This window comes from Henckelia pumila, chromosome 3, assembly GCF_033568475.1.
Source record: "Henckelia pumila isolate YLH828 chromosome 3, ASM3356847v2, whole genome shotgun sequence".
NCBI classification, from domain to species: domain Eukaryota; kingdom Viridiplantae; phylum Streptophyta; class Magnoliopsida; order Lamiales; family Gesneriaceae; genus Henckelia; species Henckelia pumila.
Genome location: NC_133122.1, coordinates 40,936,530 through 41,008,618, shown reverse-complemented (window position 1 = coordinate 41,008,618; position 72,089 = coordinate 40,936,530). Strand labels below are relative to the sequence as shown.

Below are 72,089 nucleotides of genomic sequence, written 5' to 3'. Positions count from 1 at the left end.
AAATAAGACAATATACACAGATCATCAATTCACCTAGCCTAAGTTTGATCAATTAAGAAAATGAAGGTAATTTAACAAAAAAAAAAAAATTGTCTTTCAGAATGCAGACAAAAACTGAAGTACCTGAAAAAATGAAACTTTCTCCACTCTACTCTCCGGTTGAAGTAAAATTTCAAGATTTAGTTTCCATATGTTCAAAATCATTCTGAGGCTAGTTCATTTTTTCCCCCCTCCAATTTTGATTAGGCAAAGCCCATATAAATTTAATCTTGTTGTTCACCAAATACCAGTCAACAATAAAAGTATAAAACCAGTATTCTAAAGAGAGCCGTCTAGACCACCTAGGCACCAAGGCGGTGCGTGGCCGCCCTACTACCGTGTACCCATTTTAGAACACTGAATGAAAGGTCGAAATACACTAGGATAACACCATTCCCATCGAATCAGCCAAAACAAAGCAGGGAATCCCATTCAACTTGCCACATTTCCGTATCCTACCACAACATGAATGAAACAAATCCAAAATACAAACCGTTAAAGAACAGACTATATCTCGACAGTCTTCATAGTCTACCTTTTGAGTGTCTATGAACTGTGTAAGAGTACGAATTAGAACAAAATAAATACTTTGTGAACTAAACATCAAAATACACCAGGATAACACTGAATAAACCAAAACATCATCAATGACAGTCAAAATTAAAGTTTCTAACAATTTGACCACACCTCCATGATACCCAGAAATCAGCATCAACGAAAAAGAAGTGATAAAATGAAAGGAGAAACCTCAGTGTAAATATGGTCAGAGTCAGTAGAAGTTCCCTGAGCAGGCAACCCAAGAGCAGAGCCAATATCCGCAACTGCAGGCTGCAGTTCCTTCACAGAAAGCTTCCCATCACCATCACCATCCAGTTCTTGAAACTTGTGGTCCACAAACTTACCGAAAACCCTCTCATTCTCAACTAACTCCATTATATCTGAGCCGTCCACAACCTCTTGAGTGCTACTTTTCTCCTTCATTGCGCCGATGTGATTGTTGTTGTGCATGTCGAGATAATTAAGACCCAACAACACCACAAACTTTTTCCTTGAATGTTTTGGAGATTAAAGGGTCTTCGATTCCCTCTTTTTTGGTGGGTTTCTCGTGATTTCAGAACTTTTCCCCCCTCTTTTCTTTCTTCGCTCAGTTTTGTCTGTGATAGTTCGTTCATTTGTTCTTTTTGCAGTTATTATATAAGGAAAAATGAGGTAACCGACCAGGGGGGCTTGTTTGGTTTGCAACTTTGCATACCATAAATGTGGAGAATTTGGTGCGTCCAAGAAATTTGTAGTTAAACCAAAAAAAAAAAAAAAAAAAAAAAAAAAAAAAAAAAAAAATGGAGTAAAATGTAAAGTTGTTTTGTTCCATTAATATATTAATAGTTACTGAGCACAAGCGTTGTGTGGGTAATATAATAAGTTGTGTGGGTAATATAATATATGATATTAAAATTTTGTGTTTTGAAAATGTACGTGGTGAGTAGTTAAATTTTCAATTGAAGAAAAAATAGGAGAAACTGCTGTGAAAATTTGGCTGCAATAAGGGGCGAAATTGGAAGGAAATTTTGGTGTCCTCACACCTTATCAAAAACAGTTTTTATAAGTGTTTTAAGTATTATAAATAGTATAGATATTACACAAACTATATTATTCAGGAGCATGCGTTCTGTATTTATGCAATACGTTTTTTTTTAAAATAAAAACAAAAAAAAATAGATAACACTTTTGAAATGTGTTTTTTTGTGAATAAATAAATTAATTTTATCAACGTGATATTTTTGTAAATAAGTTGTTATCAATAGACAAAATAAAATAGTATTTTGGTAATTAAATTAAATATATATATTAAAAGATAAAATAAAGATGAGTTGATCATAATTACATATCAACCTTCAACTTTAATAAAATAAAATAAATAAAATAGAATAATAGATATATAAAAATCATTTTAAAACCATCAATATTTCACATTTTGAAAGAAAAGAAAATCAAACAAACACAAGGTGTTGGTTTAAAGAGTATATTTTACAAATCTTAATTTGTAAGACGATTAATTCTGCACATATTTACAAAATTACGGTGACCCAAATAAGATATTTGGGTAATAAAATTGACTCATGAGATGGTTTTACATAAATTTTATGTACTTAAAAATATCTCGTGTTATTTAATGTAAGAAATTCGATATTCTAACACGATTACATAGCCTAAGACAAAATACGTGTCCTTTGTCTTAATATAATATGATGAAAAATTAAATATATTTTTTTAGCTACAAATTTGTTCTCTCCTAGCATACGAACGTAGGGTGTTCTACAAACGTTTATTAATTCACATTCTTAAATATTTTTCCTAGTGATCAAACGTTATTTATTCACCGAAGTCGTTACGGCAATAAAAATAAACAAAGAAAACGAAGTGGTGCATAAAGCATTAAATTGTTTAGTTAATTAGAACCAAACGAGGCGTTGAGGAAAAAACAGGGGGGCCCACTAATAGATGCGTGGCTACAGTCCATATGGCGGTCTCAAATTATATATTTGGGTTTTGTCCATTTAGCGGACACGTATCCCATTGAGTAAGGTAAGTAGAGCCAGTATGCGGCTCCCTGACTCATAAAGCTCTGTCCCAGTCAAGCCTCGGGTAGAATATTTGAGGCCCATTTATTTATTTATTTATTTTGAACGAATTGAGGCCCGTTAATTTAGAACTGTTTCTTTGCGCTACTTTTACGCGATGATAATAATAAATAATTTTGAAAAGCATGGGTAATTTTATATAATAATAATAATCTGGATGGCCTTTTTTTTTTCCCTTTTTTAAATGATATAATCTGGTGTGGTTGGATAACGTTAGATATGTCCGCGGTTAAAAAGATTAGCTCATATGGGCATAGGCGAGTTGGTAAGGTTTGAGGTGACATGAGAAGAGATTCTTCAGCGTTGCGGGTTCGATCCTCGTGTGGAGCATATTCCCTGCTGAAATATTGTGGGGTATGCTCTGGGGGTTGGGTCATGTTTAGGGCTGTAAACGAGCCGAGCCGGCTCGCGAACTTTTCGAGCCGGCTCGAAAAAATATTCGATTCGGATTCGAATTTTTCGAACTCTAGCCGAACTCGAACTATTATACGAGCCGAACTCGAACCTAAAATCTTTTGTTCAAAAGCTCGCGAATCTTTATATAATATATATATATAATATATTATATAAAATATTATATATATTATAAATAATGTTATATTATATATAGATAATATTATATAAATATTATATAATATATTTGAATCGAACTCGAACTATCTATCGAATCGACCTCGAGCCGAAAATAAAAAAATTTCGAGCTTTGAGCCGAACTTCGAATATCTCAATTCGAACTCGAGCTCGAACTCGAACACTAAAATTTTGCTATAGTTCGGCTCGGTTCGGTTCGTTTACAGCCCTAGTCATGTTGCTCCCTTCTTCAGGTCTCTGTCGCTCGTGCACATCCCTCGATTTAGCCTCCGCATGAGCCAATAAGTCTCTGACTCATGTGAAATAGGATCTCCTTCGGAATCAACCCTTCTTAAAAGGTAAAAGGGGTTAATGGGCTTGGATAACCATTGACGGGGTTCAGGTGCGACGGTTTTTTTTTAAAATAAATATTATGCCACGTTGAAAGAGGAATCGAACTCCAGCCTTAGATTTATATCGTTTTAACGTCTGTATATTTATACAATATCTTTACTATTTTTATTATATTATAATTATAATAAATTTATAATGCACAAAGCCATTAGAAAAATTGAATTTAGTTAAAGAAATGAACAGACATAATTGCTATTAGTTTTTTTTCTTTAATACAAAATCAGAAGGGCAAAAAAATGATCCGACCAAACCCAACCTCCCCTGCTGCGCATTTATTCCCCACGTTTCTTTATCTGTCATCCTCAATCATTCCCCACATTTTCAATTTTCTTTTTTCAGCTTACAATTTATGTAAATTTATGATGATAAATCTTATATCTTACTAATTGATTATATAAGATATCATATGATTATATTCAAATATTACATTATACACGTAACGCGTGTGTCCCGTGGCTAGTATATTTTAATACAAGATGGTCATATGTTAACCGTTATTAGTTATTTTGATGGTTGTACGAAATTGCACATGATATTATTCACTAAAACCAGTGGCATATATACCCAGAATTTTTAATCGAGTGGGATAATTTAATAGATTTAAGAAAATGTACAATAAATATCATATATACTTTATATCTTTTTACAATAACACTCTCCCAAATTTCATGCTTTGAAAATAGTGAAAAATATTTTCATTATCAACTGTATCAAACACATCTCACTCAATATATGGTACCAAAAAATTATTTAATCATCTTTCAGCCGATTACGAAGTGATGTTTTAACAATTTTCATTACTAAAAAACGCTCTCTACAGTTGCAATTACAGCGAATAATAACAGTGCTAACTTTCAAATTAAATATATCAAATAAAATAATTGATGTTTTTTCTATTAAACGATCATTTTAGCAATCTTGCTAAGTTTTGCAACCTCAAAAAATTGATTGCTACTTCATATGTGAAATAGAGTTATGACGTTGGTGTTCAAGAATTACTAACTATATTAAAGAAAAATCAGATGATAAACTGAGCAAATTGAAGTAATTTTTATTATCATGAGTAAAAGAAATGAATTTGATGGATCAAAATATGATATACATAACAACAAATTTGTGTTCACCCAGTTAAAACCATTGTTTGAATCTTTGAAAATATGTCGCTTCATAAAACCTTTCAAAGGTATAATAGTTAAGATTGATCTTTTTTTCAGTATTTTGTCGCGATCTCCAAATATGTGTTTACTGTTATTTATTTAAAGCTTATCATGTTAGTCAATAGAGGTGACTCTTTTGTTATTGAGAAAGATGTTGCATAATTAAAATTTGTAGATCTCATGAAACGACCCTAATTCTATAATAAATAAATATGCGGAATTTTTTTTTTTTTTTTTTTATACTACTAAATAAAATATTTACATATATGCCCATACATGTATGCACTGAATTAAAATACTTAAAATAAATTCACGACTAAATAAATAAACAATTTAAATACTTAAATAAAAATGCATTCTTTGAATTAAATAAATATCTGAGTCAACCCTATAATTTAAAAATGTACTGCATAAATAAAATAAATAAAAAGTGTGCATGCACTAAAATATTTAATAAAATATTTCAAACACCTCAACCCAAATAAAATAATAAAATGTATCATAAGACATCAGCACGGTGACTCAGAAGCTGTCACGGTCACGGGGCTACTGCAGCGCTGCTCATACGTCCTCACCACCGGTAGGGGTAACCTGCTCCTCTACATACTCACCTGCACCATATCAGTGTAGTGAGCCTAGAGGCCCAACATGCATACTAACAAGGGTTTAAGATAATTTAAAACAATTTAATACTAATACATACATATACATGAATGAGCATGCTTAAAAATTTCATAACATAACTTACATAAATAAACATACATAACATACATAAGTTGTTGAGCATTTATTTTCTAAACATCGAATGGTCATATCCGTAAGTGTGACCCATAGTGCGACTGATCAGTCTAAGAAACCATCGTACGAGGCTGGTGGCGAACCACCCATACATAAATGGCAGAAAACTGCCCATACATAAATGGCAGAAACTGCACATACATAAATGGCCACACTACTTCAATTTCCACCTAAAATATTTTATTCGCTCAACCATAGAAATTAAATCATAGCATAAAAATTTATTTCATGAATGCATGTACTTAAATAAATTGTGTGTCCTTCATATATATTTAATTTAGTTTTCTTACTAACATATAAATATTAAAATAACTTAAATGCATAAAAATAATTAAATATATAATCAGGACACATGCAATTTTCTCATGGATGGTTCTGGACTGCTGGCCCTACACTCAAGCCCATTAACTTAAATCTGGCCCATTAACATACTTAAGCCCAATAACTTAAACTTTAAGCCCAATTAATTAATCTAAGCCCAATTAAAATAATTAAGCCCATTAAAATTACACTAAGCCCAATAACACTTAAACTGGCCCATTGGGCCCAAAAACCCAAAGATTGGCCCATTAACTTTTATGGGCCCAAAAGCCCATAAAATTAATGGACTAAATTAATTAAAATTTTAAAAGTCCAAATAAAATTATTTGGGAGTCCAAATAATTTTATTTCAATTAAATTGACTCAAAACCCATTATTTCATAAAATATTTTAAAAATAAAAAGACTCGAGCCCGGCCCACCAAACCCGGACCCGGACCCACTTAACCCGACCCACTAACCTACTGACCCAACCCGAGCCCCCACGACCCGACCCGGTACCCTGAAACCCTAAAACCCGAACCCCCTTACTTCCCCATGGCCGCGGCCGTGAGCAGCAGCCATTCCATGGCTGCTGCCGGCAGGCTCCGGCCGCCCCTGGCCGGAGCGCCGCCGCCCGGACGTAGCCCACGTCCGGGCGGACCTAACCTGTCCGAACCCCAGCCCCCATGCAGCCCGGAAACTGGAACCCGACGGCTCTTCCCTTCCAACCCTAACCTGCGCGCAGCTGGACTCTTCACCCCTAAACCGATCGGCCTAGCCCTTCTCAGACCCAAGCCCCTCCATGGTTCGATCCTTAGGCACCCTAGGACCCCTCTTGACCGAACCCTCAGCCCCGAACCAAGCATGGAGAGGAAAAACGTGAGTTATGCATATGAAATCGAAACACAAGGCACCAACAACAACATAGAAATCATTTTTCTGAAAATAATTTAAAGGAATTTCGATGCTTACTATAATCCATATAATATATACTGATATTGTACGAAAATATGAAAGAATTCATGCCTTTCACCGTAGATGACGAGAAAACACGAACGTGGGACGGTTCCGGGACGACGGGACGAAAATACGGGCTTTTGGAGCTTCGAACCTCTTGGCTATGGCTTCTCTGGGTGTCGGCTAGATGGAGAAGAAGGAGATGAAGGTGGGTGTCGGCTGAAGTTGAGAGTGACGTGAGGTTTTGGGTGGGGTTGGGTAGATTTAGGTTTTATTTTAATAGAAAATAGGGTAAGAAAATATATAATTAAGGATATAATATATATAAAATATAACTTAACTAAAACTCTAAAAGAAATCTTTAAAAAATCTGAAACATAAAATAAATCTCGAAATATTAATTTAGGGGAATTTTAAAAATACTAAAAAGTCAATATTTTGACTAATTTTGGATAAAAATGACTCCCTAAAATTAAATAAAATTAAATACTTAAAATTTTGGGATAATAAAACTCAAAATAATATTTTAAGGCTCTAAAAAGGCTCATAAAATAATTTGGGTGGAAAGTTGTCATCTCGTCCGTCCACGGTCCCGTCTACGCGATTAAAAAATAAAAATACTAAAAATCATAAAAATCACTAATTATGGGTTAAATGCTTAGAAATAAATTAAATCATGCATAAATAATTCACATAATTATTTAACCCATAAATCATAAATTTAATTAATTAAATATCCTAATTATGCAGGCGGATTTATGTAATTAAAAATACCGGGTGTTACAATTCTCCCCCCCTTAAATTGAATTTCGTCCTCGAAATTAAAGTACTTACCCGAACAACTCCGGGTAGCGAGTCCTCATATCCTCCTCGGTCTCCCAAGTAGCTTCCTCCTCCGAGTGATTCAGCCACTGGACTCTGACCATCGGTATGACCCGCGTCCTAAGCCTCCGCTCCTCCCTAGCCAAGATCCGCACTGGTCTCTCCTCGTACACAAGATCTGGTGGCAACTGTAAGGGCTCGAAATCCAACACATGCGACGGGTTGGAGACATATCTCCGAAGCATGGATACATGGAAAACGTTGTGCACTGCCGCTAGCCCTGGAGGTAGAGCTAAACGATAGGCCAACGTGCCAACTCGCTCCAAGATCTCGAATGGCCCTATATATCTCGGATTAAGCTTGCCTCTCCGTCCAAAACGCGCTACTCCCTTCATAGGTGACACCTTCAAGAATACGTGATCACCTACTGCGAACTCCAAATCGCGTCGTCTGGCATCTGCATAACTCTTCTGCCGACTCTGCGCAGTCCTCATCCTATCTCGAATCTGCGTCACGATGTCAGCTGTCTGCTGCACAATCTCTGGACCCAACAAAATCCTCTCACCAACCTCATCCCAATGCACCGGAGATCTGCATCTTCTCCCATAAAGTGCTGCATATGGAGCCATACCTATAGACGACTGAAAACTGTTGTTATAGGTAAACTCCACTAATGGCAGTCTAGTCTCCCAAGAGCCCCGAAAATCAATGACACAAGCTCTCAGAAGATCCTCGAGAACCTGGATCACTCTCTCAGACTGACCATCTGTCTGGGGATGAAATGCTGTACTGAACAGAAGCCTAGTCCCCATAGCCGTGTGCAGACTCTTCCAAAACGCAGATGTGAATCTCGGATCTCTGTCGGACACAATAGACACTGGTATGCCATGCAGTCTAACAATCTTTCTAATGTAAAGCTCTGCATACTGTGTCAAAGTATAGTTAGTCCTCACCGGCAAGAAATGAGCTGACTTGGTGAGTCTATCCACAATCACCCAAATCGCTGTGCAACCTCTGGCACTCCTCGGCAAGCCAACCACAAAGTCCATCGTAATATTCTCCCACTTCCATTCCGGAATAGGAAGAGGTCTAAGAAGTCCTGCTGGACGCTGATGCTCTGCTTTGACTTGCTGACAAGTCAAGCACTCTGACACCACTCTCCCGATGTCACTCTTCATCCCAGGCCACCAATACAATAACTGCAAATCTCGGTACATCTTCGTACTTCCGGGGTGAATGGAGTACGGAGATGCATGAGCCTCTGCTAGAATCTCGGCTCTCAACTGATCAACGTTCGGTACCCACATCCTCCCACGGTACTGAACGATGCCATCCTCCACTGTATACAAGAGATTACCTCTGGCCTCATCTCTCTGTCTCCATCGCTGTAGCTCCTCATCAGTAGACTGTCCCTCTCTAATCCGATCTCGCAGAACTGGCTGCACCGTCAACACTGACAAGCTCGGTGCATGGCCACTCGGATAGCACTCCAAACCAAATCTCTGAATCTCGGTCTGTAGTGGTAACTGTACAGTCAAACATGATACCACTGACGACTTCCGACTCAAAGCATCTGCTACTACATTAGCCTTACCCGGATGGTAGCTAATGTCACAGTCATAGTCCTTAACAAGCTCAAGCCATCTGCGCTGCCTCATGTTCAACTCCTTCTGGGTGAAGAAGTACTTGAGGCTCTTATGGTCGGTGAAAATCTTGCACTTCTCGCCGTAAAGATAGTGCCTCCAGATTTTCAACGCAAATACCACTGCTGCAAGCTCCAAATCATGCGTCGGATAGTTCTGCTCATGAATCTTCAACTGTCGCGACGCATATGCGATAACTCTGCCACTCTGCATAAGTACTGCGCCCAAACCAAGCTTGGACGCGTCGGTGTACACCACTAACTCCTCATGTGGCACTGTCATAGCTAACACCGGTGCTGAAGTAAGTGCATCCTTCAGCTGATCAAAACTCCTCTGACAATCTGGACTCCAACTATACTTCGCGTTCTTCTTGGTCAAGGAAGTCAAGGGTACTGCAATAGAGGAAAAACCCTTGATGAACTTCCTATAGTATCCTGCTAAACCCAAGAAGCTACGAATCTCCGAAGCATTCTTTGGAATCCCCCAATCCCTCACTGCCTGCACCTTGGACTGATCCACTGCAATCCCATCCCTAGAAATAATGTGGCCTAAAAACGCCACCTGCTCCAACCAAAACTCACACTTACTGAACTTTGCAAACAGTCGATGCTCCCTCAAAGTCTGCAAGGCTGTATGCAAATGCTGTGTATGCTCCTCAATGCTCCTCGAGTAGATCAATATGTCATCAATGAATACAATGACAAACTGATCTAGATACGGCTGGAAAACACGATGCATGAGATCCATAAAAACTGCTGGAGCATTGGTCAACCCAAAGGGCATCACCAAGAACTCATAGTGCCCATATCGTGTCCTAAAGGCAGTCTTAGACACGTCTGAATCTCTGACTCTCAACTGATGGTAACCAGATCGCAAATCGATCTTGGAGAATACCGAAGCTCCCTGCAACTGATCGAATAAATCCTCTATCCTCGGTAGCGGATACTTATTCTTCACTGTGACTCTGTTGAGCTCTCGGTAGTCAATGCACAATCTCATGCTGCCGTCCTTCTTCTTCACAAACAACACTGGAGCTCCCCATGGAGAAAAGCTAGGACGAACAAAGCCCTTCTCCAACAGCTCCTGAATCTGCTCCTTCAACTCTCTCATCTCTGTAGGAGCAAGTCGATACGGTGCCTTAGAGATAGGCACAGTATCCGGAAACAACTCAATACTGAACTCCACCTCTCTCACTGGTGGAACTCCTGCAACATCGTCAGGAAAAACATCTGGATAGTCACATACCACCTCTATATCTGATAAAGATCTGCTAGAAACATCTGAGGTAGTGACCACACTAGCAAGAAAACCCTGACATCCATTGCGCAACAGTTTCCTCGCACGAACAAATGATATCATCTGAGGAATACTGCTAGACTGAGATGCAAAGAAAGTAAACATCTCACCTCCTGCTGGCTTCACTGACACTGTCCTACGTCGGAAATCAATCGAAGCTCCATTAACTGATAGCCAGTCCATACCCAAAATCAAGTCAAACCCAGTCAATGGAAGAACCACTAGATCTGCTCGAATGGAGTGTCCCTGCACCTCCAATGCCAGATCCCTGATGACACTAGTGGTAGTGATAACCTGTCCGGATGGCATGGTAACATCGTAACCACTGTCTACAACCTCCGGTGAAATGCCTATCCGTCTGATAAAATCTCGGGAGATAAACGAATGCGTGGCTCCTGAATCTAGCAACGCAAACGTGGAGTTGCCTCCAACTAGAATTCTCCCTGCACGCAGAAGATTCCCAACAATTCACACCACTATGCCCCCAAGGTTAAAACACTAAAATCCTTAATTCTAATCACAAAGAAACAAAATTTTTATTCTAGCATGCTGATAATTAAACTCATGTAACAGGCATTCAGATATAATTGCAATTAAACAAAAACAAAGAATTGAAAAAGTTCTAGGGTTAGGTATACCGGTGATCAAGGAGGTATCTGGGTCTGCCTCCTCAGCCTGCATCACATAAACTCGCCCACTGACATTCTGCCTCTTCGGGCAGTTGGCAATCTGATGCCCTGGCTCCTTGCAACGATAGCAGACTCCTGCTCCCATAAGACACTGCCCGGAATGCATCTTCTGGCACTTCGGACACACTGGATATCTCCCTGGAGTAGGGGCCCCGCCCCTAGTCTGCTGCTGTGGCTTCCCCTGAGGCCTCTGCTGATTCGGGCCCTTAGATGGCCCTGTAGACTGTTTCTTCGCAGGTGGCTGCGAAGATGGTCGCTGATACCCTGTCTGCACAAACTGCCTCTTACCCTGCTGCTCTCTCTGTATCTCTCTCCGTCCCTCCTCGGAACGCAAGGCCCTGCTGACTGCAGACTCATATGTAAAGACGTCTGCCATCCGCACATCATGCCTGATCTCAGCCTTCAGGCCCTCCACAAACTGTCGCAGCTTCTCCTGCGGACTATCAGCAATCATGGGCACAAAATGACAGCCCCTCTCAAACTGGCTCACATACTCTACAACCGACCTGTCCCCCTGACGGAGACTCATGAACTCACGGATCATGCGACTGCGCACATCCTCGGTGAAGTACTTGGCGTAGAAGATACGCCTGAACTCAGCCCACGTCAGTGTAGGTAGATGGACTCCTCTGACTGCACCCTCCCACCAAAGGGCTGCATCGCCTCGCATCATGTACGTCGCACAGCTCACCCTGTCGGTGTCTGTGATCCCCATATAATCGAATATGGACTCAAGAGAGCGAATCCATCCCTCAGCCACCAACGGATCGGTGGTCCCCACAAACTCCTTAGGCCCCTTCTTCTGGAACCTCTCTGCGACGTCCTCCTCGTGGGACAGTCTGGGACGGGCAGCCTGCTGCTCCAGCAAGGCAGTAATACCCGCCATCATCGTGGCACTGGCCTGCTCCAGTGCTGTCATGGGGTGCTGCTGAGGTGGCGGTGGAGGTGGAGGTGGAGGTCTCCCACGTCGATTCACCTGTCTGGGAGGCATTCTGCACTACCACATATTTATTTACGTAAATCGCCTTGCATAACTAAGTGTTTAAAATTTAAGGCTAACTTAAATTATAGAAATTAAATCATACTATAAACATTAAAACTTACAGACCGGTAGCGTGGATTTCTGAGCTCGCATAGCAGTAGTGACCCCTCCAAGGACCGTGCTTTGATACCAACTGAAACGACCCTAATTCTATAATAAATAAATATGCGGAAATTTTTTTTTTTTTTTTATACTACTAAATAAAATATTTACATATATGCCCATACATGTATGCACTGAATTAAAATACTTAAAATAAATTCACGACTAAATAAATAAACAATTTAAATACTTAAATAAAAATGCATTCTTTGAATTAAATAAATATCTGAGTCAACCCTATAATTTAAAAATGTACTGCATAAATAAAATAAATAAAAAGTGTGCATGCACTAAAATATTTAATAAAATATTTCAAACACCTCAACCCAAATAAAATAATAAAATGTATCATAAGACATCAGCACGGTGACTCAGAAGCTGTCACGGTCACGGGGCTACTGCAGCGCTGCTCATACGTCCTCACCACCGGTAGGGGTAACCTGCTCCTCTACATACTCACCTGCACCATATCAGTGTAGTGAGCCTAGAGGCCCAACATGCATACTAACAAGGGTTTAAGATAATTTAAAACAATTTAATACTAATACATACATATACATGAATGAGCATGCTTAAAAATTTCATAACATAACTTACATAAATAAACATACATAACATACATAAGTTGTTGAGCATTTATTTTCTAAACATCGAATGGTCATATCCGTAAGTGTGACCCATAGTGCGACTGATCAGTCTAAGAAACCATCGTACGAGGCTGGTGGCGAACCACCCATACATAAATGGCAGAAAACTGCCCATACATAAATGGCAGAAACTGCCCATACATAAATGGCCACACTACTTCAATTTCCACCTAAAATATTTTATTCGCTCAACCATAGAAATTAAATCATAGCATAAAAATTTATTTCATGAATGCATGTACTTAAATAAATTGTGTGTCCTTCATATATATTTAATTTAGTTTTCTTACTAACATATAAATATTAAAATAACTTAAATGCATAAAAATAATTAAATATATAATCAGGACACATGCAATTTTCTCATGGATGGTTTTGGACTGCTGGCCCTACACTCAAGCCCATTAACTTAAATCTGGCCCATTAACATACTTAAGCCCAATAACTTAAACTTTAAGCCCAATTAATTAATCTAAGCCCAATTAAAATAATTAAGCCCATTAAAATTACACTAAGCCCAATAACACTTAAACTGGCCCATTGGGCCCAAAAACCCAAAGATTGGCCCATTAAATTTTATGGGCCCAAAAGCCCATAAAATTAATGGACTAAATTAATTAAAATTTTAAAAGTCCAAATAAAATTATTTGGGAGTCCAAATAATTTTATTTCAATTAAATTGACTCAAAACCCATTATTTCATAAAATATTTTAAAAATAAAAAGACTCGAGTCCGGCCCACCAAACCCGGACCCGGGCCCACTTAACCCGACCCACTAACCTACTGACCCGACCCGAGCCCCCACGACCCGACCCGGTACCCTGAAACCCTAAAACCCGAACCCCCTTACTTCCCCATGGCCGCGGCCGTGAGCAGCAGCCATTCCATGGCTGCTGCCGGCCGGCTCCGGCCGCCCCTGGCCGGAGCGCCGCCGCCCGGACGTAGCCCACGTTCGGGCGGACCTAACCTGTCCGAACCCCAGCCCCCATGCAGCCCGGAAACTGGAACCCGACGGCTCTTCCCTTCCAACCCTAACCTGCGCGCAGCTGGACTCTTCACCCCTAAACCGATCGGCCTAGCCCTTCTCAGACCCAAGCCCCTCCATGGTTCGATCCTTAGGCACCCTAGGACCCCTCTTGACCGAACCCTCAGCCCCGAACCAAGCATGGAGAGGAAAAACGTGAGTTATGCATATGAAATCGAAACACAAGGCACCAACAACAACATAGAAATCGTTTTTCTGAAAATAATTTAAAGGAATTTCGATGCTTACTATAATCCATATAATATATACTGATATTGTACGAAAATATGAAAGAATTCATGCCTTTCACCGTAGATGACGAGAAAACACGAACGTGGGACGGTTCCGGGACGACGGGACGAAAATACGGGCTTTTGGAGCTTCGAACCTCTTGGCTATGGCTTCTCTGGGTGTCGGCTAGATGGAGAAGAAGGAGATGAAGGTGGGTGTCGGCTGAAGTTGAGAGTGACGTGAGGTTTTGGGTGGGGTTGGGTAGATTTAGGTTTTATTTTAATAGAAAATAGGGTAATTAAATATATAATTAAGGATATAATATATATAAAATATAACTTAACTAAAACTCTAAAAGAAATTTTTAAAAAATCTGAAACATAAAATAAATCTCGAAATATTAATTTAGGGGAATTTTAAAAATACTAAAAAGTCAATATTTTGACTAATTTTGGATAAAAATGACTCCCTAAAATTAAATAAAATTAAATACTTAAAATTTTGGGATAATAAAACTCAAAATAATATTTTAAGGCTCTAAAAAGGCTCATAAAATAATTTGGGTGGAAAGTTGTCATCTCGTCCGTCCACGGTCCCGTCTACGCGATTAAAAAATAAAAATACTAAAAATCATAAAAATCACTAATTATGGGTTAAATGCTTAGAAATAAATTAAATCATGCATAAATAATTCACATAATTATTTAACCCATAAATCATAAATTTAATTAATTAAATATCCTAATTATGCAGGCGGATTTATGTAATTAAAAATACCGGGTGTTACATCTCATGTGAGATGATGTCACTTTTCTATATTCGTGAGATGATCAAAATGATCTGTCTTTACTATTTACAAACAAACATAATATTTTTAATATAAAAAAATAATATTTTTTTCATAAATCAGATCGGGTCGATACATCTCATAAAATTGATTCATGATTGCACTCATTGACATCAATTGATATCGGCGGCCAGTACTAGAGAGCTAGAGTTTCTAATAGCTTTAGCAATTGCAAAATTTGGTGCAAAATAAGTGAGGTTCTCGATAGCTTGGACCATAAAAAAATGGAAAAAATGTGTACGTTTCAATGGTTTTGTTCATGCCACCCGCAGGGTACTACCCTGCAAACGACGTGTAACCCCATGATTGTTTTAAATCAACGGGTCTCACGTGAGGCCCACTGATTTAAACTAATCAAAATCTGTCACGCCACCCACAGGGCAACCTAACCCGTTTCAACAACCCAATTAGCTCATCCAAAATGTTCAGGCAACATAACACCTTTTTATTGCCATCATTTCTACTAAAAAAAAGTGAGAAATAATAAAAAAAACACACGACATTTAAAATTATAATATGATATCGATGATTTCTTTGAAGAATATCCACAATAATTTTTACAACATCCACAGAAGATGATCATCCCAAATTCTTAACGTTATAATATAAGCAGGATACCCAAAAAAAAAAACCATTTTGTTTCTTGTAGCCCAAAACTCAACAGATCAACACAAAAATTTTGAAGAAATACCCCAAAATAAATTTAATTTCAAGAAAACAAAACGTGAGGACACGTTTTTCCATGAATGTTAATATGTGGGATAATTCATTAAAATGTCTCTATTGTTTCAACGTTGTCCCAATTATGTCCCTAAAAAATTTTTGGGGCTGAAATTGTCCCTAACCTTTTAAAATATGTCTCAAAAATATCCTCCCGTTAATTCTATCGGTTAGACCTAACGAAATCAACACGTGCTTGTCACGTGATATTGCACCCCCCCAATTAAAAGCCCCGAATCCAAACGTTAAACCTAATTCCCAAATCATCTCCTCTCCATTCTCCGTTCCTATTTTACGTGAACCCTAATTCCCAAATCTTTGGCTCTCGGTTTCTCTCCAAGTCGCCGTCTTTGCTTTGGTGGTTGGCTGCAAGACGTCGCCGGCGGTACAACACCTCTGTAAGTGATGTTTTTTTATTTTTTATGGAGCTGAGACGAATGTATCCAACCGATTTATTTTATTTTCTTGGTTATCTATGCAAATCAACGCTTGCTTGTTCATGTTTTTTTCCCGCAATGTTCTTACTTTTTCCAGCTGCTAGTTGACTCTTCGTAATACAAACGGTTTTTTTTGTTATTGTCTTAATTACAGTGAAAATCCTTACACGATAATTTACTGAAATGACTTGAATCTATTTTTTTTATGTAATTACTTAAAGTAATTTCAGATTTGTCATGAGTTGGTATGATTCAAAATTTTCAACTGCGCCAAACTTTGAAGACATTGGTTTTAGGCCGAGACCTATGTTCTGTACTTATGGTGTTGAACCTCCTTTAAAGACATCATGGACGTTGAATAATCCAGGGAGGAGGTTTCGCGCATGTCCTAATTATGGTGTAAGTGTATTATTTTTTTGTGATATAATTTAAATGATAAGGTTATGTAATTTCAAGTTAGAAAATAAATTTTTTTCTTGTGCAGACACCTGCATACTGTGGTGCATTTCAGTGGTGGGATCCCGAGATGTGCAGTAGATCGAAACAAATAATACCTGGACTCGAGAAAGAAATTACTGACTTGAAGGACGATAATGTTACATTAATGAAACATGTGAGAAATCTTGAAGATGAAGTTCGCAAGAAAGAAGATAAAATCAAAATCTTAACATCTACGGATGAATCCGGCAAGAAATTGAAGAGAAGATTGCTGGCTTGCTGCTGATTATTTTTGGACTTGTGTTGGTGTTGGTTTTCATAAAATAAGAGTGATGATGTTGGTAGCTAAAATTTTGGATGCACAGTTAGTTTAAAGGTTGCTAAAGATGATGCTAACTAGTAGTTTGTTGCTCATTTAATGAATGAAGATGCGAATTGGTTGTTTTTTTGTATTCCAAGATTCTGTTTTTATTGTTGGACTTGTTTTGGGGTTGGTTTTGAGAATTCACGTGTGAAGATGTTGGTACCTAAAATTATGTAATGAACGTTATGTATTCCAAGCTTCTGCTCCAGTTATGAATGACGTTTGACGTTCAACCATTATCCTGTTATGGTCTCATTTAGTTAGTAGATGTGTTTTTAATGCTTGAGCCAATGTTGGAAATGCTTGGGTCAATGTATTCCAAGCTTCGACATCTGTGTTGGAAATTTTTGGGGCAATGTATTCTAAGATTATGTTAAAGTTACGAATGTGATTTAGATCATGAGTATTTTGAATTCAATTTGGTGGCATTATTCAATGATGTTCATTCCACTATGTATCTAATCACAGAAGGAAAATTAAATTAAAAAACAATACATAACACCAACATAGTCTCAAGACAATACTTCAACAAAAAAGTCTGGAAAACACCAATCCATGGTCCCAAAATAAGTATGCAAAACAACTATTGAAAACCCCCAGCTTATAACAAAATTCTCACAAAAAACACAGATGGTCCATTACATCAACCACAACTCATCAACTACCAAGTTCAATCCTTCCCAGTCGAATTCTTTGAAGCACATGCGGATGATTGAGTATTGGAAACGGGGCTCGCAGTCTCATGGCCTTGGCTTGAGTGTCGCTTCTTTCGTTGATCATCTAATGATGCTCTGAGCCGCAAAAATGTCACAAAGTTTTTTCCTCCTTTCACGAAGACAGGATTTTGCATATATGTGGACTGAGAGACATTGAAAACAAATTATTATAGTTATGCTCTGAAGCATATTTTACTCACATGTGCATATGCATTACATTATACTAACTTACATTGATAGTTGAACTCCCTCCTGCTCCATTTGAATTTCCACCTGCTCTAATTGAACTCCCACCTACTCTATGAGATTTCCCTCCAGCTCCAGTAGAGCCCCCTCCTGCTCCAGTTGAACACCCTCCCGCTCCATGAGATTTCCCTCCAGCTCCAGTTGAGCCCCGTCCTGCTCCAGCTGAACACCCTCCCGCTCCATGAGATTTCCCTCCAGCTCCAGTTGAGCCCCGTCCTGCTCCGGTCGATCTACTAACTGCTCCAGTTGAACTCCCTTCTACTAACCTTCTCACCTGTGTCAATCAAACCATAAACATTACTGAATGAAATCGAGAGTAAATAAAATAAAATTTAATCCAATATACCGACAATTTCTTCTTTTTACTCTGGTTTTCATCAGTTGTACGTGTTGTTTGACTTTGTTGCGTTTGTTGCTCTTTATTGCATGTCCTTTGGTTATGTCCAAATTCTCCACACCTTCTACATTTACTAATTCTTCTTGCATCACGCAGATGAGTTTGGCTAGAACTAGGAGGTTCATCTCGTTCCCTCCTTCGCAATTTAGCTGGTCTACCCACTTTTTCTTTAAACACCGGAGGGAGTGGAGATAGCATTGAAGTTTCAGGCCATAAATCAGGACCAGTGATTGGCAAAATCGATTTCTCGTAGCATTTCTTATATGTATCAATCTCATAATATGAATGCACGTAATCAATTGGATCTTGATACTTGTACCAGATTGCACAAACCGCATGCTGGCAAGGGATACCAATCAAGTCCCACCTCCTACAAGTGCATGAATTTGTACCAAAGTCGATTGTGTGTTGACCAGATGGTCCATTAACCTGGAAATGTGTATGATCAGCTTGTATTGGACTGTGTTGTGATGCGTCATAGCAAATTTGCTCCAAAACCTTTTAAATCTTTGGACATATCTTCTTATCTCATTTCTCAGCCTTCTCTCGGTTAAGCTGAAATTAAACCATGAGCAAATTTCTTATGGTCTCAAAACATTGGAATAATTGGTTTCTCTCTGGCCTCCAAGATGAAACTGTTGAAGCACTCGCACATATTATTCAAAAGTGCATCACATTTGGAGGTTGGCCTAAAATGTGACTTGGACCAATGCTCCGTGGGTTTCTTAGCCAACCACTCGTACGCTTTCACATCAATTTCTTTTATCTCTTCCATCCTCAAACGAAATTCTGCAATTGTTGTTGCTTTGGCTGCTGCCCAAAGTGAATTTCTAATATTCATATCTGGAAAATCATCTCTTTTCATGTTAGTATGCAAATGCCTAACACAAAAGCGATTGTCAGCAGCAAGAAACAAGCTTTCAAATGCCGGAATCAGACCCTTTTGTTTGTCTGACATGAATGTCCATCCATGTCCATCTTCAAAGCCGAGATCAGTGTCCAACAATTGCAGAAACCACATCCAACTGTCTTTTGTTTCTCTTTCAACCAAGGCATATGAAATAGGGAAGATATTATTGTTGGGATCTAGCCCAACCGTCGCTAACAATTGTCCACCATTCTTACTTTTAAGAAAGCAGCCGTCAACACCAACCAGAGGTCTACATGCATTTTTAAATCCTTCTTTGCATGCTGAAAAGAATATGTACATACGTTGAAACCTTGGTCCATCTTCATCCTCAGTCACTTTTAAAATTACTGTAGAATTTGGATTTACCCTCACCAACTCTGCACAATAATTTTTGATTTTGCTGAATTGTTGGTTAATTGAACCCTCGACCATTTCACGAGATTTCCTCTTGGCAAGATAAGCCTTTTTCCTAGAAACAAGCAACCTTAAGCTGTCGAATATCTCATCTTTAAAAGCTGTAGTCCCCAAATTTGAGTTTGATTTAAACTTGTTGAGAAAAGTCTTTCCCAGCCAAGTTGAGGTTGCAGTTCTATTACCATTATCCCAAAAACAATTCTTGTGGTTTGGTTGAAACGTCTCTATCTGCCAACAACTGTCATGGCTCATTGGTGACACGTGAATCACCCAATCACAACTTTCATTTCTGCACTTTCCCCGCAATCGCTTCTTATCAACTTTAACGAACCTAAGAGACCTTCCTCGTTTGATGCAATGATTTTCAATGGCAAACTTAGCCTCATCTCTTGAACTAAAAATCATACCAACCTGCAAGTTAGGGTTCTCTGCATCTTTAATGGGGTTGAACAAAGGAAATCTTCGGGCTTCAGTATCTTCATCATCATAACCCACGTCACTGACCAATTCATCAATATCGACACAATTAGCATCACCTTCTACATTCTGCAAAAATATTGATATACTTATTCAGCATTAAGGACTAAAAACTTAAAAAATTATTAATCTAAGAATATATATTTAATTAACCAAGATGCTCAATAAACCAACCTGCATCCGAGATAGAACCTCATTTCTCACCACACCATTATCAATAGCCGCTCTGTTGTCAGCATTTCGGCATCATGATCAATGTGACTAAAAAAAATTCTATCATCTTCATCAAACTCGTATCCACTGTCTTGAAAATCTTCATCGTCATCATCATCTGAACCACTCCCATCAAGATTTGATCCACTCCCATCAACATTTGAATCACTTCCATCAGCATTTGATTCACTTTCAATCTCATCTGATCGATCGAATACTACAATAACTCTACTAACGTCTTCTACATATATATCCACTTCGAAGTTATCTGTGATGTACTGTGTAACGGCCAATACATCCTCATCATTATCCAAATATCGACCTTTCTTAGAATTACGTCCCAATTTATGCCAGAGTCGAAACTTCTTTTTATCTCTTAGACCTAATTCTTTCAAAACTCCCAATAAATGCAGCATACAGATCATCTGCTTGTTGAGGAAGTCAATATACTCAATACTCCCTCCCAAATATTCCTTCCATGCACTTGTCCCCTTCGTTGTTCCATTGAAATAGAGTTTTACAGTAAAACTGTCATGTTCTCCAAGATAATCTAAAAATAATAACAAATACACAAAACCATGTTTATGAGTGCCGTTTACAAAGTAATTAAACAATAATTATATAATTTAAATACTGAAAATGGACATAAAATACCATAGTTTGGGGTTGAACTCAAAGCAATTTTACTTCGTCTAGCCATCACAGCTAAATGTAGAATGTATCCTCACTGTTCATTATAACAAGTGTTACATGAGTTTTCAGCAAAAAAAATAACAAATAATATGCTCTTTGAACAAATGCAATTTTTAGGAAATTTCAAGCCAAATTAAAGTTAATAAAAGCTCCAAATATCGCAGATGAGTATAAAAGAAAAATTCAAGCTTCACACCGAGAAATAAGAGAATCATGAGCAGAAACAAACTTACAGTAATTGTTGAAGATGTACCGCCGGCGAAGTCTTGCAGCCAACCACCGAAGCAAAGACGGCGACTTGGAGAGAAATCGAGAGCCAAAGATTTGGGAATTAGGGTTCACGTAAAATAGGAACGGGGAATGGAGAGGAAATGATTTGGGAATTAGGTTTAACGTGTGGATTCGGGGCTTTTAATTGGGAGGATGCAATATCACGTGACAAGCACGTGTTGATTCCGTTAGGTCTAACCGAGAGAATTAACGGAAGGATATTTTTGAAACATATTTTAAAAAGTTAGGAACAATTTCAGGCCCAAAATTTCTTTAGGGACATAATTGAAACAATGTTAAAACTATAGGAACATTTTAATGAATTATCCCTTAATATGTTATCTTTACTCGAATATATTTTTCTCCTTTAAATAATATTAAACTTAGAATATAATATAATATAATATAATATATATAAAAACCATAAGATCGCAAATATCTGACATTTATCTCCTTCTGTTCCACTCTCTTACTTTCTATCAGTTTGTACCAAAGTCGCATTATATATACCGTTAAAACCCGGTGACATACGACAACACATTTTCAAACACAAAACTCGAATCGCAGAGAACTGTAGACGAAGGAGCCGGAGAGGATTTGGTCGCGCGTCAGCGGCAATCGATCCTCCCGTTAATTCCTTACCACTCCATCGCTTTATCCTCTTCACTTGGCTGCGTCTAGTTTCCATTTTCCATCCGCCAAGTCCATGGATTCGAGCTTAATCATGAAACCCCGAGCATTCTCCTTGATTACACGCGCTCCAGCGAACCCTTCATGCTCATCGGGGCAACGCGTTGGACTCCTCCGAAGTGAATTCCTCGGCTGCGACCACAATCTCCGGCGGCCGGAAGACCTGCTTAGTTATCGGAGAAAATGTAAAAAATTGAGGTTAAGATCGAACTCCCATTACTACAAACACGTGATCAGAGTTTCGCTAGACTCGCAGCCGACTCTCGTCTTCCCCGCCGTTGCTACATTTTCTGCCCTCACTGTCGTGTTTTTCACTTATTCGAAGAAACAGTTCGATGTCATGCAGGTAAGCGCTTCTTTCTGACTGTTTCATACAGTTCATGTGGAAATTATGCTCTATATACGAACACGTTGCATCTCCAAGATTTTGCTGTGTCCGTGATCTAGGTACTTGGCATGAGAACATTTTGCCAGTTTTCCTTTTTTTTTTTTTATTTTGCCAATGTCGTGTCGTTTGATAATTGAAGGAAGACCTGAAGGGTGGGAGATGTTCAGAGTTTAACTTTTGTTAGATTGTGAAACTGAAATGACGTTGATATAGAAAAAGACACCTTTACTTCTGAATTACTTGGTGTATCAGCTATATTGATGCATTTGTGTTTGTCTGCGTTTGTCAGCTCAGCGTAGTTTCACTCTTTCCACTTTATTTTTGAAATAACGGTCATTGGAATGTTATGAATGAATTTCTTGTCGTGCCACCTTCTTAAAGGCTATAATTTGGTCTTGGAGAAATATTTTATATTCTCTTTTGTTTAGAAATTGGAAATTAGCCTTGAATGAATGCAAACTGAGCCTTGTATTCAATTCAATATTACGTTTGAATGTTATTTTGAAATTCATAGATAGAGTCTTTCATACTCCAATCGTAGTGGTGTTCATGGCAGTGGCAAAGTGTGTTGCTAATGTCCTGCAATGTGTATTCATTTGAAACTATAACTTTCATAGACCTATGTTGTGTGAAGCCTATGCTACAAATTAAAATTAGATATTTGTTACCATCAAATTGGCTTCTTGTCCCTACCTAACTGAGTTTTTGTGACACTTGACTGAGTTTTGTCTATGTTGGATTGGAGTGAGAGTTGCCACCTTTTGGAGTATACTTTGGTTTTTAACTTTTTACCTTTTCGTACATTGTTAATGCTGTCTGAGTGTAGGCTACAAGTTACAACCGAGATATTGTGGTATCAACTGTGGCCAACAGTAGGTGTGTCACTCTGTTGATTGACTAATTTTACTAGCAATGATGCAACTCTGAAGCAAAAGCTAAATTATTGTTTTTATTAGTTTTGTTTTACACTTTATTTTAATTACGCATTATTCTGATGGTTGAACAGTAATTTAGTAATAGAATATGAGTTAAATGTGAAACAAACTGTTTACAAGTATGCTTTGTATATTTTATTTGATATTATACTTCCATTAGTTTCTTGACTTCGTTATATCCAACAACAGGAAAGATTTTTTAAGATTAGAGATTGATTTCCTTTAAAGGAAAATATGATGGAAACACACTTTCAATGATTCTACTAATTTATTGCTTTCTCTTTTCCACTTTTGTCAACAAAATCAAGTGTTTATAAAAGAGTAATCTGGTAAAGTGGGACCTATTAATTAACTAGTTAGATACTTTGGCGTGATAGTAGTTGGGTTCTGATATTTCCTAAGAATCTCAAAGCTTAAGTAGGACAATTGCACAGCTAACAATGTCAGTTGTAGTAGAATGTCATAGGACCAGGTTATGTCACGTGAAGACTCTTAATGAAAATGTGTTATCATCATATTTGACCATCCATTTTAATGACAATCTGTGATGGCAAGGTTGTTCCATGATTTATCCGGCCACAGAAATAACAGAATGTTAATCTTTGTTGATTGGCATTTCAAATTCGCAAAAACTAATTTGTGATACTCTTTTTCAATACTTTTAGATGCCAGGACAGCTAATTCTTGCATTATCTGAACAAATACGAAGCATTATGAGCTGGATTATTACAGATGCACGCTCCAAAGATTTACAAAAGGAAACATACGTTGGTGGTAACAAAAGCCTGGTAAAAGAAACTAGAGAAAGCAACGAAGTGGTTTCTGAGATTGAATTTTGGGAAACCGATACAATTAACAGAGACACTCCCATCGCAAAAGAATCTACATTTCAATCTAATGCGGTTTCTTCAAGAGCCCAAGACTTTGTAACCGACGAGACATCTGAGATTATGGAGTTATCATCTATACCCACCAAAGTCCACGGCACATCTTTCCTCACTGAAATTCATGAGGTGCATCTGGATGGGCCAGCTGCTACAGAATCTTCAGCTCCGATACTTAAGTCAAATTTGAGATCCGCATCTTCTTCAGCAGTTGATCTACAGGCAGAATCTGATGAACTTGGAGTAAACCTTGAAATCCTCAAAGAGGGTGATGTAACTCGCAATAACCTTTATTTAAGAGATCCCCATCGAGAAGAGCCTTCCAAAATGGATGAGACCTCCTTGGAAATGTTGGATTCTTTGGAAACGTTGTCATCTTGTGTGATCATTCATGAGAACAGTGCCTCTTTATCATTCACAAATAATTCGTTGGTGGAAGGATCACGTGTTAGTGCACCAGATAATGTTTTGCTTACAGGTTTTCAGATACACCTGTCTTTGTTACTTTAAGTTTTCTACATTAAATGCTTTTCTTTATGCTTACTTAATGATAAGAGTTGCAGTCTTTCCAGAAAAATCGGAAGGAAAACTGCTTCTTAATTGTAGTGAAGACTTTTTTTGTCACCAGAAGGGTTCGGGAAATAGGAAAGGGTTAAGAAACAAGAGCAAGAACATTTTTCATCAAGATAGCCAGAAAAAATTGTTCCAGTCCTCCAGTCCCAAGGGGAATCATATGAAAGACAAGCATAACCCTTCATGGCAGTTGCGTGTTTACAATCAACTTCTCAGAGAAGGCAGGTAATTCCTTTGGGGTAGTGATATTTTTTTTATGTGTCTTATTTTGTTTTGAATTGCTTATCTTCCTGACATAAATAGCAGTGCAATAAACTATAATACATTGTAAGGTAAGAACTACGCTGGTGATGGGGAAGACAAGTGCTTGAACACATTAATGTTTGATACTTTACATGATAAGCAATTGATAACTTTCCTTGTGCATGTGGATTATGACCAATATTTTCATATATAGATCTTGTCAGTGTGCTTATAGTCTCTGGATTCCAAATTTCCAGGCTGAATAACTGTATAGAGTTGCTTGAAGATATGGAAGAAAAAGGTCTGTTGGATATGGATAAGGTGAGTCTGCTTACCTGATTTTCTTCTGTTGCAGTGACCAGTCTCTTGTGTGATGACTTATCAAATATCATGTTTCCAGGTTTATCATGTAAGATTTTTTGATGTCTGTAAAAGAAAAAAGGCTGTTAAAGAAGCATTCCGCTTCGTCAGGCTTATCCCAAATCCAACCTTGAGTACATTCAATTTGCTCATGTCTGTATGTGCAGGCTCACAAGACTCTGAGGGTATGTGCTTTTCCCTTGAACATTAAAACAGTTCTTCCCACATGCCACTGAAACCTGAAGCCATTCTTTAAATTTTCTTACCTTATCGTTAGATATGTAGGTGCCTCTGAAGTTATGCGATACGTTCAGGAAGCTGGATTGAAAGCCGATTGCAAACTTTATACCACTCTAATATCAACCTATGCCAAATGTGGAAAGGTGGATACTATGTTCAAGGTATAGACCCAGTCTTGTAAGCTCCTATTTCAATTATTTATAAAAGCAATCCTCTGTCAGCCTATTTATTGGTTGCACTAGAGCTGTATGAGGCTATTTTCTTGGATGGGGAGAAACCTCAATCTTCATGAGTATAAAATATAACTAATGGATTCTTCCACTTATACGTTATCATGTTTTTGACCAATATCATCAATCTGTTTACAAATCGCCAAAGGTGTCGCGACACAGTTTATTTTGTAATTTTTTCCCTCCGAATTCATCTCCTCACAAGGTCTCCAAGATTTCAGGTTTTTCATGAAATGGTAAATGCTGGAGTAGAACCAAATGTTCACACATATGGTGCTCTGATCGATGGTTGTGCCAAAGCAGGGCAAATAGCTAAGGCATTTGGTGCCTACGGAATACTAAGATCAAAGGTTGATAATGTGTAGGATTCAATTACTGTTTCTATTTGTAGTATGCTTACGGCTGTTTTCTTATTTTAGCATGCAATCTAATTTTTGTGGTTTGTACGTCGGGCTACTAGATAAGTCTAATCTACAATCTCTTGTATACAATAGAATGTGAAGCCAGACAGAGTTGTTTTCAATGCGCTTATCACTGCATGTGGTCAATCAGGAGCTGTGGACCGTGCATTTGATGTGTTGTCAGAAATGAGAACAGAGATACAACCCATAGATCCCGATCATATTACCATCGGTGCTCTGATGAAGGCCTGTGCTAATGGCGATAAGGTGAATTTTGTTTGGGCTCTTGACAAAATCAAGTTGATCATTGGTCCTCATCCTGTTGTACCACATTGTATCTTAACTGGCTTTATGCGAACTGTTTTTAGGTTGATCGGGCGAGGGAAGTGTACAATATGATTCATGAGTACGGTATCAAGGGCAGTGCAGAACTTTACACTATTGCTGTAAACAGTTGCAGCCATCATGGTGATTGGGAGTTTGCTTGCAGTGTTTATGCTGACATGATTAAAAACAATATTGCCCCTGATGAGGTTGTCTATTCATATTCTGTAGTTTTTACTGTCTCATTTTAATTATTACTCTTTTGGTCATAGCTTAAATTCTGGTTTAATGGTCTAAATTTGGTGGTGCAATGAAATCAGCAAATATCAGTTTTCCAATGGGGGGATGGGACCGGGTTTCGCATTCCCCCTACTTTTCAACTGTTATTTATAACTACTTGTGACTTTAATGAATTATAGTATTACCCGCTTACCAATCTCAAAATTGCCCCCTAAAAGTCTTATTCACTCTAGACATTTCACTTCTCCTTTTTCTTCCTGGCTTTCATTTTAAACAGAGCAAAAATCAGAAAATTAAAGCAATGCAATGCATTCAATAAGCTTGCGCCTTTCTGTTTTAATTTATATGTCATTTCAACCCTCAAATAGGTAAGAGTTAAAACACTTAACAATGTAGCATTATTCTAAGTTGTCACTCTTTCATTTGCTCGATCCTTCTTTTATTTTTGACTGGCATTCATCTGGTTAAAAAATTACTCGATCATGTGAGTCCAAGCCAGAGTCTAATTTTTTAGATGTCTTTGAGTATCCTTTGCCATTGCAGCTTGGTTTCCTATTTAATTATTTGCATGAATATTTAGAAACTTGATGTTTATCAACCTGTCAAACTCAAAATTCCTTTTAAACCACTACAGAAAAGCCAACATCTCTTTCTCTATATATTTTATGTTCAATGTATGCTCTGCCATAGTAGTATCTGATACTACAGTTCTGCTTATTGAGGTAGGATGACAATATTCTATGGTGGTTGACTTGGTCAATGTCTGGAATGCTCGTGTTGATTTTGTGACTTTGTAGTTTTGGTTTCTGTGCCAGTCATACGTGCAGGTCTAGCTTTACGAGGTCCATGATAGAGTCCAGCTTCAGATACACATATATGCACATGCAGACACATGCATATGAATTTGTTATATTCCTTTGTGTTTGGTAAATGGCATTCTTACTTTACCTTTTTCCATCCAGATGTTTATCAGTGCATTGATAGACGTCGCAGGGCATGCTGGAAAAGTGGATGCCGCATTTGAAATTCTTGAAGAAGCTAGGGCTAAGGGAATGCCTGTTGGAATTATATCATATAGTTCCTTGATGGGTGCTTGTAGCAATGTATGGGCTGCTCATATGCTTCTGATTTTGTGATTTTCCTTATTTACGTTGCTGTTGTTTTCATCAAAGCTATCGGGTTGTGCTTCCCTCGAATAAGTAGTCAACAAACAAGGATTATTTTGAATTAGTTGATATTTTGCATCTTGATTTCAATTTTTACCTCTTGGATTATACATTTATACTGATTAATCAAAATATCATTGACATGAGTCGTAATTGTTGGTGTATTGATTTATGTCCCACATAGGTTGGCTAAATAACCTGGACCTCTTTATATGAACAAGGGCAAACCTCACCTCTAGAGCTAGCTTTTGAGGTGAGTTAGGTCCAAGTTTAATTTCTAACATGGTATCAAAGCCCGGGTTCCCGTTATGTGTTGGACGGCCCATAGTTGGCCTCACCCGTCCCATAGTTGGCCACCCATTAATATATCCACGCTCCAGTCGTTTCATTCCTGGGCGTGAGAGGGTGTGTTGGTGTATTGATTTATGTCCCACATAGGTTGGCTAAATAACCTGGACCTCTTTATATGAACAAGGGCAAACCTCACCTCTTGAGCTAGCTTTTGAGGTGAGTTAGGTCTAAGTTTAATTTCTAACAGTAATGTTTGTCTTTCTTCTCTTAGGAGCTAAAGATCAATCAAGTTCTTCATGTAAACAACAGATATTAAATGCTTATCCAATTGATTCACTAAAGTTTTGGATGAGGTGGTAATTTTGATATCCCTGATACACAATAATAAACTTTTGTTTCATGTTTTAACCTATATAGTAAGATACTATTGCCTAAATCAAGGGCGTACTCGTATTTGTCAACTACTTCACTTTCTCAGTGGCAATATGTGCATCATGTGAATGATTTGTTGATTTTACGCCGTTGTCTTCATAGTATTGAAGATAAGCCCCTACCATCTGAAATGGTGGAGTCTGACTAATGCATCTGCTCAATCTGTTTTAGGCCAGAGATTGGCAGAAGGCACTGGAGCTTTACAAGGTCATCAAGAGCTTGAACCTTGGGACAACAGTTCCAATGATGAATGCTTTAATAAATTCCTTGTGTAAGTTTTCAACCCCCCAGCCGGCACAGATCTCCCGAAAACTCTCTGGAAAGTTTAGTTTCTAAAAATGTGACTGAAAATGGAAAATGTATCAATTATGTTAGCTTTACACATCTTTTTAACAATAATTTACATTCATGGTTCTTAGACAAAAACAAAAACATTGATGACAATGGTCGTGAAGTTAAATTCACTGATAATATATTTCACTTAGAGGTGCTAATGACCTCAGTTGTCAAACGGCATGGATTGGCTAGGTGGACGGCGAGTCTGTATGTGGAAAGCTTAAAAATTGTCTGTCATGTCACTAAATTCGAAATGGTTAAATCTCATCTTTATGGTATTGTTGTGTGAGGAAATCACCTGTTCATATACCATTGCAGGTGATGGTAATCAACTGGAGATGGCTATCAAAACTTTATTTGAAATGAAAGACATGGGCTTATGTCCCAATTCCATCACATACTCCATTCTTTTAGTGGCAAGTGACAAGTAATAACCTGCCTTTGTGTACAAGTAATATGATTTTGTTATTTCCTTTTCAAACAACAAATATCCAGATCTCATATACTGGTTTGATCTCTTCCCAGCAAGGATGATCTAGAAACTGGCCTCATGCTTATCTCTGAAGCAAAAAAGGATGGTGTTGCCCCTAACCTTGTAATGTGCCGTTGCATCCTGGGTAAGATTAGTTGGTTTTCTCTATCATGTTTCTGTGAGAATGTATTAATGATTGTCAGGGAAATCATTGGTCTCATCAAGTTAACTTTGTCCATTTTCTGAAGCTATGTGTTTATCAAGATTCCAAAAAGCTTGTAAATTTGGTGAGCCGGTGCTATCTTTCTCCTCTGGCCGACTTCAGATTGACAGTAAATGGTAAATAATTTTATATCATTAATATGAAGCAATTGTTTGTTTCCTTTTTTTCTGAAAAAGATAATAATGAATCACTCGTTTGGATTCTTTCCACATTTCAGTACAAAAGTCGGTAGCGAAATTCTTTTTCTTATGTAAGATTGTATTGATACTGGGACTCGTAAATCACAGTACTCCAATATTTACCTGTTGGAGAAATTTTTATTTTTGAAATCAACCTTGTTCTGTATAGTTCCTTGATCAGAAAACATGTCGGTAAATTTGGAGCACCTTACTTATGACTGGTTCCTTGTAAACTTGAAATACTAATGCCATGTTTCTACTACAAGGTTCGGTCTCTCTTTTATTTTGTCTTTCTCTTTTTTGCGCCTACCAAAAATTAGGCCATCATTGCTGATATTCGAGATTTTTTTCTGCTTTTATCACCAGATTCAAAGTGAAAGTTAATTTCTGGACTATGATATTCTTGGCGATGTGATAATTGATACACCCAGAGATGAAACAGTTCGTGCTGTTTGCGGACATTAGAAATGTTTACGAAAAATAAAAAAATTTGATGATTCTTGGCTCCAATTTTGCTTTGTTTGTGCAAGTTTTTGGTTTGCTTTATTAAAAAATCAATTAAATCTATCTGTACTGCAAGTCTGCGACTATAATTTTCCCATCTCATTCTAAAAATTAAGATGCAATAGAAAAGTTCTCCTTTGAGATTGATTGATTGGATCTTGACCGATTTCTCCATATTACCTGATTTAAGTTCCTGTCACTATCATTTTGAGGGCTGAAAACTGTATCTTCTTTTTATATTTGCCGAAACCTATCTTTCCTTGCAACATATCATTTGTAAAGTAACCAACCTTGCTTAGATTTACTCTGAAATGGTGAGTGTAGAAATTTTTAAGAAGCATTTTGATATGAGTCATATTTGCAGGACATCCTTGGCCTTGATGGTGTACAGGGAAACAATCTCAGCTGGTGTCACGCCCACTATGGATGAACTTTCTCAAGTTTTGGGATGCCTTCAGCTTCCTCATGACGTATCTGTAAGAAATAGGCTCATCGAGAATTATGGAATGCATATTGGTATATCAGAAGGCGCAAACATCCATTCCTTCATTAATGGGTTTGGGGAATTTGATCCGCGTGCTATATCTTTAGTAGAGGTCAGCAAACTATTTCGAAAATGGCCTATTTTTGTTAATATTTAACAATATCTTTATTGATTTTTTTGAACATACCCTCAAATATTACAAAAAAAATTACTCATCTTTGAAATCTAGGAAGCTGCTTCACTTGGAGTTGTACCTTTTGTCTCTCTAAAAGAAAGTCCGATCGTCATAGATGCCAGAAATTTCAGTGTGCATACAGCTGAGGTATACTTGTTTCCCTTGGTAGCAATATGCTTCTACTATCAACCGTACAATTCTGGTTAATTCAACTGTCACATTTAAGCTATATGAAACTCACTTCTGTTTTGAGTGGAACCTCTTCCTTTAGGTTTTCCAACAACTCCATAATTTCAAATGCCTTGTTTTCTCCATTGTTATTTTGTATCGCACTCACACAAAGGAATAGATATTGGCTTTAAATCCCTAATTTTATCTCATTTCTAAACCTCCCTTCCTCTTTCTATTTGTCCTTGCGAGGAGCTCACACATGCAAATTCTTCACCTGCATACAAGTGTGATCCATTTTTTTATACATTAATTTTTTTCAGCATTTAACTTCTATTAGTTAAGATCTAGTAATACTGTGAATTGTGGATTTTAACTGATAATGCAAACAACTGTCAGGTGTATCTCTTGACGGTTCTGAAAGGGCTCAAGTATCGTTCAGCTGCTGGTACCCTCTTACACTTACTGGTGCTGCTTTGTTTTATCTTTGTTGAGCTCTCCTCTGCATTTTTGTTGCAGGTGCAAAACTGCCTAATATAAACATTTTACTGCCCGTGAAGAATACGCAAATTAAGACTCCTGCTGGTGAGAAAACGATTAATATTGCCGGAAGGTGAGAGAATCTTCTCTGCTAATTTGAAACAAAAAATTTTAGTATGTGTATGCAACTCTACGGTGGACATTAAATCTTCTATCAGTGGATGGTAGGAACCAAACCTAGGGAGAAGAATCTCGAAATTTGACCACCAAAATTACAACTGATTCTGGCGTAAAACTGGGCTTTCTTGCATGAGCCTCTCGATTTGAGCTCAAATTTTACTGATTCTGGAGTTTACATATTATATACTATAAATTAAATAAATATCATTTAATATAAAGTTGAAGATTAAAAAATTGAGAAAACAGTGACAATAAAATTGTATTTCTTTTCTTTCTCTCTGTTTACAATGCACAGTGCTTTTACTCGACATCTAGTTTGAATTATGTTTACGATAATTTAGCAATTACCAGACTGATTAAGCTCGATCGCGTAAATTCGAGGACATTTCATTTATAGCCCTACTTTGAGTAAGCTCCGGAGACCTCAGAAGATTCCTTCGTAAAATTGAACTTTATAATTATGTAATGATATATTTTTTTATTTCCAATTTCAAGGCACCTCCTCTACCATAGTGTAAGCTGGGGCTTGACAATTTGAATAAAGGCAGATTGGTTGGAATACATGGAAAAAGTCTTTCATGGTATATGAGAAGAGTAAATTAAGTTACTCTAATTGAGAGCACCAGATACTGGTACGAAGACACTGGATTAACAACCGAAAAAACTGAACTGTCCATTGTGATAGCGACATTGGTTTTTTTAATCCTTGTTAGCTGAGCCACTTCACCATTGAAATAATATCTTTTAACAATAGCCGGATGATTTAGGTGTTAATTTGTCATTTGTGAAACCGTGATTAGTAATAACAATCGATGTTACATTCATATGTTTCAAAATGTTTAAAAGTTGCTTCTTTTGTATGCAGGATAAGTCAGTCACTTGCAGGAGTGTTGAGGAGACTTGGTATTGCTTACCTAGGAAACGAGTCGTATGGAAAGATCCGAATCAATGGTGTTTCTATAAGAAGGTGGTTCGAGCCAAAGCTAGCGTCTAGTTTCATCAGGAGTACAGCTCATAAGAGTTTGGCCCATGGACATCTAAGTTCAGGCATACTCCGCCAACAACGTACAATCAGAACTGGTTTTTTGTCCTTGGAATAAAGATGATGAATTGGTGTCTTCCAGGAATGGATCTACATTGCAACTATACTCCATTCGAATCTCTGGTGGTGCACAAATTCTTTGCTTAATTTGACATCTTTCATGGTCATGGTCAAAGGGTCTACTGGATTTCGATGAAGCTGGGATGAAAAGTAATCTTGTGTCGGAATTAGTTATGTGGAATCAGTAGAAGTGCATTCTTGGGGGAGGAAACTGGAAATTATCAAATATAAGGTTGCATCATCATCATGCTTTGAGAAGAATCCGATATTTGTTGGTTGGAAAGTGTTTATACACGTGAAATGAAAATATGAGTTGGAATTTACATGTTGATATCAGCGAAGAAAAGTAGAAAAAAAGAAAATTTGGCACCTGTGAATGCCTAGATCAGTAAACTTCGGTTCCTAGGAGGCGATTGGCATTTTGATCATCCCTCTTTTCTGTACTAAATTTCAATTCACTCTTCGAATATATTCTCTCAAGGTGTAATATATTCTGTAATTTTTTGGACTCGCTTTCTCTCAAGGTAATATGCATATTGTGCATTTTTCTCATGCTAAAAACTCGGAACTTTGTTTGTATCAATGTTAGTAACCGTGAGTACTGGGGAGTCGCGATAACATTTAGCATGGCCAAAAGTTTTCTGGTTGTACTCGAGTGGATTGATAACATTTAGCATGGCCAAAAGTTTTCTGGTTGTACTCGAGTGGATTGATGGATTTCAAATCTTTCAATTCTGTCAGAGGCGTATGCAGAAAAATACAAATAATGTTAGGTTGCGTTTGGATTGAAGTATTTCAAATCCCAAATTTTGCGTTCTTCTGATCATATTATTTATTCATCTATTAATTATTTATTTTACATCAATCAAATCATTGAATTTAAATTACTATATTACCCCTTATAAATAATATAATTCATATCTTATTTATTATTAAAAAAACAAAATGATAATTTTTTATTTTTATATAAAATTTAATCAATCAAATAAATTATAATCCAATCAAATCAAATATTATATTTATTATCATTATTTATTTATTTATTTATTTATTATTACATTATATTATTTATCTATATATTATTTATTCATTCAGCCTCGTACCTTAAGTTATAAAACCTATTGTCAGATACACTAAGGCGTATGTATGTATGTTCCCTCAATTCCAGCTTCATGGTGCATGGAATTTTCACTCCATAACTCCATTTTTACAACACTGTTCCCTGACAAAGAATCTGAGAGCTATTCGAATATTCCATGCTCATTTACTGAGAGCGGGCTTGTTCTTCGTCTCCCCTAACCTGCAGACCGAGCTCATTTGTACATACACCACATGCCTTGACAGAAACGGTCTTAAAACGGTAGCTCATTTCTTGAAATGTCTCAATCCCAAGAACCCATTGCCCTTTAATTCGATTATATCTCATTTTTCGCAACATGGGTTCAACTGTTTTGCCCTCCACACGCTTTCTTTCATGCATTATAAAGGTGTGTTTGTTGATTCCTACGCCTTGTGTTGTGCTTTGAAATCAATTTCTTGTTTAGAAAATGTTTTCCTTGGAAAATTGATGCATGGCTATGTAGAGAAGTCGGGTTGGTTGGCTAGTGTGTTCGTGGGTAGCGCTTTAGTAGATTTTTACGCGAGGATGTCATGCATGGATGATGCGGCTATGGTGTTTGATGAAATTCCGATTAAGAATACTGTATGTGTTAATGCGCTTTTGTCAGGTTACGGTGGGGCAAAAATGTGGGATCAAGGGGTTAAACTGGTCAGGGAAATGCAACTGTTGGGTCTGGAAGCTGATAATTTTACATTTTCTGCAGCCTTGCGGTCATGTACGGGGCTGTATGATGTAGAATTGGGTAAGCAGATTCATGGGATTGTTATTAGAAAAGTTATTGAATTTGGAGCTGATGTGTTTCTGCAGAGCCTGTTGATTGAAATGTATGGGAAATGTGGACTCGTGGAGAGTGCAAAAAAAGTTTTTGATAAGGTGGGATACAGAGAAGGGGAGGAGATGCGAAGGGATGTTATTTTGTGGACTTCGATGTTAGGAGTGTATGGAAAAAATGGAAATTATGGACAAGTCATTAGGCTATTCAATAATATGCTGAATGAGGGTATTAAACCTGATGGAGTGGCATTTTTGTCAGTTATCTCTGCTTGTGGCCACACTGGCCAAGTCGACCTTGGGATGAAGTTCTTTGAGTCAATGACTCTAAACTATGGTTTAAGTGCTAGTCAGGAGCATTACAGTTGTCTCGTGGACTTGCTTTGTAGGGCTGGCGAGCTGGAGAGGGCATGTAAATTAGTAAATGATGTATCAAATACTGGATATGAGAGCTTCACCGTTTCCTTGTGGGGGGCATTACTTAGTGCTTGCAACGAGCGTGGAAATGTCAAATTGGGAAAGGTGGCTGCTCAAAGAGCCCTGGAGTTGGAGCCTGGCAACGTTGGGATTTATGTTTTACTGTCCAATATGTATGCTAAGAATGGTATGTGGAACGAGATTGAACAATTGAGGGAGTTGATGAAAAGAAGAGGATTGAAGAAAGATACTGGATGGAGTTTGATAGATGCAGTGGCTTGATGTATTAAGTGCCATTGGCTGGCTGCAATGATTTTTTATTTTCTATATTCAAGTGCACATACTAGGAATAATATGTGCACGATGATATCAAGTTGAGAGGGTTGATGATGGACATTGAATGGAATTTGTTAGAGTTTCATTTAAAACCAGTCCCCTTCATAAATCTACATTAATGAAGACTACTCAACAGCTTGCTACATGAGTGCATCTTAATCAGATCAGTTTGATTTGTCAAGTTACTTGAAACTCTAGGATTTGAGTTCTAAGTTGGCATTGAAAGGTGAGTTGGGAGGTTTTTAATTATCTTGAAACTCGATAAATGAGCAGGCAATAGTGTGATGTCCTTCGTCTAAACTCTCCATGTCTTTTTCCTATTAGCAAATTGATTATTAATTGATTTTATAGAGTTCAATCTTGTCCATGGTGGTTGAATGCTTGTATCAAAGTTGGAGAACAGCTGCACACCCAAACAATTTCAATCCATTTGGGATTGCTCCACAATGAGAACTTCACATTAAACTATGGAGTTTACATGACGGGACTGGTGCAAGCTCACATTGCAAGACTGAGAAGGCAGGTGGCAAATTGAGTATTTCATTTATACCAAAGAAGAGATTTGATGCACCTTCGAAAAGTTGATTAGTTGATCAGGATCGTATTTACATGGAATATTAGTATCCTACATTTATATTTTATCTTTGAGAATTGAGACATGAAATCACAATTGATATTGCGCCAGCTTCTAGCTTCCAACCCATGAAAAAAATAATTTACTAACCTGCTTTTCATTGTAAGGTTGACAAGGGTGCAAATGGACTGAGAATTGATTTGGCTTGTAAGTTATTCAAGCTTGCTTGGTTATTATTGGATTTGTCGAATTTAATGAATTCCAGTCGAACTCAAATATGTTCGAAGATATTTTCATGTTGAATTCAAGCTCAAATTATTTTGTGCATAGTTCACGAGCTGCTTGCAAAGCAGACCAATAAAGTCGAGCTAGTTGAGTGTTTGCTCAAAAAGAGTTCAATAATTGAGTTTGAGCTGGCTGAAAAAAGTTGGAGTTCAAGTTCAAATATGGAAATTATACTAGTACTTGGCTCTATTCAATTTGCTTGGATCCTTAAATTGAAACTGTGCAACACTACATACTATCCTCGGGATCCGATGTATCATTCATGTAGTTTATTTATATTCCTGTCATTGATGTCGTATGCATTCATTGCTGTGTCAAGTAGTTCCATATTAAGCACCGGACTAGGTTCATTAAGAAAGGCCATGGCAAGAAATTCCCGTAAGTATCATTGTTGTCCCAAAAACTCCAGGTCATTGAGAATGAATTTATACTTTACCGCTCCCCCTCAATCCTCATGTGTAAGCAGGATACTGTGAAATATAGCCTGGATTTGTTATCCAATTTGTAAACAAGTACGTTGGTTGCATGCACCGGGTGTTTTGAGCTTGTGACCAACTGAGTTTAGCCCGTGTTTTTCTTTCCAAAAGTTCGATTGCCTAAGAAGCAGGCTAACAGTAGTTCCATATATGCATCAATTATCATTTCTAATAGTTCGGGGTACATGATTTGAAATAGCTGTAAGTAGGTCTCCCGGTCGGACCTGGTGGGACGTGATCTCGTGCTACTGTACTTCGGTTACGTGATGCTTTTCGATTCAAGGAACCTAATCAGCAACTCATATGGGCATGTCTATATGGACGGTATTCAGCTGAGAGGTTTTGAATATGTCAAAACCAAGATGAAAATTTTCCGATAGTGTTGTTGGAGTTAAAGTAGTTAGAAGTTGAACTTTTTTAAATACTTGAATTATTTTGTATTTGATCGAGATTGCGGGTTAGTTCCTTTTTCTACTAGTTCATACATACGTCGGTTGAAGATCTTTTCGTTTTTACTCTTTTGTAGCTGGCAATTATTTGGTTTTTTGCAGCATACCAGGTATGAGAATTCCTTATCACTAAATGTGTCAAGTTCTTTTCGTATATTTTTATGCGGGTCCTTTGATTAAATTCCTGCACATTCCCTTGTTTTCAGATTGTGTGATATATGTTGAGTTGCATTAATTGTTCGCAAAATATGGTTGGGAATCAAGGCTTTTTGAGCACCAAGACCTTGTTACATTTGAGCTGTTTCTTGGCCCAACTTTCTTGAATAATCACGCTCGTAAATCCCCACCCTTGTCGGAAGTGGAACATGTTATATTCTTCCTTAATTTTGAACCATATTTCATCTCAACTTGCCTTTGTTTTCTGCCCCTTCACAGCCACAATCATTGTTGCTAATTTTTAATCATAAATATCCGATTATGATCTGCCATGGTTTACGTCTTTCCACTGTTGTTCATGTCGAACATGTCGGGGAAAAGCTTGGGTTTCATCTTGCGCGAAAAAACTTCAAGTTGGGTGGTAACTCATCAAATACTCACCTTGCGAATAGTCAAGTCGCCGCGACAATGTTTCGCGAATAAAAATTCCCAGAGAGGTGTACGTTGTTCAGGTTTATGGTTAAATTTTTACTTGGTGAATCTTTGATCAGAAGCGTTGTATTTGCTATCGAGGGATTGTTTGAGATTTTTTTGGAAGTGAATTGTGGGAATGGTATCCGATAGGGGCCTTACTAAAGGCAGAGTAACATGGGATTCATGTGCCATACGGATTGAATAGTCTCAATCTACTGGAAAATAAAAATAAAAAAGGGATTTTTATTTCTGATTGATGGATCATTGTAAGTTGTGGAATATCCGTTGCAGATAAATTTAAAAGAGTGCAGACAATGGCTTTGAGTGGTATTTGAGTTGATGAGTGTTTAATCGAGGGATGTATCGAGCCGAGAGGGATGTATGTATCAAGCCGAGATGAGCCGAACTCTTGAATGTTTAGGAGTTTGAGTTTAATTTAACAAATATATTAATGATTCATGAGTTTATTCAAGTTTTATCGAGCTAAAACTACTTAATAAATATAAATTACGAATTTAAATATTCATTAAATTAATTGAAAACTAATTTTATATTTTAAAAAAATATAATATTCTTATTAAAATTTGTGATTTTATTCTAATAAATAGATTTTTGTAAATTTGTCATTAGTAAAAGTGTAACAATCTCTAAATTTGTTCATTTATCTTAACAAATATCATTAAATGGACTCAAATAAGTTTTTATCTAATCAAATTTCGGATAACTCACAAGCGGCTTGGTTCATTCACATATTTAGTTTGATCAATTGTCTGACATTGAATTTTTTTTGCCAACACTTTCTCAAATGAACCGCATAAAGTTTGAATATGCATGTTTACCTGATTATTATGATTTGTATTCTATTCAATTAGTTCGAAAATTTATTCAATCTTATTAATGCATCGAATTATCCACATTAAACTTTATATATGGGGAAAAAATAAAATAACAAAAACTATGTACCCTACATTTATAAATTATTGCGAATCATTGGATCGTACTTGGGAGGTTGAATTGAATATAGAATTTTGTTTAAATTTGTGCTCATTTTGCCCAAACTTTGCAATGATGATTTCACTTTTCAGACTCTTGGGAAGTCCAACACTTCATTGCGGAATATTGATTGGTAAATTCCCATATTGAGTACACTCCTAATAAAAATGTAACAATTGGGATTTTCTATAATTAGCAAAAGGGCTCAAGTTTCGGCATAATTCAAATTTTGGGACGTGTATTGTCATCACTTACATGGTAATTTGCTTGTTCAATGTGGTGAAGATTTTAGAGAAGCCAAAACACGCAACAAAACATAAAATAAAATAAAATAAAATAAACCATTAAATCATTACTTTCATGAATTATTTTGGGCCATGGATTTGTGCAGTAAACTAGAAGAGAGGTGTGTCTAGGGATGCAAACGAACTGAATCGATTTTTAAGGCTCGAATTTAGCTCGATATAAGTATATTTGAGTTCGAGCTCGATTCGAATCTCGATAATTTCAAATATTTTGGCTCGAGTTCGACTCAAAATATTCGAACATATTCGTGAACTATTGCTCGGATATTATAGTTCGCAAAAACTTGAAATGTTCGAAAAAGTTCGAAATGTATATATATTTATTATATAATTATATTATATTAATTAAATATTAAGACTCGCGAACTATTCGCGAACTATCGAACAAAATAATTTTGGCTCGAGCTCGGCTCGAAAAAAAGTTCGAACATGTTCGAATTCGACTCGAGTTCGATAAGTTCGAATACGAATCAAATATTTATCGAGTCGACTCGAAAAACTTACGAACATATTTGGTTCTTTTTCACCCTAGGTGTGCCAACTGCCAGGAGATATATAAGTAAAGTATTCGGTGGAGACAAAACATTAGGAAAGTCAGGTCGTCTAAAATGCCATTACAGCATGCCATATTTGGCAACAAGATGATAGATTGATCCTATCTTTTTACATTTTTATATACATTGAGTCAGAATATAATGTCGTGTCACCAAAAATTATTTGTTTATGTGTCTAAGTTATTCGCCTAGGACCATAAATTCACCGATTAACATGACTAAAAATGAAAAACGTGCAAATAACACGAACAAAAATGTAATTATTTTTCTTATCTTGCATATAAACATATCTCTGTACTACGAATTACAATATTTTAGCCCATATGTTAGGTATATTTGTGGTAACACCCTCCGAACGGGTCTACGATCATATCCATGGTACACAAACTTGTATTTGTTTTTTGTCCGAAGGTTTATTCAGTGCGTATCGAAAGGTAGCGGCTACGGGTTTCTACGTCATAAACAAACTTATATTTTTAAAAAAAAAATACGGATATTGCATGGGGATATATACGTATAAAAACAAGAAGGATTCGAAGATTTGAGAGGGGGGAAAAACTGTACTTTCAAGGACTTGAAAGGGTACATTATGAGTAAAACAAAAGGGGGAATTAAGTGGATTGGAGCATCAAAAAGCATTTACTTTATTTTGTGTATAATATTTTAGGATCCACAGCCACAGAACATGCGTAACTTTTGCAGTGATGATGAATATATAGTGGGATGGTGACGTATCTTGCGAGTGGCCCCTAATTTACTTACATGTGGTCTCACCCTGGACCGGCAGGGTGAAAGAGATTGCTTGATCATGGTCGTCTCCATCAAATCTTATTGTGATCTTCATATTTTATTTAAACAGCAAGGCTCAGTTTGGTACGATGATGAGATGAATAATATATAAATAAGTAATATAATATAATAAAAAATAAATAAAAAATGATAGTTGTTATTTGATTTGATTTGATTGATATATTATAGTTTATTTGATTTGATTGATTAAATTTATATAAAAATGGTAAATTACCATATTATTCTTTTAATAATAATGAAAAAATATAAATAATATTATTTATAAGGGGTAATATAGTAATTTCAATTCAATGATTTGATTGATGTAAGATAAATAATTAATGATTTGATTGATGTAAAATTATAATTAATAGATGGATAAATAATATAATGAGAAGAACGTGTGATTAGATAGGATAATTTTATACATAGATTATTAATAACGGTACCAAACGGAGCCTAAATACATTTACCGCGAGACGAATCCATTTGATCTTTTTATTTTTTCAAGAATTAAGTGGAGTTTGAGATTTGTTTTGTGTAGGAGTCTTGCATGTGTTGATTGAATAAGAGGGGCTGGCGATTGCACTAGGCACTTTTTTAACTTTGTCTCATTTAGGGTATGTTATTCTTTCAAATTTTTGTTAATCTTGAGGGAAAATTGTTTTTTTTATCAAGTATATTTGTCACTTTGCGATTTCAGTCCTCTACATTTTCAGATTTTAATTTTAGTCCGGTATCTTTATTTTTTTGACAATTTTAGTCCTTTTTTCGATGGGACGCTATGTGGCACCAATGCAGTGCTGATGTGAAGCTCACGTGTACAATGTCACATCAGCATTTTCGAAGATTAAAGGACCTAAATTGCCAAAAATTGGAACATGCAGGACTAAAACTGAAATATGAAAAGATAGAGGACCAAAATCACAAAGTGACAAAGATACATGACTAAAATTGCAGTTTTTCCTAATCTTGATATGATCTTTATATTTTATTTAAGAGTAAATAAATCTACGGCGAGATGGGTCAATATGATATTATTATTTTTTTTCATGAGACGGGTCGGATTAGATCGGAGATCTATATAACGTAGTCTTGCAAGTGTTAATTTAATACTGATATGACGCGCACAATCGATAATTAGCAAGGACGTAGGCTCCTATCCAAAGCCGCTGACGATTTCAAGCGTCTATCTTTTAACTTTGTCTCATCTATAGTATGTTATCTTTCAAATTTACGATAATATTTTTTTCTTCTAAATGATTTACCCGCCAAGTATCTCTTGTCGGGAAAAAAAAATCATTTCGCCCTTTTTTAATTGAATTTTTTGGCTCCGTTCTTGATTTAATTAGATTTAGTTGTAGGGGAAAAGAGTGAATTGGTACTGAGGTGTTGAGATAACTAATAAATATTGGTTATGAATTCTACATGTGAGATATATATGATGTTGGGCCGAAATTGGAAGAAATTTTGGTGTGATAGACTATGCCGAAAACGGTTAGTTTATGTTACCATTTTTCACCTATTAAATACCGATCACTTTATTTGTGAACTGAATTTTTTTTATTTAAAAAAAATCGACTCAGAGACTAACAACTCGACATAATATCTGATATTTATCTGTTGGATTTGAATCAGTGGTGAGGCATTTCTGCTGCTGTTGGTTTCAATGGAAGAGGACCATACTGCAACAACTTGCAACATGCTTGATTTTGATGGCTGCTTCTTCAGTAGGCCATTTATCGAGTTTTTACCACAAATTCTTGATTAAAATGAAATTTTTGTCGAGCATTTAGTCGTTTTTGTATAAGATATATAGTTACCGTTTAGTTCATAAGATGATATTAGATAGAAAAATAGCAATAAAACATGTATATATATTTTAAACTCTAATTATTGTAAAACTTATATGAGATGTAAGCTAATTCGATAAGATATGTTGAATCTTATCATTCACACAAAATGATATCGTTTAATTTAATCATTTCAGACTGCGTGTGCGTAATAACATAATTATATAAAACTTTTTAAGAAATAATTTAGAGAAAATATATCGAACTAATAAGTAATTAATTTTTCCGCTCCACATATTTATACTTGAATCTTCTGATCTTTTTAAAAATAATTTAGACAAAACCATCAAGAATATTGTTTCAATAATTTTTTATTTTATAATTTTTTTCCTTTACACGTATCGAATTGAGAATCTATAAAATGAGCCAAATCCTTTTCTTTCCTTTTCTTTTTGTTTTTTACACTTGATAAACGATAATACATTATCTATTGGTTTTTTTATATATTAATTTTAAAAAGTTAAAAAATTTAAAAAAATTTAAAATTAACGTGGATAGTGGAGTTTGCAAAATTACTGCAAAGTGCAAACCCTCCAGTCCTCCACTAAGGAAGCTGACATCTTCTTCTTTTCTTCTTTATAGATATATATATATATATATATATATATATATATATATATTATAATAATTTTAAATTTAAACAAATAAAGGAATTTTTTTAATATATATATAAAAAACATAAATTCTTGAATTTTGCGTACAAAAATTCAATAAAGTTTCATATTCTAATTATTATTATTCCACATTATTATCATTTAATGATATTATTTGTACAAAAAAATAAAAAAAAGTAAAAAGTTGACAGACATACATGTACCTTTTATTTTTTCGAAACTAAACCAGACACATATTTGAATAGAGTAAGTCTCTAGTTAGACAGTTTTATGAATCTATATTCGTGATATAAGTTGATTCGATCCATAAATGAGTGAAAAATAATTATTTTGGCATAAAAAATACTTGGTTGGATCATAAAGATATCATATGTCTCATAAAATTGACACTAATACTTCACAATATTTTTTGTGATACTAAAAAAAAAATTAAAAACATAAAATAGTAAAACATTTTTTTGAACGATAAATCGCCAACTATTTTAAAAATAATGATTTAAAAAAAATAGTTGACCATGTCACTATTTTAGATTATTTATCTTTCAAATTAGCAAATCTAAAAAAAGATGTCATAGGTGGTGGATGTTTGCAGTAATTTTGCTAAACCTCCACTATTCACATTAATTTAAAAATGTTTTAAATTTTTTAAAAGTATTTATAAAAATTGTTGGGACGTTTATGTCATTTAGATTTTTTTTAATATGAAATTATTTATTATAATTGAGTTTCATACTCGATGATTGATATCAAAATCGAAACTTTCATCGTGGGATAAACTTTAGTGGCTTTTTGTTACCTTTTCTGTTGGCCTTTGTTTTTTTTATGTGGCTACTTGGTTTGCAACGGTCAAACAAGAATAAAAGTGTGTACGTACCAAGTACGTACTTTTATTAATGAAAAAAAAACTAGTATTCCGTTAATGATATATCCACTGGTACATGCTACGCATGTTAGTGGGCTCACACGAGTTCATGTGGGGGTTCATCCAAAATATAATTTGATATTGTTCAAATTAAATTATTGTAAAATAAAATATACACTAAATTTGTTGATGGAAAAAATTCACCATTTCATAACGAATTAATAAAAAAAACGTATTTATTGCTTTTTTAAAATTTTCCGGGAAAAAATATATACACACTAATAAATTAAATTTGCCTCGACGATGATATTTTGAGTCCCATTCACGCCAGCCACTAGAATTAGTTATTATACTCGAGGGTTGTAGCATTGTACCAGAAGTAATTTAGTAAACATCGTCTTTCTCTATTTTTAATATTATATTATATTATATTATATTATATTATATTATATTATGACTTTGAAATAATTAAGTTAGATATTGACATAATTTAGTTTCATTTTTTTCCCTTCTTAAGACAATATTGTATGATTGTGCACTGAAATGATAAAAAGATAATATAAAATAATTTTGGCAAAAACTCCTATGAGACGGTCTCAAGGGTCATTTTTATGAGACGAATCTCTTGTATGGGTTATCAATTAAAAAGTTTTATAATTTATGCTAAAAGTATTACTTATTATTATAAATATGGTAGGGTTGACTCGTTTCACGGATGATACCGTCTCACAGGAGTGTTACTCAATAATTTTATAGCTCTGATCCACTATGAAAATTGAATCAAATATTATATGAAATAAGATAAAAACTCTTGGAGTTAATTTTATGAGATGAATATTTTATTTGGTTTCATATGAAAAAATATTATTTTTTATGTCAAAAATATTACTTAATTACTATTGTAAACATTAGTAGGTTTGACTCATATCTCGGATAAAGATCTATGAGACAGTCTCACAAGAAAATTGCTCAATAAATAAATTTTTTTAATCAACTAATATGTAGTCGTTCATGATATCTACTATTTATATTTAGTGATGGGATTTGACATGGCTATTTCTTTAATTATCTTTAATATTTTTTCAAGAAACCAAATTTTATTTGCCAAATATATATATATATATATATATATATTGGTTGCATGTGAGTGGTTTCCATGAGGATTAAATAAGATTGGAAAGGGTACATATTTGTCATTACTAACGGCAACATAGAAGACCGTACCAGATTGGCTTGGGCCCCTCTTTTCTTCTTCAATGCTTACACACTACCCCAAAAACCCGTGCTCTGTCCATTCCCCACTCTTTTTTTAAAAAAATATATAATTTCAAATTCGGTGCAATAATTATATATAATTACTGCAAAAATGGGTATTTCTAGGCTTCAGCTCCGGCTCAAAAAACAAAAACATATATTATATACAAAAAAAGTAACTGCTGTTTGAATTTTCAAATTCCATATGCAATTATAATTATATGTTGCATTTCACTATAGTTCTTTGTCATTTTAGTACTCACAGAATATATGTTCAAGATCTAATCCAATATATAAACATAATTCGAATACATGTTGATGTGAACAACGAGAAATTCTATATCTTCTATTGCAAATTTCAAAACATATAAATTTTTATGAGATCGTTTTATGTATCAAATTTATATCTTTCATTCGATTCGATTCGATTCGATTCAGGATAATGTAAAATATTAATTTTATTATACATATGAATCAAATATATTTTTATAATATGTAAATAAATAAATATATGAAATAGTTTAACAGAAAACATACTCACTCTGTCTTATTTCAGTTTTTTTGAGTCGAGGGAAGAGATTTTTGTTAAAATTAAATTTCGAATCCAAATCTTTATCTTATACTCAACTTTGATAACAGATAAGCTATAATTAACAATATCGAAAAGAAAAGAAAACTATGAACACAATATCTTAGCCCCACCCCACCCCACCCCAACTTTGGTTGATAAATACCTTCACCATTCTATCCTTTCCAAAACCACACTCACCCCAAAAATCCATAACCCTTTCATATACAAAATCTTCATTCATTCTCAAATCTTCTTCCGAATCAACAAAACATCGAAAAATGGCGATCAAGAAAGCAGCCAAAGTTTCGCAGGCAACAGCCCTGAGGCAAATCTTGAAGAGATGCTCCAGCTTGGGCAAGAAAAATGGCTACGACACCGAAGAATGCCCGCCGGTGGACGTCCCCAAAGGCCACTTCGCCGTGTACGTCGGCCAGAACCGGAGCCGATACATCGTGCCCATTTCTCTGTTGACTCATCCCGATTTCCAGGTCCTTCTCAGACAAGCAGAAGAAGAGTTTGGATTCGATCACGACATGGGTCTCACCATCCCCTGCGAAGAAGTCGTTTTCAGATCTCTCACCTCTTCCATGCTCAGATGAGGAAGATCTGGGCTAATTCTTGAATCGGGAATGAGAAGATAAATTGTTTCTTGGAATATCGGGAGAGATGGCCAAAGACGATTAAGGCAGCAGATTTGTGCTGATTTTTTCGTCTTTTTTTTAAACATCTTTCTTGGTTTCATTTTTTTTAAAATTTTTCCCCTTCTTTGGGGGAGAAATGTTTATTTTAACCAACAACCCATGACTATTGATTATTAGTATTTTTTGTGGGGGTTGGATTTGTATAAAATTTAACTGATTCTGTGATTTTTCCTCGTTGTGGTGTTTGCTCATTAACACACCCCCTGAGAGAGGAAATTAATTATGTGCTACTTCTACTCTACTCATGTTATGATCAATTGACGAACGATTGGTTGTTTGAAATTTGAATATAGACTCAATTAAATTTGCCTTTTATTATAGTCAAACTGGTAACGTGATGAATTTTGTTTAAAATTTTAAATCCCCCTGTGATTTCTCTATCAAGTCAATATCATATTCATTGTATGGACAAAATGGTATGGGTCACGGGAGATAATATAGCATTCTAACGTTGAATTCCAACCATTTGCGGGTCTTTCGACGTGATGTTCGTTTCTTGACCAGAAATTGATAATTTTATGTTTGTGGAAAAAAAAAAATTTAATCCAATTATTGTCCTTGCTACATTGTTTTTACTTTTTAGATTGAATGACAAATTTCTCCGGGCTATATTCAATGTGAAAATAAAAGAAAATATAGACAGCAAAGCCTATAAATTCCTCCCATAACAAATTTGGAGAATGGAAGTGATTGCTAAAGTTTACTCGCGTCACTCACCCCGGAAAAGAGTTCTCTAATATGTATAATTAAAAGAGAGAAAATGTTTTCTGTGATAAAATGACACTTAACATTTCACGTTACCTATTGTTATAAGATCTACTTCGAATTCTGAACAATACCACAACAATAATAGAAGCAACAACGAACAAGTCGAGACGAAAGATTTTCTTTATCCGCAAGACGAAATTATCCGTTAACAGTGCTCAACGTTAATCGTCACTAAAATACAAAGACTTTACAATCGAGATATAGCAACACAACAAATATCTCGATCTTCGTCAAACGAAAATATGTGTCAATTTTGACTTTTGTGAGAGAGAGGGAAGAATTTTTCAGAAAAGCAGAAATCTAACGTTATAAAGTTATCAGATATTCTATGTAATCGTTTGAAGGCCAAATGATGCAACCCATGACAGAAAAATCCCAAAAAAAGACGCAACTTTTCAGAGTACAGACGTCGCGCTCGAGCGGTAAAATTTTACCGCTCGATCGACCAACTTTCTGTCTTGAATGTGGGGTTCTGCGCTCGAGCGGTAATATTTTAATTACCGCTCGGGCGTACCGACATACCGTACCCTCTTCTGACTCGTAGGTGAGGGCTGCGCTCGAGTGTTAAAATCTTACAGCTCAGGCGCAATAAAATAATATTAAATATTATAATATTATTTTAAACTAAATTTTATCTAAAAATAATAATCGGATCATAAGACCCCACCCCGCGCCGCGCAGGCCGCTCGCATGTCTTTGTTTCATTGATTAACATCTTGCTCCTTTACAAAATATTCGGTGCCCTAAGGGCCCAATCCCATAACTCAAATTTGGGTTATTTACGGAGTTAAATACATTGGAAATATTCCAATGTGAGACAATCCAAAACAAGTTTTCCCTCCTATTTATTTCACAAAATTCAAACTTTCTCAACACAATTCAAATAAGTCTTTCAAGCTCATTTCAACTACAATTCATTCAATAACTTTTCCAACACTTATATCAATTTTCATTGATTGATATATATAAACTTAATTAACTGTTAATATAATAAAGAATGTTACATCAATTAACAAATGCGATTTCTTTGCAATTACAACACATTTTCTAAAAGATATGATTCTTAATGGCAAAAAAAAAAAGTATCCTTTTATGTATATACGTGTATATTGAAAAACCACTTCCATTAACCGACACCTTTTAATTCAGGCCATCTTAATTATTAAAGTAATTAAAGGTAAAATAAACAAAATAATAATAATTCATATCGTGAAAAATATTTAACCACATAGAGGAGAAAATAGCATATAACAAGTCTTATATATATTTCACGCATCATACATATTTTGATGATTCTATATATATACATATACATATATATATATATATATATATATATATACACACACATTATATTGGAAGTATTTCTCGTGATTTACCAAACACGAAAATGAAATGCAAGAAATATGCTTGTCTCGTTTGCTAGTTAATGCGTAAGTCGAAACAAGAAACAAAATTTAGCCCTTTCGTATAAATATAAATTGCACAGCTCATTCAAGACTTTCGATGATAGTGAGGAAAAAAACTTGTCTTTTTTCATTAGGTAGTAAAACAAAATATAAACTTGATGTCTTCTGTTGATTGATATAGTCAGGAATTAAATAGGTTTTGTGACATTTTACTCTAAAAATTTAGCCAATTAGAGTGATTCGAGTTCGAATTATATATATATATATATATTATCATAATTGGATTGAAAATTCCAAGAATTTTACTTTTACGGGTATTTTTGGATGGAGATGTAACCTATGGCCTATATATGGCTAATACATATTAGATTAAACAGCCATTAGGCAAGTACAAGCAAGTGTACATTGTACAACAAACATTTGTTGTAATAAACATTAGGTGTACGGTGGATTTGTATTTATTTTTATTATATAGCAGTAATATCTATGACATTTAATTCGTGGTCCAATCTAAATGTGTGGTTGTTATGATATCCCACAAATATTAAACTAATAAAGAGTTAGTTATCAACTCATGAGGCAATCCCACCCAATAGGCAAGTCTTTTGGGATGGACACCTCATGAGTTTATAACCTAACATTTGGTGCTCTCGTTGAGAGCCGACGTAGCGGAAGGGGCGACCTAGAAAAGGGCTACCATCGGATCAGTGTCGATAATTGGAAAAATTATAGGCCGAATTAAGGTGCATGAATGCATGCACTGAATACTGAAAGGTGAGTGAAAGCCGCCTAGAGTAGGCCGACGCGGACGTCGGCTTCTCAAGGGGTCGACAATGTTATGATATCCCACATTGAAATATTAAACTAATAAAGAGTTAGTTATAAACTCATGAGGCAACCCCACCCAATAGGCAAGTCTTTTGGGATGGACACCTCATGAGTTTATAACCTAACATTTGATGCTCTCGTTGAGAGCCGACGTAGCGGAAGGAGTGAAAGCCGCCTAGAGTAGGCCGCCGCGGACGTCGGCTTCTCAAGGGGTCGGCAATGTTATGATATCCCACATTAAAATATTAAACTAATAAAGAGTTAGTTATAAACTCATGAGGCAACCCCACCCAATAGACAAGTCTTTTGGGATGGACACCTCATGAGTTTATAACCTAACAGTGGTCGTTGAAGAAAATTAGTTACACACTAGAATTTGGTTTGATAATGACAATAGATTCAACGGCTCATTTTTTTTACGTACGTGAGATCTGTTCGCGACATGTTTATACGCATGCAGACAAGATGAGCTATTGAATAACCCATTGAGCAATGAGCACTGTCCCAATGAGATAACATCGATAAGACCTCAGAATTGATGTATTTTACCACGTCTTCAAGACTAATATCCTAACCGCGACGATTCATTATTTGTCACATCAACACTATATTAATTATACTCATATGTCGAAATATGAACTATCATATCTATATGATTTGCTTATTATACTAAAGGCGTAGTATCTCATGACCAGATAGTGTAGATGAACTTTATTACCAATTTTAAATAAAAAATTGAATCCATTGGTTCACCACATGTGCGTGGTGTCTTTCATGAATACGCACACCAACTTGGGGATATGGGCGCATTTTAATGAAGGTGGTGCAACTTCCTTCGCTGGTCCTGATCCCTTCTTTTTCACACACACATCGACACATATGCTCCTCCCGTCTTAGATATTTAGATTTATATGTTTGTTTTTGTTATTCACGTGTAAAGTTACGGAAAAGTGAATTTTAAGAAGAAAATTTTTCATTCTACTATTATTTAACGCATGTTTTAGTAATTCAATAAACAACTTACTCCCTCAGTTTCAAATATAAATATCACATTTCATTTTTAATAATCTCAAATATATAGTTCATTTCCTTATATATTTAATGTTATTTTATCAATTTTTTTCTCCAATATAATCTCATCATTAAATACATTGACTATTTTCAACAATTTTTTGATCATATCGAAACATTCGTTAAATAAAGATAAAAATAGAAAGTTCAATTCAAAATTTACATTTCCTAGAATTTCCTTAATTTGTTTGAAAACACACATGAACTTGAATATGCTAGACAAACGTAGTAGTAATTATATTATAAAGCAAATTAAATAGGAATAGATTGGTAAATGAGCGAAAAAATACTACTAAATATGAAAAGTATATTGTATATTTGAAACTGACAGAATGAAAATTTAACTTAAATATACGAGACGGATAAAATATAACATGTGCATGAGTATAACACATCAACATAGTTTGGAAATTCATTAATATGCAAATTCAACAATAAAATTAAAATTAGTATTCTGTTATCATATATTCTTCGAAGTATTCATATTTAAAAAATATATCTAATTACATGATTCGACACAGTACATGTCATATATGTGTGTCCCTCGTCAATTCCACGATGAAATGCTAGAGTGATTAGCATGTTTGAAAGACAACGTGTTCGATTGATCGTCAGATAAAATCGTAAGACTCGCGACAAGTTGGTATTCATATTTAAAGAGTGTTTGCAATCACTAAAAAAAATGATTGTTAGCTTTTGGTTTAAAAAAATCATTTTTGTGTGTTTCTTAAACCTAGATTATGTGTTAGCTTATGCTTAACTTAATTGAAATCCAAAAGCTAGTCATGTGGTGATATGATTCTCCAAAAGTGATTCTAATAAGAAGGTCATTGTTAAAATCACTTTAATCACTTATTTATCAAACACTACCCAACTTTAATATTTAGATTTTAACATACGTACGTTTCCAAACACTACCAACTTTTGATTTTTCTTAACTTTTTATAATCTATAAATTAATCACTTTTACAAAAGCACAATCTATTGCAAACACTCTCTTAAAGACGATGTTACGCTTCTTAGAAGCAGTTAATCCCCGACATTGGTTTAGACGTAGTGTTTAAGAGAGTTTCTAAGGGAGTGTTTGAAATAGATTGTGCTTTTGTGAAAGTGATTAATTTATAGATTATAAAAAAGTTAAGAAAAATCAAAAGTTGGTAGTTTTTGGAAACAAATGTGAAAATCTAAAAATCAAAGTTGGGAAGTGTTTGATAAATAAGTGATTGGAGTGATTTTAACAATGACCTTCTTATTAGAATCACATTTGAAGAATCATAATCACCACATGACTAGCTTTTGAATTTCAATTAAGTTAAGCTAAGCTAACACATAATCTAGGTTTACGAAACACACAAAAATGATTTTTTTAAGCCAAAAGCTAACAATCACTTTTTTTTTTAGTGGTTGCAAACATTCCCTAAGAAACATTTCCTAGTTTTTCATTTTGTTAAAAAAAAGCGGAGGAATGTTTTCTAAAAGTCCTCCCAACACTATAACATATATTGAACTTGAATTTGGACCAATGACGCGACCCTGAAGTCAGGTGGACTATCTTCTCAAATGGCATACAGTACAATTTGGTACCATTAGTTAATATTAGCTAGCTAGAGACATGACATTCAATATCAAACGCGTTTCTATGTACTTGTTCGGTTGTTCCCATTTCATTGACCCAGAATATTCAATTCAAATTCTTGCTTTTAAATCATTTGATTTTCGTACAGTCCCGACCCACACGTTAATTTATATGAAAACCCGCAACGACTCTAGCTAAAAGCTGTCTATTTGTAGTTTGTAGACCAAGTACTACACTGTGTCGCAAAATGTGGAAAAGAAAGTGACAATTTGTGAAATTTACATTTTTTTTTAAAAAAAAGAGAGAGTGTAAGTTATGATTTATAAGAAAAAGAAAAAAGGTAATTATCATGTGAAATTTGAGTGCAACCAAGTCTATGTTTGTCTGCTTTTTGTATTTGGATTTAAAATTATTGTGAGATTGGATCCCATTGAAGAAGCATCTGATTTTTTCAGCCCACTTATGAAAACGTTTGGAACGAAGGGATACTACTATTTTTTGATCAAATTCCTTAAAAGCCCATTGTCAACTTGGAAGTTGGAATCACACAATTGATCAACTGTGGCTTGTCACGGATATGTATCCGTGAGATATGTAGATCAAATCTATGTCTAGAGTTGAGAATATTTTTTCTTGAGTTGGGATAGAGATTCATATCACTAAAATACCGTACCAAGACAGGTGGATTAGATAGCAAGACATGTGGGTTTTCGGTATACCGTACAAAAAATATCGGTATGAAAAAATTATACCAGTACCGATACCGAAATTTCAAAATTTTGGTATACATACCGAAAAAAAATTCGATAGACTAAAAAAATATCTGTATATCGAAAAATTTCGGTATGATATCCCGATAATTCGGTATTTTGGTACGGCGCAAGATATATACCTTGGTTCCTTGTTTGTCTGCTCCACTTCACAGATGAGAAGTGTAACAGTCATTTTAAGTATATGCTGATGTATTATTATAGGGTTTTTTCATTTTAGTCCTTCTATATTTGTCAATGGAAAAAACTAAAGAAGAAGAAGAGAACACGAGGCACGTGACATTCAAAACAGAATCCAACAATATTATTCAGTCCCATTAAACTACAGTTTTCTCACTTTTGGAATTTGTCAATCTTTAAGTGAAAATCGAAACGAAAAAAGAAGAATCACAAGCCAAAATTAAAACCATTTGGAAACATTCCACCAAAGGACCAAACAGTTAATTAGAAGAAAAGCAATGGAGCTATATTCATCAGACCAGAAGAAGAAAACGCAATTTTTCTCATCAGCCTCCAAAAAAGTAAAATGTGCTTCCATCAGTGATGTCCCTTTGCTTCGGCTGTCTTGTGAGATTTGGCTTTTGCCTGGCGAAATAGGAAATTGATAAATATTAGATCTTTTCGCTCCTTATCATGACATTTCGATCACCATACAAGTTAACCATATCATGCACAAAATAAATGTCCAAATGCATCAAAACTCCCAAAACTATGCAAATAAACAAAAGAATGGAGTTGATGCGTCTTGAAAAATAAACAATACATGAAGCAAATGAAAGGAACAAACTTTGATCATGATACACGGTAAATGAATGTCGAGGACTCGAGGCACATATTAAAGCACGAAAAAGAGAGGAGGAAAAACTTTATGACAGATGAACATTCAGAAAATACATCGAAAACAAACATTTTCAGAAGTCATCGACCCCCAGTCAGCTAAGAAAACAATGAGCAGTAAACGAACCGTCTGCTCATTTTCTTCGAAGAATCAAACTCGTGACATTTCATATTGAGGGCAGCCCAACACTTTCACGGTTTTATTATTCAAGAACTACAGGATTAGAAAAGAATGAGAGGTGGTGATTTTTAACTATGGTTGGAAGTCCTCTCCGGATGCTATGTTCAGGTATATAGATATATATAAACGCAAAACCCAATTGGAAACAAAAATACAAGCAACGTCTACGTCCAACTAATGATAGAACATTGAGCATCATGGAAAGCAGCTAATCCTAAGCAATCGATCATTTGAAATTTAAATGATTGGGATTTAAATGGAAAAGGTTCTATTAAAACGATCATGATCAGCTGCAGCCATTTCAAACACCACAGCCAGATACGAAAGAAATCGCAGGTCGAAAGACAGCGATTACCAGACAAGGCTGTCGAAACAAACAATGGAACATCAAGTCTGCACTCACTTTCTTCACTATGCTGACACAAAAATTTGTAACTCACATTCCCGAGAAGATGTTCATTTACAATTCATCGCCATATAACAGAAGATAGTCATGTCAGTATAAGTTATCTATAACTAAACAAAATAGCAGCAATCAAAATCCCAGTTTCCTCATTCCTTTATTGGATCAGTTTTTTTTTCCCAGCTTCAATTGTAACATCCTCCTAATTCGAGGTGGAAAAGAAGCAGAGAGAATGAAAGTACATGTATTTCTTGAAATACATCACATGAAATTTCAATTTTTTTTCTCGATACTTCAACCCAAACACCAGATCGATACAAGTCAACACATTGACCCAAACTGATGAAAGTTGCAGCACAAATCAATGGAAATTACTTGACCCCGAATCACTACATAAATAACAAAAATACAGGGACGAGATCAAAAGTACCTTGAGGATTTTAAGCTTCACGTTTCCGTAAACAAGCCCGATTGAGAGAGCTGACGCGCGCGCCACCTGCCATTGATCAATACATGATTCGCGGGGATTTTATATTCAACCATACAAACGTGAAATGTATAAAATTGAAGTTGAGCAAGAAATCTAGATCGTTTTGGAAAAATAAAAGATCTTGAATACCAATGCGAGGGTGCTGGTGCCGGAGTACAGTCCCGGAGGTGGCGCCGCCATCGAATGAGAGTTCCGACTGAGAGTCTGAAAGTAAGAAATTAATTGACCAAAACACACATATCACCCGGAAGATTTGGTATTTTCAATTTTGGAATAAATACATTTTAGTAATGCAAAAATAACCATTTTGGTCCTGTAAATTGCATCTTTTTTGTCCTGTAAATTGCATCTTTTTTTGTTTTTTGTCCTGTATCTATTGAAAGTAAGATAACAGTCCTATAACTTTACTTTTCATGCTATTCTGATCCAATTTACACTGGAGTAAATTATTTTGACTTTGAATTGCTGACTAGATGGTTGAGTTGTTTGACATGGCATTATTTTAAATGTGTTGGCTGCCATATAGACTAACTATTTAATTAATTAACTTTCCAAATGGATTAGTGAAAAAACATGAATAACAATAATAATAATAATAATAATAATAATAATATCGTATACATGCGGTCAAAAACATCCCAGAGACGGTAGCCCTAAATTTTGAAATCCTTATTTCTCAAGTCCCAAATTCTAATCCACCTATGAACACTTGATCGATGACCAAAATCGATTGAAATTCATAAAAACCAAAAGCTTTTCAAAGAATATCCAAACTAATCGTATTCATCTACAGGTTGAATCATCATTTCCTTTTGGATATTCTTTGAAAAGCTTTTGGTTTCTATGAATTTCAATCGATTTTGGTCATCGATCAAGTGTTCATGGGTGGATTAGAATTTGCGACTTGAGAAATGAGGATTTCAAAATTTAGGGCTACCGTCTGGGATGTTTTTGACCGCATGTATATGATATTATTATTATTATTATTATTATTATTATTATTATTATTATTATTATTATTATTATTCATGTTTTTTTACTAATCCATTTGGAAAGTTAATTAATTAATTAGTTAGTCTATATGGCAGCCAACACATTTAAAATAATGTAATGTCAAATAACTCAACCGCCTAGTCAACAATTCAAAGTCAAAATAATTTACTCTAGTGTAAATGGGACCAAAATAGCATGAAAAGTAAAGTTACAGAACTGTTATCCTACTTTCAATAGATACAGGATCAAAAACCAAAAAAATGCAACTTACAGGACCAAAATGGCTATTTCCCCATTTAGTAATTGTTCCTTTTTTTCCCTTAGAATGTAAAAAACCGCTCATAAAAATATATATTTACTATATTATAATAGATAAACTCATTAGAAAAATTACATTTGCCCATTTTAACAGATTTCAAAATATACCCATATCATCATTTCAAACATATTTAATAACTAGCAAATCACGCACGCGATAATTCACGTGCACAAATTTTCATGTAATTAAATTTTTCTTAAAAAATTCTTTAAGGTTGTGCTTGGATATATATAAGGATTTTAAATCCATAGATTTCAAATATATTCAAATGTATTTTTGTTGTATATAGAAGTAGTAAAATAAATTTCAAATCTAATCTTTTCATGTTTATATGATATTTCATGTTAGTTATGATAGATTTCAAGTTCATCCAATAATGAATTCATTTGAAATACATTCTACTTTATATAACTAATGTGTAAATAAGTAGTGTATAGATTTAGAATTTGATGTATTGTTTTATTGTTAACAATTAAATAGAATCGAAATCCATGAATTTGAAATATTTCTTTCATTCAAACGCAACCTGAGATGTTTTTCAAGAAAATATTTAAGATATTGATCATAAGTAACAAATCATTTTAGTTTTTAAATTTATTGAAATAATTTTGTTGTAACAAATTTTATTGGATGAAATAAATAAGGGTATTTTTGTTCATTCATTAAATTACCAAGTAAATCATTATTCAAAAACTTCTCACCTCTTCTTCCAACTATTTCATTATCCTAATTTTTAACCACTACTATCTCATTACCCTAATGAAAGAAAAAATTATAAATTAATTCAAATTTATAAAATTATATTTTGTGCACATATAACATATGTGCTCAGTGTACTAGTATAGATATAAAACCAGGCTTGCTCTAGCAAATGTATGGGCTGGGTTTGTTTTATATTTATGTTATAAACTATTTTACATCGAATTTTTATATTTCGGTTCATAAATAATTTTACCCAAAATATTATATATATATATATATATATATATATATATATATTGTAGCGATTTTGTTGATTTATTAGATGTAATCACCAAATGTTATTTGATCACTCGACTCACTGATTCAATTTTGAAATTTTTTCTAATCAATGGAACAGTAAATATGCATAAAGAAAAAAGAACACCGAGATTTGAAGATGGCCGAAAATTAGGTGAAATATGCAATTTCCGACCATCTTTACATTTTCGACCACTGAGATTGAAATTTGTATCATATGATATATTGTTGGATTTGCATTTTTGAGACGACCCTACCGTTAAAATTTCAAAGTAATCGGAGTTATTTTGGGCACAAGTGTACGTCTAGGGTGCGCGAGGTCAAAACTATATATATATATATATATATATATATATGTGTGTGTGTGTGTATATATGTATATGTGTGTGTATATATATGTATATTACCACATAAATTCCGAATTAAAACTACAGAGATGCATACAATATTAGTGTGGTTTATAAATATTATGTTCTATGAAAAAATTTGAACTTTCATAGTATACTTTTATTAACTCAAATTTACCATAAGAATTTTTTGAATTTAGAAATTGCTTATTTGAAATTTCGGGGCACAATAATAATATATGAAATCTTTGATACTCGATCCTAATTCTTTTTATCGGGCCTTTACAAACACAATCAGCAATTACTACAAAACAATATCAATTAGAGCATGTTCAATGGTGAGAATTGAGATGAAGTTGGTGTGAGAAAGTTGATAACTCCATTGCATGATGATGTCAGCAATGATAACTTCATTGCTTGGTTCTGCGAGGGTGAGATGATGTTGTAGAGAGGATGTTGAAATATTAATTTGTTATTTCATTAAATATATATTTTTATTTAAACACAAAATAAATTTTCATAATTATAATAAATTAAAATTACACATAATTGAAATTTAAATATTACATAAAATTCAAAAATACACAAAATTAAGAAATTTAAAAAAAGGTACAAATAATTAAAGCAAATTACCAACAACAAAATAAATTATTGCCCAAATCTTTTACGAAGAATTGCTTGTTGCATCTTCGTAAAATATTCACGTTGCACATCATTCATGTTTGGATCATTAATATCTTTATCCATGATTCGATTTTTTTGCTCTCTCTCAGCCTCCATCTCTTTCATCGCTTGTTTCTTTTCTTTCATTTCTTACTTCCTAAACTCTATTTCGTACTTCTTGGACATTCGTTCCTCAATTTTTGCACAATGCTCTCTTGCCATAGAAATCTTCGTATCCTCAATTTCATAAAACCTTGTCTGCTCCTCACGCATTTTTGCATACAAATCTATCATGAAATTTTTGAGCCAGATCCTTTCATGCTCGCTTTGAAGATCTTTCTTGCCATTGGTCTAATGGTTTTCTCCACTTCTTGCGCATCATTTCTTTCATCGGCTGTAGGCATATCAGTGGGAGTGGAGAAAGGAGATGGAGATGATTCACCATCAATATTTTTTAGCTTTTTGGTTGCATTTGCCGCATCGCCTTCGTATTTTGCTAACAATCATATCCTCCATTTCGGTTGATCCTTAAAGACTAACCAAGTTTTCTCCTCGGACCATGCGGTTCCATAATCTTTCTAAAACATTGTTTGACCTTGAGTATACTAATTAAAAATAATAATTTAGCAATTTTTTTACTATCAAAGTAGAATAAAACATTGTGATAAAATTTTAAGAATACCTTCGTCTCAAATGATGATCCACTTTGGTTGAGGGCTTCTATTTCGCTTATTTTGTTTTGGAAAGAGAAAACTCGTTTTGCAAGATCTTGCAAATGTTGGCGCATGTTGTCCCTAGAACGAACTTTCCATCATATTGGAAACTCTTGATTATATTCTTTTTCAACCATTCCCCAAAAACTAGCATTGCTTTGGTCATTTCCAAGTGTCGTATTGGTATATGCGTTGCACCATGCCTTTGCAAAACGTTCATCTTCATCTTTCAACCACTTTTTCCTCGTGATGGCGTCACCCCCACTTGCAGCAACTTGTTTTTTTTTTCCTTTTTGATTTTGAAGATGTAGTTTTGAAAATAGGAGGAGGGACTTCGTTTGGATTTTGGAAAAATTGAGTTTGATTGAACATTTGACTCAACATTTGTTCGTTGAAGTATTGAGATTGGCAAAGACCAATCCATCGGGCATTGAGTTGCGATAATTTTGGTGGAAGAGAATTAAGATCATCATTGTTCCATGGATTCATTTTCGGATTTGGATTGAATGAAATCAAAGAACAAGAATTTGTTTTTGGGTAGAATGAAAGTGTAGAAGAAGTTGTTGATGTTTCAAGGAATAATGGAGAATATATAGAAGATTGAAAAATATAGTCGTTACTAGTCGTTGGAGGTTTTTTTGAGTTTTTTTTTTTTTTTAAAAAAAAATTAAATGATTTTTTAATTATTAATTATTTTAATTTTTAATGATTTAAAAGGTTAGATTAATCTGGACTGTTGGATCTCTAACGGCCAGATTAATCTTACCATGCAATTTAAAAAAAATAAGAAAGTCGTTTGAATTAATTTTAAAAAAATAAAATAAGGGGAATCACCGCGCGGGGCCCGCTTATTTCTCGCACGCAGATGTTATCAGCGTGCGAGATTCTCGCCCCTTGAAGGGGGCGAGAGATGATGTGGGCCGAGGATGTGGACTTCATCGCTCCACATCTTCGGCCATTGTACATGGCCTTAAGTATGAGAAAATGGTGCGGTGAGTCGGTGAGTACGTGACCGATGATTTATGTTTCATCAATTAGGTACTTTTTTGGTAAGATAAATTAGACATTAATCGATTACTTGAACTTGGTGTCATACACCATTATTCTAATCAATTATATTGTAAAATCATCTATCATATATATAGGATGCGTTTACTTGCTATGATAAGTATAAGATTATATTAATAATCTTATCAATCTCATATTTACTTGTTTTTGAAGACTCGTATTAACTCATAAAGTCCATCCATATTTACCTAATTTATACCTTAAACATTGATGATTTATCACAAATAAATGACGTGAAAAAAAAAATATTCTTAACTAATTATGTTTTCAATTGAAAAAAATTACACTAATATCCTTTGGTTCCCAAAAAAATAATATATAAAAACTCACTACTTTAAGATATATTAATACATTTCATTTGATTTTTATATATAAAAAATCCATTTAAAAATTATAAAACTTGAATAAAAATTCTAATAATTTAAGATATGGTTAATACATTTCATTGGATTTTATTCTTATTCATGAAAAAAAAAATTTAGCTCAATTTATTAATTTTTATTTTAAAAAATAAATAATATTTATACCCAATAATTTTGATCAATTAAAATAATTTACATGTGGATTAATAATAATTTACATTCTTCAATGAAAATCACAATCTCAATTTACAAATAAAAACTAAAAATAAAATTATATATTATAAGCAAATGGCAAAATTGTAACTCGTCACTTAATCATAATATCAATCACAAAATTGATCCATCAAAGTAAATACGTGATTGCTTTTTCATCATTATTCAACACCCTATAAAATTAGTTTAATAGTCTTAGTATTATTTATCTATATATAATTAATTTCACTAAATAAACACATCCATAATATATGAGTTAAACATAACTTTAATATCAAAGATTATAAGTTTGAGACTTGACTATAACAAACTCATCGCTTAACTAAAAAACGAAAGTGGTGTTGGCAATGAGAACAATAATTAATTCAATAAACCATATCAAGCATGGTTAAAATATTTTCTTTTTTTGTATTATAATTTTAAAAGATTTGATAAATTAAAGAGTAGAAATTATTTTGGTACATGAACTATTGATAAAATGTCAGATTGATACATGAACTATTAAAAATGGTTTAATTGGTATATGATCAAACTCAAAAGTCAATTTTACCCTTTACTTAAATTACTTTTAAATTGAATATTGTTATTAAATTGATTAATTGAACTATTAACATATTTTTGTCTTTTAAATTATTATATTAATTACAATTGTAAATATAAATTCATATTTATTAATTACTATACTATAAAAAATATTATTTGATCACTCGACTCACTGATTCAATTTTGAAATTTTCTCTAATCAATGGAACAGTAAATATGCATAAAGAAAAAAGAACATCGAGATTTGAAGATGACCGAAAATTAGGTGAAATATGCAATTTCCGACCATCTTCACATTTTCGACCACTGAGATTGAAATTTGTATCATATGATATATCGTTGAATTCGTATTTTCGAGACGACCCTACCGTTAAAATTTCAAAGTAATCGGAGTTATTTTGGGCACAAGTGTATATAGATCTAGGGTGCGCGAGATTAAAACTATATATATATATATATATATATATATATATATATATATATATATATATATATATATATTACCACATAAATTCCGAATTAAAACTACAGACATGCATACAATATTAGTGTGGTTTATAAATATTATGTTCTATGAAAAAAATTAAACTTTCATAGTATACTTTTATTAACTCAAATTTACCATAAGAATTTTTTGAATTTAGGAATTGCTTATTTGAAATTTCGGGGCACAATAATAATGTATGAAATCTTTGATACTCGATCCTAATTCTTTTTATCGGGCCTTTACAAACACAATCAGCAATTACTACAAAACAATATCAATTAGAGCATGTTCAATGGTGAGAATTGAGATGAAGTTGGTGTGAGAAAGTTGATAACTCCATTGCATGATGATGTCAGCAATGATAACCTTATTGCTTGGTTCTGCGAGGGTGAGATGATGTTGTAGAGAGGATGTTGAAATATTAATTTGTTATTTTATTAAATATATATTTTTATTTAAACACAAAATAAATTTTCATAATTATAATAAATTAAAATTACACATAATTAAAATTTAAATATTACATAAAATTAAAAAATACACAAAATTAAGAAATTTAAAAAAAGGTACAAATAATTAAAGCAAATTACCAACAACAAAATAAATTATTGCCCAAATCTTTTACGAAGAATTGCTTGTTGCATCTTCGTAAAATATTCACGTTGCACATCATTCATGTTTGGATCATTAATATCTTTCTCCATGATTCGATTTTTTTGCTCTCTCTCAGCCTCCATCTCTTTCATCGCTTGTTTCTTTTCTTTCATTTCTTACTTCCTCAACTCTATTTTGTACTTCTTGGACATCCGTTCCTCAATTTTTGCATATGCTCTCTTGCCATAGAAATCTTCGTATCCTCAATTTCATAAAACCTTGTCTGCTCCTCACGCATTTTTGCATACAAATCTATCATGAAATTTTTGAGCCAGATCCTTTTATGCTCGCTTTGAAGATCTTTCTTGCCATTGGTCTAATGGTTTTCTCCACTTCTTGCACGTCATTTCTTTCATCGGCTGTAGACGTATCAGTAGGAGTGGAAAAAGGAGATGGAGATGATTCACCATCAATATTTTTTAGCTTTTTGGTTGCATTTGCCGCATCGCCTTCGTATTTTGCTAACGACCATATCCTCCATTTCGGTTGATCCTTAAGGACTAACCAATCTTTCTCCTCGGACCATGCGGTTCCACAATCTTTCTAAAACATTGTTTGAGCTTGAGCATAATAATTAAAAATAATAATTTAGCATTTTTTTTTTACTATCAAAGTAGAATAAAACATTGTGATAAAATTTTAAGAATACCTTCGTCTCAAATGACGATCCATTTTGGTTGAGGGCTTTTATTTTGCTTATTTTGTTTTGGAAAGAGAAAACACGATTTGCAAGATCTTGCAAATATTGGTGCATGTTGTCTCTAGAACGAATTTTTCATCTTATTAGAAACTCTTGATTATATTATTTTTCAACCATTCCCCAAAAACTAGCATTGCTTTGGTCATTTCCAAGTGTCGTATTGGTATACGCATTGCACCATGCCTTTGCAAGACGTTCATCTTCATCTTTCAACCACTTTTTCCTCGTGATGGCATCACCCCCACTTGCAACAACTTGTTTCCCTTTCCTTTTTGATTTTGAAGATGTAGTTTTGAAAATAGGAGGAGGGACTTCGTTTGGATTTTGGGAAAATTGAGTTTGATTGAACATTTGACTCAACATTTGTTCGTTGAAGTATTGAGATTGGGAAAGACCAATCCATCGGGCATTGAGTTGCGATAATTTTGGTGGAGGAGAATTAAGATCATCTGTTAGGATCGGTTCAGAGGGTAGAGGGGGGGTGAATACACTCTGAAACTTATTTTCTTTCTTTTCAAAATGATCAAGTGAAGTTTAGTTCACTTAATCTGTTTTCTTAACTTCTAAAACGGTTTGAACAACTTAAACAGTGCGGAAATAGTTCAGAGGTTTTAGTGATGCAAAGGCAAGTTATGACACGATGTATGAGCAATATATAAGATAAATATGCAGTAAAGACTAAGGCACGATTTATGGAAGTTCGAAGGCTTAATCCTTCTACGTCTCCCCTTCTTCCACTTAGGAAGGAATTCACTAGAAGACTTTGGTTATTACAACGTCTTGCAATACACCCATTTCAGACTTAGGACTTATCCAATGCCTAATCCGAAACTCCTAGATTTACACAGATAAGATTCTCAGTTCTTATCAGACTGGTGGAAGCTTTCAGAGTAGCTTCAGGTCTCTTCAATAATGAGTATAGTCCGGTTGAGCTTTTCAAACTGCAGAGCGGTCGAGAGGCTTGAAAACCCTAGGATGATCCTTGAAGATCAGATATGTAAACTGTAGGCGAGGGTTTATTTGAGCAGCAAGTGAATGATCTTGTAAGTGTGCTCAAGTATTGCTTCAGTATATCAGATGAGGACTTCTGATAGTATTCAAGTGATTGAGAATTTTTGAGTTGCTTGTCTCTCTTGTTCTCTTCACTTCTTGAGCAATCTTCCCTTTATATAGGTCAATCACCAACGTCTTTATTTTGAACGTTCTGATGCTGCATTGAATGCACATTTAATGCTTCATAGATGCATTGATGATTCTGCATGAAGATCGTACACTTCTTTAAATGCAGACAACTTCCAGAGTCCAAAACTGGTATAAACGGTCGAATGCTTTATCTGTAGCCATTCTTCGTTTTTGCCATTTTAGTGCAACCTGTTATCTCGATGCAAGAGTCAATCAGATCTTCTGATACGCCGGTTCTGACTTTAATAAAAGATCTTGCAAAGAATGTCTCTTCTCAAGTATTTGTCTTGAGATATCTTGATAAGCCGTTGACTGATCCTCTGCTGGTTTGAATAACCAGTCGATAGGCTTGTGACTGCAACCGGTCGAGAGACAAAGGCGGTTGACAAGCTTCCGGTAGAGAGATTTATCTTTTGCTGGTTTGAGTAACCAGTCGATAGGCTTGTGACTGCAACCGGTCGAGAGACAAAGGCGGTTGACAAGCTTCCGGAAGATATCTTGAAGGGTTTAGACGGTTGCGGTAGGAGTTGTAGTAGATTCCTGAAATACAAAGGATTGGCAGCACATTCCTATACAATGAGTTGTTGTTTGTTATCACCAAAATGTCGGATTCAACAATTTCCCCCTTTTTGGTGATGACAAAACTTAAGTGCTCCAAGAACAATATGAAAGCATTAAAATTAACTTCATTGAGAGAATGAATTTCATTAATTACAATAAGCATTCTTATTACACCTACTGAAGAAAAACAAAATGAGATGCAGCTGCGATAAGTAAGGAAGAGACAAGTTGTTCATATTTTGAACCAACTGGCTCCTCCTGACCTATCGCCTTCTCTTCTTCTTCTGTCGGCTTCTTCCTTTCTTCTGGATTCTTCTTCACGTCTTCTTGCCTCTGCTGCTCTTCGTTGCTCTTCTTCCCCCTTTTTGGCATCACCTTGGTTGAGTCGAAGAATGATCTCAGTGAGTTGAGTGCCAAGGCAGGCTTGCATAGTGTCAATTTTTGCATCTAGTTGAGCAAGTAGAGTAGCTTGCATAGTGTCCATCCGATCATTCAACTGCTTATGAAGGCGGTTTTCGGATCTGACAACTTGTTCGGAGACGGTAGAGAGCGTTTGGATTTGAGTGCGATGATGGGCAGTGATCTCTTTGGACAGATGAGCAAGGTCTCGAGACACGGTCTCAAAATGCCGAATCATCGTCTGGCGTGAATTATCAACCGATAAGGATGAGTTTGTGATGTCTTGAGAGAAGGATCGAACTGTTTGCATGAGCTCATGAAGCCTATTTATCAAAGTGTGATCCAGAGCTGCGGCCATGGCTTCAATTAATGAGTCATCAGTTTGAAGCATTTGACTTTGTGGGTCATTCCTTGGTGAACCCGGGCCAGACTCAAGATGATGTGGTGCTGGTGATCTTGCTGGAGAGCTAGCTGATGGACCTTCCAATAGTGGTACAGTTGGAGATGTAAGAGTCTCGACTGCAACCAAGATGGTTGGTGGAGTATCAGGATCAGCACTCGGTTCATCCATTATGAGATCTTCCACAAACGTTTCAGTAGATGGAGACGGTTGAAGTGCTTGGTCAGCATCAGTCACTGGCTGTTCTGGAGGTGCAGGTGATACAATAGTGCTTGGTATCTCTGTTGGGGGCACTACTGCTTCACTGCTGCAAGGAGCCTCTGTCACAGAGGTGACAGGAATCTCTTGTTCAATCACTTCGAAAGAATCTTGTGGATGACTGGGAGAGGTGTGAACGGTCGCCACTGGAGATGAGTGAGCAGTCACAGCTGCTTCCGGTTGAATTACTGCTTGGACTGCGGTTGAGGAGGGGTCGACCGATGAAGATGCTCCCACAATCGATCCTAAAGCGGATGACTGAAACATGTCAGCAGTGATGAGACCGGTCAGAATCCCATCTGAAGGAGTAAGAGCAGAGACGTTTTCTTCACCCTGATCTTGGGTAAGAAAAGTCTTCATCATCACCTGTGCTTCCAGTACATAAGCTTGTAAACAAGCTGCTGAAGCTGTCGTCTTTACGTTGTTAAGAGATTGGAAATGCTGAAGTAGTTGAGTGATTTGACGTAGACTATCCTGTAGTCCAGTCAAAATCACAAAGTCATCGGCAGCGGTAGGACTCTTGGATTTGAAGTTCTTGACACGCTCATTAATCAGCAGAGATAGCAGGCTTCCTCGAAGCTTCAAGTCGATGAGCTGTCTTCTTCCCAGAGCCTCCACGATGTCTTCAGTGTCAGCAAAAAGAAGCATCTTCTGCTCAATAACGTTTAGAGCTTTCCACTTAGGGAATATTTGAGCAAGTGTCAAGTGAGTACGGGAATGATGCCATCTGTCAAAGCGCTGTAGGTGACGCTTGACAGTGCGGAGAACGTGAGAGATGATCAAGTTGAGCTCTACAGTGGCTGCTGGTTGAGCTTTAGGTGAGTAGATCATCACACCTTTCCCTTTGTCCTTGGGATCAGGGAGAGTGACCTTTGGAGTTGATGAGGCACCTTCCCTGATTATCACACCCTTGGTAGGACGTGGAGCAGTAGTAGCAGCAGCGGTAGTAGTCTCAACCGTTGGCAGAATTGGTGTTGGAACGGTAGGAGCAAGTCCAGAGAGAGACTTTAACTTCTTGTGCTGCCTCTTCTTCTCGCCTGCAGGCGTGGATGTCACAGCTGCTTTGGAAACAGAAGGAGATGACTTGCTGAAGGCTTGAATCAGTGGAACATTCTCTCGTGATTCGTCTTCAGAGTCAGACTCTATGATCAGTTGACGCTTGGCAAATTTCTTGGTATGGACTGATTTGGCCGCGACCGGAACTGTTGAAAGCGGTTGAGTGATAGCAACAATACTTGCAGTTGAAGGCAGAGTGTCGACCGCAATCTCTTTCTTGTTCAGAAATTTGAGGATTGTAGACTTGTTGAGCCACTTGGTGGGATGTAGAGGCTCAGTCTTGGAGAAGTCCACTCCGAGGACGCTCAAGATGTGGCAAATTTGCAGAGCAAATCCCTCGGATTGCCCTTTTCCCTTGATCATTTCACATAAAGTATTGAACAGTATGTCTGACCAGTTGATGTTGATTTTGGAGGCGATACAAGCCATGTATTGGAATTTCTCCATCGTCACCTTGTCGTATGATCCAGCCTTGGCCAGAAGATTCTTGGTCACGATGTTGGTCAAAAGCCTAAATGGAGCTTTAAGAGATGTCTTCTGAGCCGGCAGTTTGATCGGAGCATCAGTGGTTGAGAACTCCTTCAACCAGTATGAGCAGTTACCATCAGGAAGATCCGCGCATTTTGTCAAACCCCTGGAGGGCAGATCAAATGTACTGGCGAAGAACTTTTGATTGAAGGAGTAGGACTCTGTCCGGATCAAGCATTTGACAGTCCCATGCTCGATTTGAGTGGTTGCAAAGAACTCCTTTAATACAGGCAGATCGCAGATGGCGCTGCTTTCCAAAAACTTCTTCAGTCCAAAGGCTTCAAGCATGGTGAAGACCTCAGTGATTCCTGCGTTGTTTGCCTCAATAACAGAATCAAAGTTGATTGCAAGGCAAGTCTTCTGGATCGACATGATATCTGTAGATAAGAACTCGAGCAGAGAGTAAGCAAAAGCTTGATAGTAATACGATAGAACTTTTAATGCAATATGAAAGCTTTAGCAACGGTGAAAGGTTGATATACGAGTGGAAAGAAGTATATATAGGAACCTATGGGCCATAGGGTGACGTCATGAAAAGTATTTTTGAAATTCAAAAAGTTTTGAAGAGAATAATCACCGCGCCCAATTAATGTCATTTGGTTCAAAGCACAAAGCTGCTAGTACGGAGCCTGTCAGAGACTAGTTAAAGGCGGATGATATGCCAACATTTATGGCAATGTAACAGCTAAGCTATTAACGTCATACTAGCAATCATTCCCCCTAAAAACATGCATACTAACTTAGATCTACTAAGCCAAGAATATTTCGAAAATATGAAAACTTAGCGTCCGGTAGAGGCTTGGTGAATATGTCTGCTGCTTGCTGATCGGTAGAGATGTATTCCAGCCTGATTTCCTTCTTTAAGACATGATCTCGGATAAAGTGATGCCTGACATCAATGTGCTTTGTCCTAGAGTGCATCACTGGATTGTGAGTGATGGCTATGACACTTGTATTGTCACAGTAGATTGGAGCTTCACTCGACCGAATTCCATAATCATTAAGCTGCTGTTGAATCCAGAGTATTTGAGCACAACAGCTGCCAGCAGCAAGGTATTCTGCTTCGGCGGTCGAGGTAGCAATTGATGTCTGCTTCTTACTTGACCACGAAATTAGTCTATCTCCAAGGAATTGACATGTGCCACTTGTACTTTTGCGATCAATTCTACAACCTGCATAATCTGCATCTGAATAGCCAACAAGATTAAGATTTGAATCTTTGGGATACCAAAGACCCACATTAGTAGTTCCTTTAATATATTTAATTATTCGTTTGGCGGCAATGAAATGAGATTGCTTAGGTGCTGCTTGAAATCTAGCGCATAAACAAACTGAATACATGATATCCGGTCGACTGGCAGTCAAATAAAGCAATGAGCCAATAAGGCCTCGATACATGGTTACCTCGACCGGGATTCCCCCTTCATCTTTATCAAGCTTGATTGATGTACTCATGGGGGTAGATACAGTTGAGCACTGTTCCATTCCAAACTTCTTTACCAATTCCTTGGCATACTTGGATTGATTGATAAATATTCCAGTTTCAAGTTGCTTCACTTGAAGTCCAAGAAAGAAGTTTAGCTCGCCCATCATGCTCATTTCAAATTTCTCCTGCATCATCTTAGAGAACTTTGAGCACAACTTGGGGTTAGTTTACCCAAATATAATGTCATCAACATAAATTTGTACTAGTAACACATGATCACCTTGAAAGAGTGGGTGCCCAGTGAGCCAACTTGTGGCTATGGGCTTTGATGACTCTTTGTACAAACGATATTTTGTTTAATGTAATTCACACTTTTATTAATGGCAATGACTTTATCTTTCTTCATATTGTTATATTGTGATATACTACTGTTGTTTTGATAAAGACCTTGAATATACTATAGTGTATGTAAGATGTGGTAGAACATGGGGATGTCTATCATGAAATACATCTTATAGTCACTGTATATTCTAAACTGTTCCTATTCGATTGAGCCGTCCGATAATAAGGATAAGGATCTCTCGAGTTTGAGACTAGCATTTGCGATGCGGATTACCACGTTTCATTGGTAGGGAACATGGAGATGTTCGAAGCATGCAAATGGATATTCATAGGATGAATAATCGAACTACCCTATCCGGACTTTCCAAGTGGTTATCACTTATCGAGTGGATAAAGTCCGCGATTTTGGTTGTACACCATTAGTCCTTACTACTTGAAACATCATGGAGACTCTATATGCTAGTACTGTGCTTTGACTCGTTTACCGACTCTATTGGGGTCATCAGGTGTCGGGATTGGGTACAGTTACAACACATATAGGAGTCGATGCATTGTTGTCAAGGATTCACCACATACTTGCGAGTGTGGATATCCTATGCGATCTGAGGAGATATTAGTGTGACAAATCTCTGGCCAGAGTAATTGATGTGATTTAAGAAATGGTTTCTTAGTAGCACATGCGATGTCACTAATTGATCTTCAAGATGTATTGCATAGTTATCGAATCTTGAGCGACTCTCGATATACCAATGGTTGTTGATTCGATCGGGATATATGGATGAAGGGACCGTACTGTACGCTAACCAAAATCTACTGGTTCTTGTAGGCACTATCAGTGATACCTAGGGAATCATGGGGCGATGTTGCTAGGCGCTTTACCATGATTCGTTGGGCAAGTCGGAAAGTGTTGTTCCGAGTCACAAGGAGTTGTGAGCCCACGGCTAGCTGTATCCCTGAACCATTGAGGGTCACACAGTGTAATGGAGTTTTAATCCCCGTTGAGATAGTTAAATTTAAAGAGTTAAATTTAATGAATAAAGAAGTTGGACTTCTTAAATAAGAGTAAGGGAGTAGGATTTCCTAAAATGACATAGGGATGGACATTTTTGGAAACCACTGAATTCGGATTCAGGAAAATTTATCTTGACTTTAAAATGTGCAGAAATGGTTTCTGTGCACATTGGTGAAATCGGTTTATCAATCGGAGTCACGATGAATTTTATATTAATTTCTGAACATGCGGGCTTTGTTTGTCGGGCCTCAACTTATGACTAATGGGCCCTAAGGTGTTAGTGGCCTGCATTATAAATAAGTTATTGCAGTACAGAAATTACACACAACTGGTCATAATTTGAGAGACAGAAAATCGAAAACCCTAGCTCTCTCTCAAAAGAAATTCGGCCGCCCCCTCCCTTCTCTGCGTGAGAAATTCCAGTCTGTGATTTTGAATTGCAGTCTCGAATAGCGAATGAAATTCGTTTATTCTCTTCGTAGAAAACTTCTGATAGATTTTCTAGTGCAATCTATCAGAGGGATTAAAACTCTATTCGTGGACCTGATTAAAGGAGATTAAAGTTCATCAGTTCCAGGGAGAGACAACAAGAGCAGATTAAATCTGTTGGTGTCCAGAATCTCGATTCGAGATTAAAGGTAAAATTATATAATTGTTATTTAATTTTACACACACAAATTATTTAATCGTATGGTTGATACCCACACTATGGAATTGTTCCATACTAAAATTTTTAAACTTCCGCTGCACCGGGTATCAATCGTGATTGATCTGAGAGCCGCGTTTTTCCAACAGTGGTATCAAAGCCAGGTTGCTCGGATCAAACGATTAAATTAATCGATTGTACAAAAATTTTTGAGTCTCGGTTTTTTAAAAACAAAATAAATATTTTAAATAAAATTTTTTTTTTTTCGGGCAAAACCCGGGCAGCGATTGTCGCTGCCCCGGCCCGCGCCCACGGGTGCGGGCCGGCCCGGGAGTGTCCCGGGCGGCCCGCGGGAAAAATTATTTTTTTTATTTAAATTAATTTTAATGTGTTAAAATTTTATTTTTGGTCCGGTCAAAAATTGTTTTTGATTGGTTCACGAGGCATCGGATCGAATTGTTCGAGTCCGAAAATTTTAAAATTGATTTTTGGATAAATTTGAATTTTTGGAAAATTTTAATATTTTATCCTTAAATTGAATTTTGAAATCAATTATTTTTGGTACAATTGATGATAAGATTTGATCTTATGTATATATTAAGTAAAATATGATTTTATCTATAAAATTGGATTCTGTAGATAAAATATGATTTTATTTAATAAAAGGTAAAATATGATTTTATATGTAAAATATGATTTTATATATAAAATATGATTTTATCCTGTTTAAATTTAAATTGCCATATGCATGATATCCAATAAATTAATTTTGAATTAAATATTATTGGATAAGGATGATCGATTGCCATGACCAATTTTGTAGGTGTATGTTAGGAATTTACATTTGTTTTTATTGTTGTTGGTTTTATTAATGGGCCTGGTTTATGACCCAATATGAATGTCATATGTAATAAAAGTGGGCTTGGTTTATGGCCCGTTCCCACCCCTAAAAATGTATCCCCTACTTGTCATTGTTATTTATTGTAAATACATTAGATTTAGTGGGAGATCAAGATTTGAAGATGGTGGGCCCAGCAGACAATAAAGACAGAAGAAATGTAAATTGGAAGCTAATGTAATAGGATTGCATTGCATACTGCATATTACCTAGGATTG

General features: G+C 35.5%; 5 protein-coding genes across 6 annotated transcripts in view; 3 read left to right on the top strand and 2 right to left on the bottom strand.

Annotated features, from left to right (window-relative positions):
* LOC140892115 (uncharacterized) overlaps positions 1-1,203 on the bottom strand; it is a 3,593-nt gene extending 2,390 nt beyond the window's left edge. The window contains exon 1 of the mRNA XM_073300863.1: positions 787-1,203. Coding sequence (XP_073156964.1) covers positions 787-1,047 — 261 coding nt within the window. The 5' untranslated portion in view covers positions 1,048-1,203. The remainder of the gene's footprint in view (positions 1-786) is intronic.
* Positions 1,204-22,071: 20,868 nt separating this feature from the next.
* On the top strand, positions 22,072-33,726 carry LOC140886856 (pentatricopeptide repeat-containing protein MRL1, chloroplastic). Of its 2 annotated transcripts, none has more exons than XM_073293741.1 (19): positions 22,072-22,551; positions 24,194-24,890; positions 24,985-25,210; positions 25,486-25,549; positions 25,629-25,773; positions 25,874-25,989; positions 26,280-26,408; positions 26,553-26,726; positions 26,828-26,992; positions 27,986-28,126; positions 29,084-29,183; positions 29,567-29,675; positions 29,774-29,865; positions 29,969-30,059; positions 30,991-31,222; positions 31,340-31,432; positions 31,853-31,901; positions 31,973-32,066; positions 32,979-33,726. In XM_073293741.1, the coding sequence occupies exons 1-19, from the start codon at positions 22,222-22,224 to the stop codon at positions 33,211-33,213; spliced, it is 3,282 nt and encodes a 1,093-aa protein (XP_073149842.1). In that variant the 5' UTR covers positions 22,072-22,221; the 3' UTR covers positions 33,214-33,726. The 2 variants fall into 2 exon arrangements, with proteins under 2 accessions (XP_073149842.1, XP_073149841.1); XM_073293740.1 differs by having other exon boundaries at positions 24,976-25,210.
* Positions 33,727-34,365: 639 nt separating this feature from the next.
* LOC140891291 (putative pentatricopeptide repeat-containing protein At3g23330) lies at positions 34,366-38,449 on the top strand. Its single transcript, XM_073299716.1, has 2 exons — positions 34,366-37,753; positions 37,850-38,449. Exon 1 carries the CDS (start codon positions 34,366-34,368, stop codon positions 35,803-35,805), a length of 1,440 nt encoding a protein of 479 aa, XP_073155817.1. The 3' UTR covers positions 35,806-37,753; positions 37,850-38,449.
* A 7,818-nt stretch (positions 38,450-46,267) lies between these two features.
* Positions 46,268-47,071, top strand: LOC140892141 (auxin-responsive protein SAUR50-like). Its single transcript, XM_073300900.1, has one exon. The coding sequence runs from the start codon at positions 46,347-46,349 to the stop codon at positions 46,665-46,667; it is 321 nt and encodes a 106-aa protein (XP_073157001.1). The 5' UTR covers positions 46,268-46,346; the 3' UTR covers positions 46,668-47,071.
* Positions 47,072-53,448: 6,377 nt separating this feature from the next.
* On the bottom strand, positions 53,449-55,365 carry LOC140893216 (uncharacterized). Its single transcript, XM_073302283.1, has 3 exons — positions 55,232-55,365; positions 55,043-55,108; positions 53,449-53,776 (listed from the first exon to the last, which is right to left on the bottom strand). Exons 1-3 carry the CDS (start codon positions 55,280-55,282, stop codon positions 53,729-53,731), a joined length of 165 nt encoding a protein of 54 aa, XP_073158384.1. The 5' UTR covers positions 55,283-55,365; the 3' UTR covers positions 53,449-53,728.
* Positions 55,366-72,089: the final 16,724 nt, after the last annotated feature.

Excerpts from the sequence above, each read along its gene's own strand:
- LOC140892141 (XM_073300900.1), top strand. The coding sequence starts at position 46,347 with ATGGCGATCAAGAAAGCAGCCAAAGTTTCGCAGGCAACAGCCCTGAGG.
- LOC140886856 (XM_073293740.1), top strand. The coding sequence starts at position 22,222 with ATGGATTCGAGCTTAATCATGAAACCCCGAGCATTCTCCTTGATTACA. Across the intron at positions 22,552-24,193 it reads AACAGTTCGATGTCATGCAG|ATGCCAGGACAGCTAATTCT; the intron begins GTAAGCGCTTCT and ends CAATACTTTTAG. Across the intron at positions 24,891-24,975 it reads AGATAATGTTTTGCTTACAG|TCTTTCCAGAAAAATCGGAA; the intron begins GTTTTCAGATAC and ends TAAGAGTTGCAG.
- LOC140893216 (XM_073302283.1), bottom strand. The coding sequence starts at position 55,282 with ATGGCGGCGCCACCTCCGGGACTGTACTCCGGCACCAGCACCCTCGCA. Across the intron at positions 55,109-55,231 it reads GCACCAGCACCCTCGCATTG|GTGGCGCGCGCGTCAGCTCT; the intron begins GTATTCAAGATC and ends GATCAATGGCAG. Across the intron at positions 53,777-55,042 it reads TGAAGCTTAAAATCCTCAAG|GCAAAAGCCAAATCTCACAA; the intron begins GTACTTTTGATC and ends CTATTTCGCCAG.
- LOC140891291 (XM_073299716.1), top strand. The coding sequence starts at position 34,366 with ATGTTCCCTCAATTCCAGCTTCATGGTGCATGGAATTTTCACTCCATA.